The sequence below is a fragment of the Amblyomma maculatum genome, chromosome 8 (assembly GCF_055883805.1).
Source record: "Amblyomma maculatum isolate TAMU_Amacu chromosome 8, ASM5588380v1, whole genome shotgun sequence".
NCBI classification, from domain to species: Eukaryota; Metazoa; Arthropoda; class Arachnida; order Ixodida; family Ixodidae; genus Amblyomma; species Amblyomma maculatum.
The window spans coordinates 45,396,727-45,468,815 of record NC_139351.1 but is presented as its reverse complement, the minus strand read 5'-3'; the positions used below and the strand labels follow the sequence as shown (position 1 = coordinate 45,468,815).

At 45.7% G+C, this 72,089-nt stretch overlaps 2 protein-coding genes across 2 annotated transcripts; one reads left to right on the top strand and one right to left on the bottom strand.

The window, feature by feature from the left end:
* Positions 1-22,812: 22,812 nt before the first annotated feature.
* LOC146181084 (ferric reductase 1-like) lies at positions 22,813-71,460 on the bottom strand. The gene is made up of 5 exons (XM_084577847.1): positions 71,344-71,460; positions 61,838-61,974; positions 60,555-60,649; positions 33,239-33,311; positions 22,813-23,120 (listed from the first exon to the last, which is right to left on the bottom strand). The coding sequence occupies exons 1-5, from the start codon at positions 71,432-71,434 to the stop codon at positions 22,932-22,934; spliced, it is 585 nt and encodes a 194-aa protein (XP_084433973.1). The 5' UTR covers positions 71,435-71,460; the 3' UTR covers positions 22,813-22,931.
* On the top strand, positions 26,358-27,042 carry LOC146181085 (uncharacterized). Its single transcript, XM_084577711.1, has one exon. The coding sequence runs from the start codon at positions 26,413-26,415 to the stop codon at positions 27,040-27,042; it is 630 nt and encodes a 209-aa protein (XP_084433837.1). The 5' UTR covers positions 26,358-26,412.
* Positions 71,461-72,089: the final 629 nt, after the last annotated feature.

The window sequence follows — 72,089 nt, the reverse complement described above, 5'->3', positions numbered from 1 at the left end:
ACAACATCAGGGTATACACGTCCCCAGACTTGACGCTGGGCAGAGACCTTGAGGGCGAGAAGTGATCAAACACAGGACACACCTTAGGTAGTGATCACTATATCATAGAGATTGAAATACATACCAGACCGCTGAAGGGGATGCTGAACAAAAAGAACCTGACAGATTGGGATACTCTTAGAAAAGTCAGGGGCAGAACCGCTCCGAGGGAGATCGTGAATCTAAATCAATGGGTTGAACGACTCAAAAGTGATGTAAACACACATACTAAAGAGATCCCAACCGCCGGAAATTATATTAGAGATTCGAGGTTGGCCCACATGTGGGAAGCACACGAGAGCCTTACGAAAAGATGGAAAAAGCAGAGGCGCAATAGAAGGCTAATGAAGAAAATACCTACACTTGAACGACAGATAGAAGAATACGCGAACGAACTTCAGAGTCAACACTGGGGGCAGATTTGCGATAAATTTAATGGGAAACTTCGGTGTAAGAACACGCGGCAACTTCTTAGCCACTTGCTGGATCCAGGACAAACTAAGACCGCCGCTCAAGGACAGCTGAAAAGATTGGTTCATAAATGCCAGGGCATGGCTGAAGATCTCATAGAGGAACTGAAGAGCAGATACCTTAATACGTGCAAAGGGGGTTCATCTGCACCATATCGAGGACCAGAGAGCACTGAGCTAGATAGACACATATCAATAGCGGAGGTATGGAGAGCAATGAGTCAACTAAGAACCACATCAGCAGCGGGAGCAGATGGGGTCAGCAATAAAATGCTGAGAAATTTAGATTAGTATCAGTCACGGCACTCACAGACTTTCTTAATGGGGTATGGAAACGAGGTAGAATGCCTTCAGAATGGAAATATGCTAAATTGGTCTTCATTCCGAAGCCTGGGAAGAAACTTGAAGAAGGCAACCTCAGGCCGATATCCCTAACATCGTGCCTAGGGAAGCTGATGGAGCTTGTAATACTAAACCGACTTCAGGAGTATGCAGAGGAGAGGGAGGTATTTTTCGAAACAATGCTAGGTTTCAGGAGCAAACTGTCCACGCAGAATGTAATGATTCAACTCAAAGCAGACTTAATTGGCTCGCCCAATAAAGGGGGCACAAAAACTGTACTTGGCCTTGATCTACAGAAAGCCTTTGATAATGCCAAACACGAAGCCATATTAAATAATCTGGAGGAAATTTCCCCTGGCAAGAGGATTTACGATTACGTTAGGGAATTTCTAACCGAAAGAACAGCAGAAATAAGCCTTGGAGACATCAGGTCTGAAACAATTAAGCTAGGAGACAAGGGCACCCCACAGGGCTCAGTTCTTTCCCCTTTCTTCTTCAACCTAGAGTTCAAGAACCTCCCACCATTACTGAAAACTGTGAAAGGGGTGAAACATACGCTATATGCTGATGATGTCACCTTATGGACCTGCACAGGCAATGATGGCGAAGTAGAAGAAAGAGAAATGCTCACCAAGCAAATCGGAACTTCTGGTAATCCGATGAACAAAAAACGCAATATCAATGGTGAAGACATTTTGGTGGAATTAAATGACTCACCGATAACCAGAGTGGATTAATCAGGTTCTTGGGACTGATAGTCCAAGACAATGGAAAGAAGACAGAAATAATAAATCGACATAAGTCAACAATTAACATTACAACCAGGTTGATAAGGCGAATAGCCAACAAAATACGTGGGGTCAAAGAAAAAGTTTTGTGCCGAATTGTTCCGGCTTTTGTGATAAGCAGATTACTGTACACCATCCCCTACCTCAAGGTGGCAGAAAAGAACAAAATTGAAACAATCATAAGGCAGGCATATAAAGCAGCACTGGGGATACCCCACTGTACCCCTATGGAAAGACTTCTTAAACTGGGGGTCTACAATAACACCATGGAACTATGCGAGGCACATATAATAAAACAGCTAAAGAGGCTCGCCACCACATCCACGGGATGGAAAATCCTGGGTAAATTAGGACTACAAGATAGAATCCCGGAAGGAAACGCACAAGTGAAACTGCTGACTGAAGTAAGGAACGCACTTACTATTAAATCGCTACCAAAAACCTGCACCCTGCTTTTCCTGAAGGCAGGAGAAAAGCAAGAGCAAAGGCCCTTGAGGCCAAGTTAGAAGGCTCTAAATACTGTTTATGTAGACGCGGCGGAATACAAAGGAGACAACTCTCTTGCTATCTTGGGCGTGAACTACTCGGCTAAAACTTTAATGGCAGGCTCAATAAAAACAATCACTCAGGGACAGCGGAGGAGGCGGCTATCGCCATGGCGATGGTCAGCACTAAAGCAGTTACCATGATTAGCGACTCCAAATCTGCTATAAACAATTTGCTGAGGGGCATAATCTCCAGAGACAGAGCGAATTTTAAGGTATAAAGACTGGAACCAAAAAGAGGTGGAATTAATATGGGTGCTGGCACACTCGGGGAAGAAAGGAAATGAGTTGGCTCAGAGTATAGCTCGAGGTTATGTCAGCCGAGCGGTGAGCCAGGTTGATTCCCCCAATTTTTCGAGAGATGCACTAATCCCATTTCATGACTACACTAATCACTTTAAACTAGAAAGGCGGACCTACTACCATTCCCTTCTTTTGAGCGGTGGGAGGCTATACTGCCCAGCTCAGACCCGTTAACGCAAGCTCGGGCTACTGAGTGGGCTCAAAAGGTCGCCGAGAGCAACGGACTTGAGGCCATCAAAGTATAGTGCCCACAAATCGCTCATTGCTGACAATAAATGTTTTCCAATTCCAATTCCCGCTAGACGCTGTGCGCGTAGACCTCTGACAAACTAGGAGCGAGAGACGGGCTAGCAAGTCGAGTCGTTGCGGCGGCCGGTAACCTCGCATGAAGACGCGGCGCAATGCGTTCCTTCTGTTGGAGGAGCTGCGCTCGCTTCGACGTCACAATGTAGAGGTAGGTGGCGGAGCCAGGTCTATATACTCTCGTTCACTGTCTGCCAAGTCAGTTGCCATGCCTCCGCTAAGAGAAGACGCGTCGCCTCGCTACTGCTAGGAAGAGACGGCAAGCTACGGAGACAGATGAACAGCGTGAAGAGCGTCGAGCTCGATGGCGTGCTCAAGGTGCAGCTAGGCAGGCACGTCGATCTTCTCATGCATTTTGCTCATCTGACAATAATCCAGAGAGAGAACATGATGGATGCTCTGAACAGCGAAGCTGACTCGGTATCCACGTGTTCATTCACCAGTGAAGAACCACACGCCGTGCTAAGACGTATCTAAGATGTACTGCTTTCGCAAACTACGAGGCTTAAGACCCCCCCCCCATTTTTTATTATTACCATTATTAAAACTGCTGAACCGAATGTGAGCTATAGCTCTTTTGATGTAAGACCTATGCCGGTTTTAAATGTTCGTTTTATTGACTACTTTAGCGCCGTAGTGATTAAGAACACGCTGTGGGCATGTCCATCGAAATCTGGCGTCGGCGTCAGTGCCGTCCATGGACATGCACTGTTTAGAGGATGTAGCGTCGAAGAGAGACTCAGGCTTTAAAGGACGCCAGGTGGAGGGCTCCAGAAATTTCGACCATCTCGGGCTCTTCTGCGTGCACTGACATCGCGCAACACACGGGAGTCTTGCTTTTCACGTGCACCGACAGGAAAATCATGCTATCTGCTCGTGGGAGCCCCGCCGGAGTGGTGCAGTGGTAAGACGCCCGACTACTGTCCGGAGTTCCCGGGTTCGAACCCGCGCGGCGGCTGCGTGTCGATGGAGGCGAAACGAAGTGGCGTCCGTGTGGTGTGCGATGTCAGCGCACGTTAAAGATCCCCAGGAGGTCGAAATTACTCCGTAGCCCTCCACTACGGCTCCGCTTTCTCTCCTTCCACTCCCACCTTCCTCCCTTCCATTACGGCGCGGTTCAGGTGTCCACATAGCAAGTGTGACAGATATTGCTCCTTCACTTCCTGTGAACCAGTTAATTATTATTGCTATTATTATGCTCGTGGGACCTATCGACGAATTAGTATTTTGCCTGTCTTCGGAAACTGATCCTTAAACGACGAGAACAAACGAGAACAAATGAGAAAAATCACAGTCTAATCACCGACTGCCAATATCGCTTCAGGAAAAGCTACTGAACAGAACTGGCGCTTCTGCACCGGAAGGAATATATATTACAAAACTGAAAACAGGGAACTTGTCCTGGGACTTTTTTAGATATAGCAAAGCATTTGACTGCATAAATCACAGCACCCTGTTTGAAAACCTTCAATGTTACGGACTAAAAGCAAAAGGATTGCTTCTAATTACAACTTATTTAGCAATTAAAAAACAGTATGTTGTTGTTGTTGTTGGGGCTGTAGGAGGAAGGAAAATAAAATGCACGGGCCTGCTACTGGCTCTGTAGCTGAGTCACCTCAGCTGCCTCGTGCGGGCAGAAGAAATCAAATAGAGGAGAAAAAAAAGAAGAGGGAGAGAAAGACGCGCCCTGCAACAGCCGTCGTCCACCACTGAAGCGGTGGCGGGTGCAATGACGGCCTACAACAGATAACAATTGTGTGGCACGCTAGCCCCCACCGCAACAGGCGGTGACCTACCTGTTCCAGCCCCATCAGGGCCAGGATCAACCACCCTCCATCCCCCCCCTCCCGAAAACAGTGCGTCCAAATAAATTATTATATCTCAAATCCACGAAGAGTCCCCTGCGGGGTGCCCAAAGGGAGTATCTTAGAACCATTGCTATTACCCAATCAAATTGCTTCAACTACTTTTCTTCCTACCGTCATTAACTTCAAGTTGCAGCCTGTCTGCGCTTGGCAGCGCAGCAAAGCATATCGGCTCATTCATCTCGTTTTCACCGCCATCGCTCCCTCTTCATTCCGTGCTTAATTAACCTATACAACAATGATATAATAAATGCGGATAACAGTGTTTATTTGATAATGTATGCTTATGATACCAGTTTGTTTTTCTAACAGTTTGTTTGTAACTAGTAACAGTTCAATAAGAATGCGAACATAGCCTTGGAAAAAATACAAATATGATCCAGTAAAAATATCCTCTCTCTAGATACTGTAAAACCTAAGGCAAAATTTTTCATCCAAAAAACGAAAAGTGTGGTGAGCTCGAGTCGCTATTCTATAACACTGAACAGATTGAAGTAGTAAGGTCATTTAGGTCGCTTGGCATGATAATTACTCAAAATATGTTATGAGACGACCACATAACCAATGTAGCCTTAAAAGCATCTTAAGTCACCGGATTTATGTGGCGTTTCAGAAGTTTTCTCCTGCAAAAGATAAAACTGTTGCTTTTCTATGTATTTTTCGCTCACATTTAAACTACTGCCCATTAGCGTGGCGCCCCGCTACACCTACCAGTCATAAAAAACTAGCTCTTCTTGAAAGCGGGCTCTCAGAATTGTTTACAACCTGCAAAATAGATACTCCACGAAAGAAATATTTTCCAGGAATAAGTTTATTGATGTCTTCAATAAATGATGTCTTCATGCTTACAGACTCCTGCGAACATATAAGATTGAAAAGCGAAAATGAATCACCAACATAATAGACATAGCCAACATTCGGTTATTTACTTTTTAATAAACTAATTGATGCGGATGTAAATATAGGGCATTAGCTACACTAACCTCCTCGACGTTGCTTTCCTGCGAAAGTTTCCTGCTTTCCTTTCTTAGTATCCATTCATTACGCATCTGCAAACAAATGTGGTTTCAGTTACAAAAATTGTTTTTCTTTCGATGTGTGTTTTATCTTTTTAGACGAACTGCTTTTTCACGCTTGCATTGAACTGAACTTTTTCTGTTTTTAAATCGCACTGACTTTGCTATTGTTATATAAGTGCTGTAGCATGCCGCTGCTCACTTGCTGTAAAGGGGGGGGGGGGACTTTGTCAAGCACTAATCGCTTTTATTCTCAGCTCCTTCAATAACTTACGGTGATGGAAATAAATTATTATTATTATTATTATTATTATTATTATTATTATTATTATTATTATTATTATTATTATTATTATTATTATTATTATTATTATTATTATTATTATTATTATTATTATATCATCACGAATGCGGCTACATCAAAATCGACAGGAAATGTAGAATACTATGGGAAGCGATTCAGAAGACAGGACTCTCGCTATTCACGGACCCGAACGAGCCAACCAGAACGGGCAACAGCATATTCTGTGACACATCAGTGGACCTTAAACTAGGACACAGGACGGGCAAAACAACGTGGAAGAACAAAGGCAAAACCTTGGCTGTGATCACTTTAAAATCAAAATCCAAATCGATAAGAAACTAAGGGGGTACACATATATAAATCAAAACAGGCCACCACAACTGACTGTGACAAGTTCAGGGATTCAGATCAACAGCAGACTTTGGCGAAATCAGAGACAAAATAGAGTGCACCTATACCGTTGCCTCACACGTCAAACAGGCCACCGAAGTGATAGGGGGAGACGACTTTCCCTTCCGATTAGACAACAAACTTAGAAATATGTGGAATTGAAAACAAACTCGAGAATAAATAAATGCCAGAAATGGAACCGGAATGTCAGGGAAATAAAGTAGCCGAGCACATAATGAACTTGAGAGCTACGCATTCATACTAGAAGAGGAAGGGTGGGATCAAAACACGGCGAGCTAGAGATTATGAGTCATCCAACACGTGGCGGATGCTGTGCTACCTCATATACCCCACCAACACCAAAACCCACGACATAGAGGAAATCAAGGCAGTATACACAATGACGAAACCGATGAACAGCTCACTGACCGATTTAAAAACGTCTATATAGGCCCCGAACTCCTGGCAGCGGCTAAAGAATATCAGGGGTGTAGAGTCTGCGACTGGACGAACCCATTCGAGTAGCAGAGGTCCGAGCCACGATCTTTGACTTAAAAAAATATAACACCTGGGCAAGACAAGATCACCTACGGCATGCTAGGCAACTTACAAGACCACTGTGTAGTTCACCTTACAGAATATTTGAACAAAGTGTGGACATCTAGGGAAATCCTTTAACTCTGAAAATACTGAAAAACCAAAAGTTCTACGGGGCAATAACCTCATAAAATCTCATTTCGTCGCGTAGAGTCTCATATGGTGCACATCATTATCATGAAATATCGTACATAATTTATGATAATGTACAAGAAACTGTGAGAACTTATGCAATTATATGCGACTTGTACGTGATTTCTTATGTGAATTGAGTGAGATTGTGTGAGAAAATGTGAGGTTATTGCCCCTTACAGTTTTTTCAGTACGCCAACATAACTTTAATCCGCAAGGAGGACAAAATACTAGGTATAGAAGATCTCGAGCCAATGTCACTGACCTCGTGTCTAGGCGACTTAATAGAGAATGTAATTGAGACGCGACTAACTCGATTAGCAGAAGAAAACAGCATCTGTCCCTACGCGATGGTAGGTTTGAGACCGCACTTTAGCGCTAAAGATACCATGCTAAGGCGCAAACACACTATAATAGACGAACGAAAGACCAAAGATACGAGAGCAATTTTGGGCAAAGACTTAATCAAAGCCTTTCATAATGTCAGCCACTCGGCCATTCTGACGGTCTGTCAGATATTAGCGTAGGGAAGAGGACCTTTGATTGCGACAAATCTTTTCTAAAAGACAGAACAGCGACACTACACACGCAGAGCCTCAGCTCGGTAGAGATTAAATTTGGAAACAGGGCCACCCTAAATCAGCTATCTTATCTCCCTTCCTATCTATTCTAGTTATGAACGGCCTCCGCGCAAGTTAGGAAGCATCGAAGGACTAAAAACAAGCGTTTATGTAGACGACGTCAACGTTTGACTCAATGAGAGCAGCGATGCTTCTGTCGAGGAAAGGCTCCATCGGGCAGCCGGCATCATAAACCTCCATTCCAAAAGTAAAGGACTGAGATGCTCCTCGACTCGGAACTCGATTCGGAACTACTAATAATCAGGCCTCGGACGGGGACAGCCAACACATCTCCTCCCAGAGTCTCGATAGATTTGAACGAGGAAGAAATTGCGCAAATAGTTGAGATCCGAATTCTGGGCATGCATAAGCAAAACAGGAAACAGCCCCAGGACTACAACTGAGCTAAGCGCGCCCGCAAACCAAGTGGTTAGCATCATTAGAAGAATCTCGACTAGGGTCAGAGGGCTGAAGGAGAACAAATTGAGGCTGGTCCAGGCCTTCATCTTGAGTCGTATCTGCTACTCAATCCGATTCATTAACATAAAAAAGCAGACAAAAACCACTTAGACGGCATAGTAAGGAAATGCACAAAACGAGCACTGGGCCTCCCAATTAAGACCTCAACCGAGGCACTAGAGGGAAAAAGGGTGCAGAACGCATGGGAGGAGTTGGCGGGAGTAAAACAGCGCAACTCGAACACTTAAGTCTAACTGCGACAGAACAGCAGATTCTACGCTGTGTAGGACTACACGGAAACAGAGACACTAAATACCAGACGTTTCACAGGGATTCCAAAATTAGGGAAGCCCTCACGGTTGCACAGATACCTATGAACATAAACCCACAACATGATCAGGAAAGGCGCCAGCACAGAGCGAAACACTTGGTAACAAAGCTAAGCAGAATGACACCCGAAACGGTTGCTTTCACAGACGCCGCCCTTGACGATGACGGGAATTCCGTTTTCGTTGTAGTCGACGAAGTTGACACCGCGGCAGCGGAGGAAGCGCCAATCGCCCTAGCGTGAGTTTGTACGGACGCGAAGGTGATCATCAGTGACAGCAAATCGGCAATAAACAATTTCGACGAAGGCAAAATTTCACACTACGCGTGGAGCATAATATCGAAAGGCAGCATAGACAGAGGAATCGCCGTTACTTGAGCCCCTGCTCACCCTAACATGCCAGGAAATGAGGCCGCCGATGCCCTCACTCGAGCGCTCAGTAACCAGAGAGGGGGGGGGGGGTGACGCCAGTTTCAATCTAACTGGTATAGGTCGAGACGCTCGCGACCTACCACGGTCATAGAGCACTACAAGTTAGTACAACGGAAATATATCCGCCCCTAGATAGGTCCCTCACGTCCGCAGAGGCAGTCACCAGGCGCCGCCTGCTAGCCATGGACCACAGTTCTGCCAGAAGGAGATAGCTCACGCAAAGGTAAAATCTACTGGACGAATTCTTCAGATTCTGTAATGACATAGAACCTGTAAGACATATCCTCTAGTTATGCAGCCACTCCCTAGGATACAATTTATTCAAGAACGCCGAAGCATAGGAGACCAGGCTTCATAGCGAAGACCCGGCGACACAGGCCAACATTGTCCGTCTGGGTGCCGATGCGGCAAACCGATTCGTCTACTACCCCTACCGCTTAGGGTGACACCGGGCTCCCTAGATGCATGCGAGCGGTACCGGAACTTTGGTGTCAACCCTTCCGGACAACAAAACTTTTCACCACCGTCACTTGCACCGAAAGGCGGCCGATGCGGGCTGCTACACGCCACGCATTCTTGGATTCATCAGTCGAGCGCCGTACCCACTGAGCCACCGCGGCGCGTCATCCATAGATACAGTATAATGTTAAGTAATAATAGTACTGCTACTAATATTAATAAATGGTTCGCAGGAAAGGAAAGACGCAGTTCTTTCACACGTCCAGCGGACACCAGATTCGCTCCATAAGGAAAGGGAGATGAAATAAACGCAGATGTTTGGTGATGATGTTAGGCTGATTAAGGTTGGTAGGTGATCGCTCCCATATAGATTATCTAAAACTGCCCATTTAAGATCGTTAAAGACAGAAGGTGAACAAAATGATAGATCTAAAACACTCATCTTTCCCGTGTTCGGAGAGCAATAGGTTGGTTTCCCCATGTTTAATAAACAGATATTGTTTGATAAAATAATATCTTCAATAATCTCTCCTCGTGCGTCACTTTGTTCGCTTCCCCAAAAGGGGGAATGCGCGTTAAAATCTCCAACTAACACGTACGGCTCCAGTAGTTGATTCAAAAGGTCTTCTAAATCATGGTGTGTTATTGTTTTGTGTGGTTCAATGTACACGCAGCACACAGTCACTGTTTTGAACGAAAGTATGGTGGCTGCCACCGCTTCAAACTGAGTGATAAGTTTATGTTCTTTAGCTGCAAAATATTGTTTACTACGATAGGAACGCCACCAGAGATCCGGTTGACCCGCTCTCTGTCGCGGCGGAAAACATTGTATTTTTTAATATGTTTGTATGTTGTGGACCGAGATTAGTTTCCTGTAGACACAATGCTACAGGTGAGAGTGAATCAAGAATGTCTTTTATATTACAATAGTTATTTAAATGCCCTCTACAGTTCCACTCGACTAAAAACGTCATTTTTATTACGAAAAGTAGAAAGGCTAAGTTTTTTCTGGCGCGGTGATTCGGGCTTTTTCTTTTCTGTTTCGCTCCAGTGAGCTCAGCCGCCTCCCTGATGTAGACGGCCCAAGACGATCATCATTTGTCGTGTCCATTGCGTCCTCGGACGTTCCGGACAATTGTGGAGAATGCACCGAAGTATTTGGGTTAGGCCTCGCCATGGCAGGGGAGGCCTTGAGGCCGGCTGACATGTCGGTCCGCGCACCCTGCTTTGAAGGTGGTGGAGTAGCACTACCTCCATCCACCTTGGGGGCGGACGGCCCTGTCCGCGGCTCACCATGTATGGCCTGGGCGGGTGTCAAAGACTGCTGTGATGCTGCCCCCTGTTGAGTCACAGCAGAGTATGAAGGATTCTGAGAAGAGGTAAGCTTCTTTCGCGCTTCCCTGTAAGTTAAATTTTATTAGATTTTCAAAGTGAGAATATTCTTCTCTAGTTTCCAGGTTGGGCATATGCATGAGTAAGCTGCATGGCTGCCCTCACAGTTTATGCAACGAGGTGTTTCAACTTGACATTTTTCTGCGGGATGCTCGTGTGAAGCACACTTTGCGCAGGTGAGTTGACCTCGGCAGGTCTGCGAGCCATGGCCATACTTTTGGCACTTAAAACAGCGACGTGGGTTTGGTATGTATGGTTTTAGTTTTATCTTTGTGTACCCAACCTCTACATCTTCGGGCAGTGTGCTCGATGCGAAGGTAATGACTATGTGCTTGGTCGGTGTCTGGTTTGGTTTGTGGGGTTTAACGTCCCAAAGCAACTCAGACTATGAGAGACGCCGTAGTGGAGGACTCCAGAAATTTCGACCAGCTGGTGTTCTTTAACGTGCACTGACATCGCACAGCACACGGGCGCCTTGCTTTTCGCCTCCAGCGAAAAGCTGCCGCCGAGGCCGGGATTCGGTTGCCGCCGAGGCCGGGATTCGATCCCGCGTCCTTGGGAACAGTAGTCGAGCGCCGTAACCACTGCGCCACCCCGGCGGGGTTTTGGTCGGTGTCTCTTTGTTATCTCGCCTGATTTTGATTCTATAGACCTGAGTGACATTCTGGTCTTATAGTCCTTCGAGCAGTTCTTCTTCGCTCAAGTTCCTTAGATCAAAGTCGGAAATGACTCCACTCACTGTGTTCAATGAACGGTTTTGGGAGATAGTTACTGGGCAGTTTCCAAAACATGTCACTTTGGAGAGTTTCTCGAACTGATGATTATATAAAACTTCCAAAAGAAGGTCGCCATTAGGTAGGTTTTTCACTTTGTAGCCTTGGCCAATTGCCTCGGTTACTGTCTTGGTAACCAGAAATGGTGAAGTCTTGGTAACCAGAAATGGTGAAATCAGTCTAGCTGATTTTTCGGTGTCTTTACTATGGATAACATGGAGACGTGGAAAGATGGTGGCATTATTTGGGAAAAACTTTGCTGTTTCATCGGTGCGCCCCCGTTTTCGGGAGCGATCACTTGAAGGTAGAGAAGAAGCCATAAAAAATATTGTCTGTTCGGCCAGGGTGGCGGCCACCCACCACGGAGCCCAACAAGGGGACGGAACAAGAGCTTGTAAGGTCTTGCTCACGCCAGCCGTACACCCCGACTATAACCAAATATGGCGTAACGCAGGGTGGTTAGCCACACAAGGTTAACCCTATCCGCCTGTAATGGGGAAAAACGGGAAAAGAGGACATGACAGGAGAGTTGTGAGAAAGGAAATAGGAAAGTGAAAGATAGATGGGAGGACACGAAAAGGCGACTGCCGATTTCCCCCGGGTGGGTCAGCCCAGAGGTGCCGTCTATGGGAAGCGTGGGCCATAGTGGTGTGTTGCCTCCGCCAAGGGGCCTTAAAGGTCCGGCATCGGCTCAACCACCAGGATACCCTTTTCCCCAGACATGGCGATGCCACGCACGGCTAAGCGTGGGTGCTCGGGGTCCGTGGTGTCGCACACAACACGCAAACATCTGCTTTAGCAGATGCCCCCTGAGGGGACTTCAAGAGAGAGAGAAAGCTTTATTTCTCAGCGATTTAGATCGTTTTGCCTTGAGCAGCAGTCAGTTGCTCCAGATGGCCGGCAGTCCAAGTCTATCGGCGATCTCTTGCGCTCTTGCTGTGGCCCGGGACTGGAAGTCTGGGTCCCGACTGGCGAGAAGAGCATCCCAGTGTTCCAGCGTGGGAGACGGTATTATATCTGCCGGAGGCGGATCATCCGCGCCGTCTCAGATTATATGGTCTAAGGTGGCAGGCTCGCTGCACAGTTGGCAGTACGGATTTAGTATGTCCGGAAAGATTTGGCATACGTACTTTGCAGCGGCCGCCACGTGGTAGCCTGTTCTCGGCTGAGCGAATCGTGCGGAGGAGACAGGCTCGCCCTGAGCTCTTTGTAATAAGTGGTAATGGCCTGGTAAGTATCCAGTGACTCACCCGTCGGTTACCCGCGTCCGAATCCCCTCCCCATCTCGGCTGACAAAACCTCGAGTATATTGGTGAGCGGCCCCGTTTCCCGGGACGCCCGAGTGAGCCGGTACCCATACGAGATCCACTGCGTTCCTATCTTTATGGCAACAGGCTAAGAATTTTGAATGCAGTGGCGGAGATAAAACCCCTGGCGAAATTGTGAAGGGCCGTTTTTGGAATCACTGAGAATGATGCTGGTTCTGTTTTGAACAATTCCTAGGGCTATTGCGGCCTCTTCTGCTTATTCTACTCAGCCCGTGACCACCGTAGCTGCTACCCTGCGGGAGATGGTGACCGCGCTCACAGCGAAGGCCTCCTTTCCTGTAATGTTATATTTTGCCGCATCAACATACACGGCATTATCATCCGCTTGATACTTTTTGCCTAACGTCTTCGCCCTGGCCCTCCTCCGACGTTCGGGGTGATCCGCTACCATTTCCTTGGGGAGTGGTTTGATCCGAAAGCGTTCCCGCATCTCTACCGGCAAGATCTCCTGACTTGAAGGGTCCTCGCCCCTATACGTCCTCTCAAGATACACAGCCCCGCCTTAGTTTGCCAGTGCTGCTGCTCTTGCGATGTCAATTGTGCTTGAACGAGCACTTATAGAGGGTGCTGTGGACACCTGGTAACCGAAGTCTCGCGGTGGATGTGCTTCTGGGGAGACCGAGAGCCGCTTTGTATGCCTGTCAAACAATTCAATTTTTCGCTGTCGGCCTGTTTGAGGTCCAGGTAGGGGTAGCATACGCGAGCCGAATGACGACAAAAGCCTGAACGAACCGACATGCGTCGCGCTCTCCCATACCTTGTCGCCTATTCGCCACGTGCTTAATTAGCCGTATGGTCTGTTGGATCGAGGTCGACAACCTTTCCAGCGTTACCTTGTTGCACTTGTCGGATCGTATAAACACCCCAAGCACCCATATCGTTTCAACCTCAGGTATTTCTTTTCCCTGGATTTCTAGATGTATCTTGTTCGGCTTTGTTTTGCAAGCCGTTTTTACGGATGACCAACACTTCCGACTTCTGTGGGGAGCATCCCAGTCCTGCCTAACGGGCGTGGACGTCTACGACGTCCGCCGCCTCTTGTAGGGCTTCCTCGCTTTGCCCGTCTGATCCCTGACTCGTCCACATAGTGACGTCATTAGCATATATGGTGTGTCTAATATTGTGTATGGCGTCAATCTTTTGGGGGAGCGTGATGAGCGCAGCATTGAATAGAAAAGGGGATAACAATGCCCCTGCCGCGTGACCCTGTATCCCAGCGGTATGCTTTCCGACTTTTTATAGTTTATTTGATAATTTATTTGGTTTATTTCCTGTACAGGAAAAAGCGAAGGGAAGGCTAAAGGCTGCTAGCCTGACCAGGCCTTCCCTCCGAATACAGTTTCGGCAGCATTACAGTGAGACACTTTTAAAATACAATCAAAAACACTTCTCTGTCATGCTCACTGTCGTCATGGGTATAATACAAATACATACAGGAATTATTGCCGTACAGGTGTAAAAAAACTAAAAAACAACAGAAGGATGAACACAGACTTCAGTTTTCCTATAGAAGCCTTCGCAGTCCTGTTGGACCAAAAATCTCTTATACAGTCGTGTTCCATCATCTGTTGCTTAGTGAGGTGTTCCTAATAAAAATATGATATATAGTTAGTTTCTAGGTATAAATCAATTATATTGTTACTTAGCTGTATTCACTGTTCGTGATGAGGATGAAGAAGTGCAACAGACTCCGAGAAGAGTGGCTTCGCCGCAGTGCTGCAATCACTTTTCTGGGTGCATCATAAAACGTCGGGGTGATGTGATGATCACAACGACCCTCGCAGACCGCAACCTTTTTTGGGGCTCATTCCAGGAGAGTGGAGGCTCTGTCAGAAATGCAAAATGCGATGCCCTAGTATGCGGGAAGTTGAGGCTTCAAACCCAGCAGTGCAAGACAGCGCGAAGCACTCCGACCGCTATGACGCGGAAGTCAGTGATGCGCTAATGGACATAAGAGAGAGAATAAATAAATAAATCAGAGAGAGTCACCTGAACAACGTAAGAAGGCAAAATGTTCGGTAAACGCATGCGAAAAAGGAAGGCTATTGAACTTCTAAAAAGTGAAAAGAGAGGTGCGCCTTCATGTTAGGCCTCTAGCTGTCTACATGGCAAGCAGAAGTTAGTGGCGAGTTCGTCATAAGCGATTGCATGTCTCTAATGATCGGCAATAAATAAAAGTACGCTAATGAAAAAGAATGAGTGAAGATCCATATAATAGCCCTTGGTTGGTTGGTTGGTTCATAGGAAGGGAAAGGCGCAATATCTGTCACACTTGCTATATGGACACCTGAACCGCGCCGTAAGGGAAGGGATGAAGGTGGGAGTGAAAGTGGATAGAGAGAAAGGGGGGCCGTAGTGGAGGGCTACGGAGTAATTTCGACCACCTGGGGACCTTTAACGTGCGCTGACATCGCACAGCACACGGACGCCACTTCGTTTCGCCTCCACCGAAACGCAGCCGCCGAGGCCGGGATTCGATCCCGGGAACTCCGGCACAGTAGTCGGGCGTCTTACCACTGCACCACCCCGGCGGGGCAATAGCCCTTACCCAAAATCATTGTCGCGTAATAAAATTTCAACCAGCCCTTACCCAAAATCATTGTCGCGTAATAAAATTTCAACCTTTTTTATTCGAGCGTCCGAGTGCCAGGAATGGGAAGCACTAAGAGTACGATCAGAGAATAGAGTACTTGGCTCGCCATCGGGTAAACTTGAAACACTTGACCTCCCCCACACCGAAGAAGAATTGTTTGTGGTGCAGGTCTACGAAGGCGACATAGATTCGTACCACTGCCTTCTAAGTAAGAAAAATGTGCTTCATGATCACCACAAGCGATTATTATTACTTTACTTCAAAGAGCTATATCAAGAATGGAACAATTCAAGCTTCATAGTTTTTCGTCTTTGGCTAGCCTTTGCCCAACACACTGAGTTTTAGGAAGGGGACGTGGCACGCACGCTGTTTGCATGTGCATGAAACATCAAAACTTTAAGCTTATGCTACACTCATCAGGGTTTAAAGAGAGCATTAAGGAAGGTCTGGCGACGACAGTGCCAATGCACAGACCATACAGACTGCCTCCTAGGAAATGCAGTACATGAAGATCAGGAAGAAACCGTGCGGGTAGAACTGTGGATCAGTGGTGTTTGCTCTCGTCTCTAGATAATTGTTTTAAAAAGAGAAAAGTTTTGTGAAAAATTCGTGGTGATGCTGAAGCACCTATACCATTCATCGGTTCATCAGCACGGAAGGGGTAAAATATTTCAGATAGCTCAAAGACAACATGTAATGTTGGAACGAAAAGCGCACTCATCAATGGCCTCCAAACACCTGCGCCTATTCCAAGAGGGGATACGACGTGTCTTTTTACCAGTTGTATAAAGTATGCTACAGCATCTCATTGGGCCCAGCCAGACGCCCGACACAACCGTCTAAGAAGGCTCGATCGAACATTGAAAGTTTGTGTTCCGGTTAATATTCCGCGTCATCAGGAAAGCCACGTTTAAACGGTCTATATAGACTTCGTTTAAACGTGGCTTTCACGCGCAAGTAGTTGCATTTAATTGGACATATGGACTCGCTGGAGTGTTCAACTTGTGATATCCCAGAGACTGTGGACCATATATTATTGGGGTGTCCAGCGTATGCATGCGAAAAAGGTGTGCTACCGCTTCCTTGAAGCGTTTGGATAAGAAGCCTCTGTCGAAGGAACTGCTGCTGGGCGCATAGCAGGGCAAGGGAAAGGGTGTCCAGGCAGGGCGTCCTCTTTGCCGTTTTTTGTGCGCCACCGGACTTCTTTCGCGCTGTGAAACAAGCTGCCGCGCCTGTGCATATATTTCATATGCTTTCTCTCACATCGTCACCCATCATGATCTTCTTTCTTCTCCCCTTCGCCTGTGCGGTGTAGCAGGGCAGATCTGAATCATTGCGGCAAACCTCTATGCCATTCCTATCAATAAATTCACATATCTATCGATCTTTCGAGACGTGGCGCTAATGCTGCCGTAAGCCCCGAACCGAGAGTACAAGGCTCATTCTGTTTTGACAAAATGGAGGTGGGAAGCTGCAAGAAACCCACCCTACAAAGCCCGCATGTTTTTTCTATTGCGTAGCCCACCAAGGTTTGAAGCGAAAGCTTCAGTGGGCCAGCTGGGGCGTGTTTTGTGCACGCCGAAGTTTGACTTTCAGCCGACTTTAAAGCGCTTGTCTCGCAGCGCGTGGGCAGCTCGCCACCCGCTTATTCGCAAATATGGTAGCGGAGGAGCATCTACATCGATGGTCAAAAGGTATCTTGAATTTGAACTTGCGGCCACGGAGCGGGCAGCGCTCCATTTTCTGTTGCAACGCATCTTCTACATCGTACACATGCTTCTTCACACACCTCGCCGACTTCATTCGTACCGTAACTTATCGCCGGTTTCCGCGGAGTGCCACGCGTGACGTAATCACATAGCCATGCGCCTCACTGCGCAGTTGCTGCGCCACAGCGGTAGATATAAGCTGTGGAGCAGCTGCTCGCTTGCTAAGGCCTATCTACATGCTGAGGATTGCGGCGAGTCTGCAGTGCTATGCCATGGAGCAGGCAACAACGCTTAGTGTGAGCGCTCGCCATGGGGGGGATTCGCCTTCAAGCCGAATCTACTCATCCTGCTAACATCGCTCGCCGTGAGGAAGCGGCACCTACGAAAAATGAGGCTCAGAGAGCTTAACGAGTGATGGAAACTCCCGAAGAGCGAAAAGAAAAACTATCGAACCAACGACGCAAGGCGGCGATGAAGAAGGTGCGAAGAAAAGTGCAGAGAAGCGACTAGGTCTCATCCACTGCTACTGCTTTCGCTTTGTATATCCTCGCTTAGCTGAGGGAAGCCACTGCCTATTATTTCTTAACAGGAAAGCTTCAGTAAAATATCGACACTCGCAACGCCAGCAAGACAGGCAAACTAAATCACGTAGTCGTTTACATCGGAGCAAGATTTTGCCGATAAGCAAGGCGTAGGTTTGGTTACAGATGCTGGTTTTCTCTTAGGCCACGTAGGGTTCGCCTAATAAAACACGTTGCTGGGCTAATTGGTGAAGCATGGTTTCGTAAAAAAAGATATTCAGGGCTACATTATAGACACGGCTACGGTAAGACAACACAGAACGGGCGCTGACCAGTCCTTTCTTGAGACAGAAGGTGAGGAACCTCGCTCTGCAGATGCTGACTGCTATTCACTCACGATGTTCAAGGTGTCGAGTTTCACGGATGAAACAAAAAAAGAAGGCCTAAAGTAGAAGAAAATTCGCTTAACAAAACACTTTGCTGGGCTAGTTGGTGAAGCATGGTTTCGTAAAATGATATTCAGCGCTGCATAAAAGACACGGACACTGGAAGAAAACACAGGACGGGCGCTGACCAGTTCTTTCTTTTTTGAGCAGGCAGAATGAAAGAGAGAACGGAACAAGCGCATGTTAGAGAAAGAAATATAATTCTCCTAACAGAGAGATGTTCTTCTGAAGAATTTGGTTGAAATTCAGCGATTTAAGGGCATCACCGAGCCTATTGAGGTTACCTTTGCCCATATTAGGAGGTACAGGGAAGCGATTTATTCGTTGGCAGCCACAGGTGCTGTGGAAACTAGCTACAGACGTCGGAGTAAGGTTGTGGAACAGCCCGTTCCTGCGACATAAATTTCGGAAACAGAGGACTTTTCTGGAGCCAAGATTCCTCAGGAAACTGAGAATGCGCCCACCGAGAGGACAAGTTGCGCATAAGCTGTGAAAGAAGTGTCCAGCCAGAAGGCTCATGCATGTGCCCTTTGCCTGAAGATGGAGAGGGGCAGGATTCTAGCTCCACGTTAGATTGCACCATGTCTGAGTGCATTACTGGCCGAGATGAGGATCTGTCAAAGAACAGGGAGCACAAAAGCTTAGATGAAGATGACAGTACAGATCACGAGGTCCAGGATTCAGAGACGGAAGAAAGCGAGAGCTCCACAGCGATGAAAGAGTTCAAGCGAAATTTTGAGGAAGAAAAGGTAAATAAAAGCGAGAAGAATGAGTTAAAGGTGGAACATTAGCCGTGCTTTAAGAAGGTCGTAAAGAAAAGAAAGAAAATTGAAAGAATTAAGGATGAACAAAGTTATTTTCAATAAGATGGTTGATCAAGAGAACAATGTTCTGACTATGCATGTGAAAGCGCCCGAACGTGCCTTCGCCAGCAGTGCGAAAGAAAACGAAAATGAAAAGAAAAGAATTGGGCCCTGCCTAGGCAGGTGGAGAGAAGAAGCGACTGAAGGACATGAAGCGCAAGCGCAAAAAGACCAGCACGAGCCGAGAAGAAACTAGACGGCCGATATGAAGCTCAAAATAGAGTAGGAAAAAGAGCAGGAAGCACGAAGTAAAAAAAGTCACTGTTTTGTTGTTTTTTTTCAGAAAGACACATCGCGTACCTGAAATGTGGAAAGAAACCAGTCTTCTCCAAACAGACGATAGAAGTCGCGTTTTGAAATATCGGCGAAAGAATGCCTTGATTTTGAAGGCCGTGTGCTTGTTTGTTACCATATCTGATACGTTTTGAAGTACTGGCTTGCTAAAATTCTGTTTGGGAACATCCCTGTACATCAATGTATGTATGTAAAAATATTTCATTGTAGTTTGGGAAAGTTGTGCAATTTTTGCGCTCATTTTCCCCCATATTGTTTGTGAGCGCATGCATGTGCGCGAGTTTCATGTGTTTGCGAATATTTTAAGACTATATTCTTTAAGGGTGGGGCAGTGTCACAAAATCGGTTTATTACAACGGCACCCCCGCCGGGGTGGTGCAGTGGTAAGACGCCCGACTACTGTGCCGGAGTTCCCGGGTTCGAACCCGACCGCGGCGGCTGCGTTTCGATGGAGGCGAAACGAAGTGCCGTCCGTGTGCTGTGCGATGTCAGCGCACGTTAAAGATCCCCAGGTGGTCGAAATTACTCCGTAGCCCTTCACTACGGCTCCTCTTTCTCTCTTTCCACTTTCATTCGCACCTTCCTCCCTTCCCTTACGGCGCGGTTCGGGTGTCCACAGAGCAAGTTTGACAGTTACTGCGCCTTTCCCTTCCTGTGAACCAATTTAACTTTAATTAACAGCACGACAGCTTCGTCGAGCGTTCCAGCGCATTCGGGAAAAGTCTTCTCCACGCGAGGAGAGATCGTAGCCTTGCAAGCGTAAGCGTGAATCACGCCTCCTCCTAACTCGGCCGCGATGGAGACTGACCCGACCAGCAGATGCTAGTTGTCTCGAGAAATTTCGGCCGCGCCTAAGCAATCGAGACGCGCAACTCGGCGGGAGAAAAAGAGGACGCTTGAACAAGCGAAGTAACATGTACATGCGCGCCGGCATTGGCGCGTCGTAACAGACAGACGCGGCGCACCCTATTTGTTGAGGTTGCGTCACAAGCAGTGTCTGAGCTAGCATTGCTGCTAGTTAACAATAGCTACTGGTCGGCCTGGGTTCAGCCCGCTTCTCGGAAAGCCCACTGATCTGCGAGGGAGCGGCGCTCGTCATGGCGGCCACATCGTGACTACTCGGACTTCGGTCAGCGACAGTGGCCGGTGAACAAATTGGTGATTATTTATTTGACTTTCTCGTGTATTCATGAGTGTTGTAAAACATCTATGTTTATTTGAAAACCTCTATTGTTGCATGTTTTGCATTGATATCTGTGAACCTCGTGTCTGTGTATTTTCAGTGTTAGTGTGTATTCCTTTGTGTCGTTTGTTGCTGTGTATAAAGTTTGTTTTTGTTTTTGTTACTTCTGACTCCAACCCTTATACTTACTTGAAAAGGCCAAAGCTGGGCACCAAATGCCCACCCCCTTCTCTCACTACAGGCAGCTGACTTCTGGCTGAGTTTGCCACGCAAGTCGAGTAAATATCCTTTGAGACCAAGACAGCTACCATCCTCACTCTAAAGGTGTCTGGGACTGTGCGCACCATTAGCGGCGCATCATTATTAACCTAAATTATTGAAAGGTGACAAAGAAATACACTGTACACTCAAACAACTTAGCGAAGCTATCCGCAGTTTCTAGGTCGGAAGAATTAAACAGACCAAAAGGGGCCGTGCTCTCCTTACGAAACTCGAATATTTCCTTACATATGACAATAGCGCGCGGTATTTGTTGTTTGCGAGCGATTGTCGTCTGCAAGGGAGTATAAGAATTTCGTAAGGAGAGCACAGCCCTTTTTGGTCTGTTTAAGTCTTCTGATCAGGGAGTACGTTGTTTTTCGAAGGTAAAGTCTATTCTCAGATCGTCAGCCTTGCTTTTAGAGGCCTATGGTAGTAATCCTCGAGCCTGTTTGTATGCCTTCCTTACTAGCGCGTTTACCTTGTTCTTTTCCGTCTTGGTTGTATCTGGTTATGGGGGACATTAGGTAAAGCGCGGCATGACGAATGCTGTCACTATCCCTATTACGCCTTGTTCCTTTATCCCCCTTTTTTTTCTTGTTATCTAGCTTATTAAACTGGAGAGTTGGTTGGTCATAGTAGTAAGAGATCTGATCTTGTTATCGCGCTTCCCTTCTTTTGCCCATAGCCCTGTTACTCTCATTTTGTTCGTATGACGAATCGGGTGTTTATGATTATGTTGGCGAGCAGTGGTTTGTACCTGGTAGAGTGTAATCTTATGTGTGGCGACTTCTCCGGTGAGCACTGAGTTCTGTTATAGAGCGCGCGAAATGTTCAAATTAGCGAGTTGCTACCATCCTTCTCTTCCCCGGTAGAACCCTTCTGGATTCTCACTGTTACATCGTTAGCGTAGATTTCATGTTCTCTGTGTTGTATGTTCCTGACTCATGTCGTTGTCCCTAATATGATCATGTTGTACAGTATTGCAGATATAGCTGATCCTTGTGGTGTTCCCTTGTGTTTCGCGTTTCTGACCGTATGTTATTAATCCCAATGGTGGCTGTTCTGTCCGTTAGAAATGCCTTGACATAGTCGAAGGTCTTCCTTTCTCAATTTGTTGCTGAGAGTTCCCTCAGTATAGTTTCGTGGCTAATATCAAATACGGCTTTCTAATCAGGGGCCAGTATGGTGCTCTAATGTTTTGTGTTATTCTATATGAGTCTCCTTGAGCTGCAGTAGGACTGTGTACAGAGCATGGGTTTGAAGCCGAACATGGCGTCCAGAAAGAGCTGCTTGTCTTCCAGAGTTTTGTCTTGATAACGTTTCACGAACCTTCCCAACGCAAGAGGGCACCAAAATTGGCAGATTGTCCAGGCTAGGTGGTTTGCCTGGTGTGCGGATCATTGTGAAATCCAAGTATCTCCATTGCTGGGCACCTCTACTTTGGTCCCAGTGTTTGTAGATAAAATTCGTTAATGTCAGAATTTGCTTTTCATTAAGTTTACAATCGCGCTGGTAATCTAATCCTTGCCAGACGCTGTATTCTTTACAAACGATCTGGCTGCTGTGTGCAACTTGTGCGTTATATGGGCGCCTAGCTTCTGGTTGTCATCTCCAGTGTATTGTATCGGGCATGGTGTTGTGTGTGTGTGTTTCTCGCATATCTTGACCAAAGGTGGCCGGTGACTTGCTCATCTGATCTCGTAAATTTTTATTATTCCCTGATGTTCACAATCCTTCCCATACGAACGATCACAAGCGATGACCTCGATTGTCAAAACAAGGTATAGTGTGCGTCATGCATCCATTATCTTGCCATGGAGGACTTTATAAAAGAAGGCCGTAATAATATTTAAAACCCTGTATAAATATAGACTCAGACCCTTCGGGTGAGCAACGATATCAACCACTCTCCCTCCATCTCGCCACAAATATTGTCCAGCGTCGACATTTTGGTAAATAAATCATAAGGATATAGCCACCAAAATCGGTCACAGAACAACTTTATTTAAAGACAAAGCACAAAGAAAGCACAAAAACACGAAAAAGATCCAGTGAAAGTCTCAGCTTTTGCCAGCACAACTTAAGAGCAGCCACCTTGAGGTTGTCTCTTGAACTTCAAAAAAAGCCCTCCTTTTGTACTGGCATCTCACAGGCGGAGGCGGGAAGGGAATGAGGACTAGATGAACATCCATCTCTGGTGCCGAGCCCCAAGGACTACACAGCCTAAGCTTATGCCAATGCCAATAAGAAACTGAAACAGTCCGTCGAAAAGGCCAGATGCCCTGCTCGGGGTCGTTTCGCCGGAGGGAGGTGCATGTGTAGCTGGCCCATCCGGTTGGGGTGCAGGGGGACCTGGTGGCCCATCCTGTAGCGTAACAATAAAACGTATTATGAAACAAAACACACACGCGGCAGCATTTGACACTTTTAGTTGGGCGTACGTAGTAAATGGGCGCAGGCATCGCTCACTGCGTTGCGTGTGCTACAAACGTCGCAAATACAACACCTTTAATTGGCCTCGCCGCAGCATCTGAAACGAGCGATGGGCACAGTGGCGCCATCTAGTGACAATAAGTCAAAGCGTATGCGCATGTACATGGTCGTGTCGGCGAGAGCGAGTGTAATAGAAGAGAACGCCACTATGTAGAGCGAGCTATTGCGTCGGAGAAAGCAGCGGCGAGGGGTATTCTTTCCGAAGCCAGCGCTCCCCATGTCAATGCATCCCGCAACGCACGGAGTAACGGGCGTACGTTGTGATTTGATGCGTGCGTGTGCCCGCAAGGCAGGCCGCATTATGTACTGATCTGCGCATGCGCATTCGTTAGCCGTATCGTCGCTGCATACGCAGCGCCGTCGGTAACGGCACACAGAAACCCTCTGTGGGGACTTGGTGGTCGGCGTCTTTATCGAGTGAGACTAAGAACACTCAACAAAATATCTGCCAAGCAACCACTGGATAAGGCGACGGCGTGTTCTACCATATTAGTACACGTAAAAGATGTTCTCATGCTGAAAATACCTGTGCAGCTCTCTTCTAATACAATTTTTTCTCAACTGAAGCGGCGCCCGCCAAGTGTCCGCTTCTGCCACTCCCGTGCATTGGTGCTCGACAGCAGTTGTTATTTTGAATTGATTTTACTTCAGCGATCCGTTTAGGTACGCCAAATAATTGAAGCATCAGCGAAACTCGGAATTAACTCGGCTGGACAGCCCGACATCAGCGACTTGGTAGACCATCACCTGAGACCACTCTACAGCGTCACTGGTTACGGTTTTCTTCGGGACACTTGGAACGGGTAGCAAGGCTGGAACTTCCCTATGTTCTTCACTCTAGGAGAAAGCCTGAACGTATGACATTTACAAAGTACACCAACCTTGCTGTAATAAAATGTCCAGCACTCGGACTTGGCAGCCATGAAATCGGCAGTTTACCGTTAGCAGTTAGAAACTGCAGTTAGAAACTGGAATTATAGCTATCCTGAAGGCATACGATCGAGGAATCCACTAATGCACCTAAGAAACAATTCAGACATGAATTTACCATAGACAATTTATCATAGATAATCAGTCTATACCGCGTATCTCTATAGTATCAGGCACCTGCCAGGCGGTACTGTATTCCAGCACTTTTTTTTATTGTGTACAGAAACTTTCGACTACCTTTTGCCCTGTAAATAAGCCCCATACATTAGATAAGACCGAAAGTGGTACAGGTGACTATGCGGAGTATATTGAGTAAGATGGAGTCCAAAACCAGACTCCGCCATCACCGCTAACGTATCGACGGTAGAGAAAGTTCGCGAACTAGCGATATATACGAACAGGTTCATCCGAACAAAAGTTTTTGATTAGAAGTTAATGAATAAAAAGGGGGATGCTACTACAGCGACCCACAGCACGAGCACGGGCCCGGGGAAAGACCCCTGATCTCCCCCGGGAGGTAGCGGAATGGGATGAGAGAACGAGAAATTGGCAATGTGACTAAGGAATGGGTTATGGGTAGTTGGACGGGATATGGGGACAGCGATTTGTTTCCATCACTTTCTTATATTTCTTGGCTCTCCGTAGCGCCTGTAGGTCCAAGAAAGGTAGAGCACCAAGATCCTTCGAGTATGCAGCCCTGCCTCGCACGTATTCCACTCCCTCACAGGGCGCACCCAGGCACAGACGCAGAGACAGGAGAAAATAAAACATGAGGGTGTAGAATCTGGGGCCTCTCCAGAACACATCCGGTTTCATAGCCCTTACAAGCTACGGGACGTGTCTCTGGATCTGTCGTTGAAGGGTTTGTTCGCTCCCGTGGCTACTTAGCCCAGCGAGGGCTTGCAGTGGTTCCAGCCCCGACTTTTATATGCGATGATGCTTCTTCCTCTGGCGCTGGACTAGGTACTACTACTCACCCAACGTACTACTGCGTAGTACGTACTACGTAGTACGTAGTACGGCGTAGGTACTACTGCTCACCCAACGGACATCACTTGAGCTTACCAACTCCCTGCCTTTATTTCCTCATCTGAGCTTACTCCACACCTAGTGACGTGCGAGCGTTCATGGCCTGGCTAGCGGGTCAAACAATCATGAACCGGGCTCAGTCTATGATAATCTTGGGCCTACATACAGTTACTAACTAACTCGACAGGTGATTCGCCATATCTGGGCAGTTACTAGCCTCCCCTCTTCTCGGCGTCAAGCAGCGACACCTAAGCCTCGTGGCTAGCCGAGAGGACCGCTTTCCCGAGGTGAACTTGAAAGCCCAGTCACCATTGATTTACCCCCTCGAGGACCCAGTATCTGCGTCACCGGAAACTACCGCGGCGGTGACTGGACGACACGCCCCCCGTGCCGTTGAGAGATGTCGCCTTATTGAACACTTAGTGCTTGCTGCAGCTGGTGTCCAAATGTTCATGGTAACAAAGGATGTCAAGCAGCAACTGTTTAGTAAATCTTGGGTGTTAGACAACACCGCCGCTGAAGGGTTCGAATGCTAGTGGAGAGATTAAAGCTCCCGTGTTGTTCACGGCCACAACAAAACTTCTGCTAATGCCAGCTATACCGAATGGTTTTAGCAACAGTTCAGGGTGATCCAGGCAGCTGGGCACAGCGCACAGGACCTAAAAACTTTTACTATGGTTTCGCAGATACTTGGCCAATATTTTCGTCTGAGGATATATCTGCACATCGAAGACGATACCAGAGCGACGGAGCAAGACCACTTCTTCAACACGTGTGCTGCGCAGATTTTCCCTGGACGACAGAATTCTGCGCAGTCAACGAGAGGATAAAAGAGCGACGCGACCATCCCCGCGCCACAGTTCAGGGTGATCCAGGCAGCTGGGCACAGCTCACAGGACCTAAAAACTTTTACTACGGTTTCGCAGGTACGTGCAGCGTTTAGCTGCTTTATGTATTTTTGATATACAGCTCCTGGATTACCCTGCATCTGTCTCTGTAAAATGGATGAGGGAACGAATCTGTTATCTGCCCTTGGTGATGCGTTGGCCGAAAAACCGCCGACAACGACAAAAGAACTTGCCAAAACTTTGGTCGAAATGACCACGCGACAAGAAACAGTAACGACTTGTATCAGAGCTGATATCAAAGCTGTTGCACTTGATCATAAAACTTCGCTTTCTGACATACAAGAAGTGAAACAATCCATGGATTTCATGAATGCAGCTTTCGAAAAGTTTAAAGACGATGTACAGAGTGTCTGTCAGGAAATAAATACAATCAAGAAAGAGCAGGCGGAATGCAAAGAGGAGGCCCAAGAACTGCGCAAAGAACTAAAAGAAGTGAGGAAAGAGCTAATAGATTTGAAGCAGTACAGCCGAAGGAACAATCTTGAGATAAAAGGCGTTCCCCCAGTGCCAAATGAATTGCTGCGCACTATGATGCTAAAGATAGCCGAAACCCTTGAGGAAGAACTTCAAACTGAAGACATTGATGTCATACACCGAGTGCCGACTAAAGAGAAAAACCAGGCAAACATAGTCTTGCGATTCATGTCAAGGGAAGTTCGTGATCACATTATTCTCAAAGTTAAGAAACAGAGGCTGACAACTGCTATCTTGGGATTCGAGACGGATGATCCAGTTTATATAAATGAGCATTTGTGCCCAGAATATAAACTCTTGCTCGGCAAAGCAATCAAGACAAAACGTGAGAAGAACTGGCAATTCGCCTGGGTATCGCAGGGCAAGATATTGATGAGGAAGGCTGAAAAGTCTAAGGTGCTCCACGTAACATGCGAGGAAGACCTGACTAAGGTTAACAAAGTGAATATTTAATGTTCGGTACCGTTCTCTACCGTAATGAGCTTTTCGATAAGTCAAGTAAATGACGAATTTAACATGAGACCATGTTTTTCTCTTGTTCACTGCAATATCCGCAGCGTCCACAAAAACTGGGATTTGTTCTCAGTATTTTTATCTCGACACAGTTTTAAGTTCAAAGTCATTGCCCTCTCGGAAACATGGTTACGTAAAAACGAACATTTTTCTGTCCCAGGATATAACTTCATTTCTAGCTCTAGGGACACCTCTTCTCGAGGAGGGGGTGTTGCACTGCTGATAAAATCTGACCTTGAATTTAAAATCATTACAGAATTAGTTGGTAATAATTTTACTATTGAGTATCTTTTCATTAAATTACATTCAAATGTAACAATTGGAGTAGTCTATAGACCACCAAGTTCCAGTTTGCCGACATTTTTCGACAAAATGGAAAGCGTGTTTACGTCCTTAGGTAATAGTAACAACTGTCCGGTGATAATAACAGGTGACTTTAATATTAATGCTAATAATGAAGCACATAATGAATATTTGCACTTACTAGACTCCTTTAACTTCAAAAACAATACTGGAACCCACCAGGATAACATCTACAACTGCTACAATATTAGATCATATTTTATGCCATATCGAAAATATTACATGAGGTGTATATGATACAATGATCACTGACCATTCTCCAGTATTTGCACTTTATCATAGGGTACAACAGCGTACTAATCACTCGCGTTCTAAGACCACCCGACTTAATAACGTTTTGTTAAAAAGAAAACTGCAGCTACTGAATCCAGAGAGTATATTTGATGCTGAAGTGCACTCAGAGTGTGCAAATTTTGTAAATGTATTGAATACTACAATGTCTGAATGCACAATTTCTTATCAAAGAAAATATGACAGGCCTCAATCCTTGGATGACCGAGACGATACTGAAAGCAATAAAAGAAAAGGATTCTTGGTACAGTAAGTGGAAGAAGCAGAAAGAGAATGTGTATTATTTGCAGCAATTTCGCATTGTTCGAAACTCAGTGCTGTCCATGATAAGAAGGAGGAAAAAAGAATATAACACGTCGCTTATTGAACGAGCTAATGGGAACACTAAACGAATATGGAATGTTCTAAATGATGTAATTGGCAAGCCTCCTACAAAGTACGTCTATCCCGATGTAGTGAATAACGACACAGCATTGAGATTTAATACATATTTTACCAGCATAGGCCCACAGCTGGCACAACATATACCACTTACTCCATGGATGATTCATTCGGGACCTGCCAATAGTACCTTTACATTAACTGCACTTACACTTGATACAATTACTGAAATAATTGGAAGCTTGAGTAGCGCCAAAGCTACAGGGCCACACGGGATACCAGTGAAAGTTGTGAAAGATAATGTTGAGATTGTTGCACCCCTTTTGCTCCATATATTTAATCACTCAATAGAGGAAAGTATTTATCCCGACATACTGAAAATAGCAAAAGTCATCCCTGTATACAAAAACGATGATAACAATGATCCAAGCAGCTATCGTCCAATATCGGTGCTTAGTGTAATAAATACTATATTTGAAAAAGGTATAGCATTACAAGTACGCCATTATTTGAAAGAAAATAATATTGTTTCTCAATGTCAGCATGGCTTCCGATCTAATAGATCTACATCCACAGCGGTTCTCGAACTTACACAGTCTATATATACATCTTTACACAATAATGAAATTCCGGTTGTATTGTTTCTTGATTTAAAAAAAGCTTCCGATACTGTTAGTTACTCTATTCTGTTGAAAAAGCTTGAACACTACGGATTCCTTGGGTCTACACTTGACTTTTTTGCTAGTTATCTCTCAAACAGGAAGCAATACGTTTATCTTGATGGTTTTTCCTCCCCCCTTCAAACAGTTGAAACAGGCGTTCCCAAGGTTCTGTTCTAGGCCATATTTTGTTCTCTTTATATATTAATGATTCCCCTCAGATTTTATCTTCATCTAAGGCTGTTATATACGCTGATGACACAGCAGTAACATTTTCAGGCCAGTTACTTTTAGAATTGGAAGCAGTAATTAATTCCGAAGCATGTCGAATAAACGAATGGTTTAACTGCAATAAACTCACACTAAATAAATCAAAAACAAAATTTGTTCTATTTCGTCCCAGAAATAAGTTCTTTAATTCTTCTAGCCTCAATATTTTAATTGATGGAGCAGCCTTGGAGGAGACAGAATCAATAAAATATTTAGGTATTACAATTGACAACCAGTTGAACTTTAAAGAACACATTACAAATCTGTGTTCGAAACTTGCTTCAGCTTGTTATATTCTTTTTCGAACACGAATATATTTCTGTACCCGTATATTAAAAATGGTTTACTTTGGCATATTTCATTCTCACCTTATCTATTGCAGCAAGTCTTGGGCACTCACATTTAAGACATACTTAGATTCCATCATTCGTCTTCAAAAAAGAGCCGTACGCATAATGACCTTCTCGCACTGGCATTCATCTACACCTTTATTGTTTTCAGAGCTACATATACTCCCTTTCACTCTTGCGTCGGAAATGAAAGTTTGCTGTGTAGTAAATGCCATTCTCCTGAATACTCACCCTTTACCAATTACAATATTTGTTACACCCAACAGGAACACCAGAAATGCAAGCAATATAAACTTTAACCTTCCTATCACAAGAAACTTTTACGGCCAGCGCCTAATACAATATGTCGGCGTAAAAATATGGAACAATATTCCACTTGAAATTAAAATGGCAAATAACGTTTTATTTTCCATCAAATGATTTTATTTTGACAGAATTATAATATTATAACACTAAATAAAAGAGATAAGAAATGCTTACATTTCTGGCGCTACCAAATGTGTATGTCTTGGTTTTATTCATTTTCTTCACATACGGAACTGTATTCCGAGATCTCTCAATTATGCAAGTCGCCTAAAATAATTTGTGTATGTGCATGCCTGCTTTTCATTTCTTTGCTGTTATGTGCTCATTGATTGTTACGTTTGCTTGTGTATAAGCCTGAAAACATTTGTTAAATGTCCTTTAGCGTGTCTCCACTGCTGTGTATATGTATGTATGTATGTATGGGCCTAAACTAGCTTCGGCTATTGGCCCAATATTTTTTTGCAATTTCTATATTTATTTCAATAAAATGATTGATTGATTGATTGAACTATCCCTAAATGCTTACGTGCCGAGGTAGGTTCGCATCTAGACGCCGAAAACTGCAGTATTCAACAGAGCCCCTGGCACAAGAACATGAAAAGAAAAACGCGTGGTGCATCATCAAACTCTAAATGACTACCTAGCCTCCTCTTGCCAATTTCGCCTCATAATGAAGATCACTGGTAAAACATGTCCCACCTACCACTACAGGTGAAGCAGACAAGTCCTCACCGACAACCTTGACTGTCGGCCACGCTGACACAATAACCCATGTTAACGCTCCGCGTTGTCGACATCTAAAAGGATTCGGCAGTTCGGGAAGGATGTGCTTGGCGTCTCAAGTCTTGACAGCATGGCTCCCACGCAAAGACTGCGCTCACAGGCTCCTGCCTCCAGGATGTCCTTCACATATGCTTTCGGACCGTATATCTACCAGCCATTTTCGAAATTTATTTATCTAAAAAATCTAGCCAAAATTATTGCATGCACTGGACGACACCATCCTCCGAGAATTCCCCCCCCAGGTGGTCGAAATTATCCGTAGCCCTCCACTACGGCTCCTCTTTCTCTCTTTCCCCTTTCACTCCCATCTTCCTCCCTTCCCTTACGGCGCGGTTGCGGTGTCCACAGAAAAACAAGTGAGACAGATATTACGCCTTTCCCTTCCTATAAATAAATCAGTTTAAATCAGCTACTTACATTGAAAACGTGATGGTTCGGGGTAGAGTTTATTAATATACCACAGTGGAACAAACAAACGGGCAAGAAACAAGTGCTAACTTTAAATAGAAAGTTTAGTTGGCGCTCAACGATATATGAAAGAAAGAACAACGTGCGATGGAAAAACGTGACTATCACACTGATGAGTGAGCTATGACAATACATCTTGCCAAACATAAAACCCACAAAAGATTGGAGAGGAGGGTGAAGCTTCGCCTTAAACGGAAACGCGATACGTGCACACATTTCTAGGTGTTCTAGAATTTTTTCCCTCTAGTTTTTCGTTGTAATGCCTTCAAAGTTTACACTTAAGTGTTTAAGTATTCATCTGCTTCCCCTTTTATAATAATAATAACAATAATAATAATAATAATAATAATAATTGGTTCACAGGAAGGGAAAGGCGCTATATGTCACATTGCTATGTGGACACCTGACCCGCGCCGTAAGGGAAGGGATGAAGGTGGAAGTGAAAGTGTAAATAGAGTAAGGGGAGCCGTAGTGGAGGGCTACGGAGTAATTTCGACCTCCCAGGAATCTTTCACTTGCGCTGACATCACACAGCACACGGACGCCACTTCGTTTCCCCTCCATCAAACGCAGCCGCCATGGTCGAGTTCGAACCCGGGAACTCCGAACAGTAGTCGGGCGTCTTACCTCTGCACCACCCCGGCGGGGTGCTCCTTTCATCGAAGTCATTTTGTTTATAAATGCATAGAATGCGAGACAAGGCGTTTGTTTCTTGTCCTCGGGATCGTTGTGCTACGGAACATCAAGTACTTACCTCGCTCGGGTGCAAACAAATTCCCTCTAAGCGCAAGCTCACTCCTCCCGGCCAAATTTATTTCCATTTCGGTGGTAAATACGTCGACAAACCGCACATAATGGATATATCCATGAACTACCTCGTCGCCACAAGCCCTTCAACGCGTACTTCAAGTCCTAAATAGACTAATTCTGTAACTGCTGGGCTTCTCTCGCCTCATTTTCCTCTATGCATGTGGCATGCATCAAAAGGAAGGAAAGAGAGAAAAGTAGGAGAAATGAAAGGGAATGAACTGCGCTACAGCTTCGTATGTAGAATGGAGAAAAATAAAATAACAAACACGCAACAAACCAGTGCCGGTGTCGACGGCGAACAACGCCAGGATGCACCAGCATGGCTCATGCCGATCACCTCGTGCTGCGCCACGCTACGCCCAGGTATACACAAGAGTACAGTGCTTGCAGTCGGTACCCCACGTGGGGTTCAGAAAAGGTAAAATCTCATATAATTATGCTCAATGCAGGAGTGAAAAGGGAAAAACCGGAAGTAGAACGTCAGGCACAGAGTTAGGAAATTGGTACGAATTATGATTATATTACTGTCATAGTAGTTGAACTAATTTCGCTGACAGAAAACACGTCATAAGAGCTTCAGACCATGCGAAGGAGTATTATAACGAGCACCCTCATTTCCACTTCATTTATCAGACTATGTGAAGAAATGTAAGGCCGCACGTAGCCACAAAAACACAGCATAACAGCTCATCCTGTCGGTGTTTAGAAAGGCCACGGGTATACACGATTTCATGTATTTCGAAAGTAGCCACAGAAAGTATATCTAGAAGGGAATACCGTAGAGTATGGGTTTAACAAGCTAATTGCATTTGCTCTCGTGATGAGAACTTCGTTCCTATCTTAACTTTGAGACCCTCCGCAGCGATTTGATTTGGTTCGATAGCACTAACGTACAAGATGAATTATCTGTACCATGACAGGCAATGACATGCGCTTGAAGGCACAGCAAACAGTTGAAATTTGGAACAGGGAAGTTTGTTGATGAATTCAGTTACTTCATCATTTAAATTTATGGGCCAGTCCAGGTGAAGCGTAAGTCAGCTTAGGGGCAGTAAAGGTTAATTTGTGAACTATATCAATTAGTCAACTATTAAGAACATCTTGGAATCATTCTCATCGCTCCAGAAAAAGAAAACGTTTACATAGTTACTAGATGTTCCATCAACGGGACCCACTTATTGGGTTGTAAGCCAAAGTTAGAGCTAAACACGCCCTAAACATGGCAACGGCATACACAACGAACATGCAGCAACATAATCGCCAGGGTAAGAGAGTAAGGAAAATGTTTTCGCACGACTGCGCCTAAGCTGACTCGAAATTGTGACGAGCGGCCTGCCTTCTGTGTACTATCTGAGGTCGAACAATTTTCTGTTTTGGCAAATCTGCCTATCCACAAAGTGCTGACAGCAGTGTTTTGTGTTGTGCGCCATAATAAAACCTTTGCTCCTGACTTACCGCCTTCGGAATCTCCACTTCGCTACTAGAGATGGTCTTTGTGAAATCGTCTTTAGACTTCACGATCATGGCCCTGGATAAGAAACGAGAGGTTATTTTAGCTGACGTAAATGAAATATAAACACAAAAATCATTAAACCATTACTGGCACATGCATGAACAAGCACTATGAACTACTTCAGCAAGAAGAAATTCCTATGTTGTAACCCTTTCTTTGCGGAGCTCAAAAAGAATCCGACGGGTTCTGTAAAGGCGATATTCCATTTATATATAGATTTAAGGCAATGGTGCTTGTTGAAACATGAGTGCTTTTTTGTGCCGCCACAGCCTGCATAGATTGTACATAGGTGATTAGCCCTACCAATACCAGGAAGTTGTGTTTACTGGTTCGCCCACAACATCAGTGAATGAATTTCTCCATCATGAGTGAGTTCGAGTAAACACCGCTAAGGAAATGCTGGTTGCAAATTTATAGTATTTTCATTGTTAATGAATCTGCCCTGTGCATAGGCGTAGCACAACAAACGTTAAAGTTAACGCCAGCACAACGCTTCAGAAGCAAGACCCGAACATGGATAACATCATTCCTTTGTTCTCCTTTTATTCATGAACAAAAGTATCCCTTTTGTTTAAGCACAGGCGTCAGCAAATTAAATGAGATGCAGTCCAGTAACCGGTACACTGCTTTTAATCAAGAGCTTTCAATCTAATGTAGCTTTTCTCTTTCGCTTCATAATATTGAGCTTTGTACACAATGCACAGCGAACAATTGCAGAGTATCACAAAGAATATAAATGCATTTCACAAGAGCCACAATGAGGCGCATGAACAAAAACCAACAGATAATGACAGCTCCAGGACGACTGATCCACAAAAATCAATTGCATGGCCAACTGCCGCGAATGCATATGTCGAATAAACATAAAAACAGCCCGGTTAGCAGCAAAGTGGGAATAAAACCCCGTGAGAGACCACAAGGCAAAATGTAGAAAGCGTGAAGCATATGTCCGAAGCCGCCTTTTTCCTCCAAAACAATTATAGTGACGAAGCGCGCTGCCGTGTTATGTCATCTAGTTAGTCGTCCATAGATTAGTCTGTTGGTATTGCTAAACCACACGCTGGATTTACACTCATCGCACTACAGAGAACCCCTTCAGTGAGCTATTCAGACAAGTTTTGTCAGGCCGATAATTACGCGTGACTAGAAGAAAGCGGCACCCAGCAGTCCTGCAAATTGACCTTTTTTTTTTTACTGTCGCTCAACTCTAAACGCTACTCAGGCAATTTTCTCGGTGATACGAGGATCAATTACACCCCACTTCTTCATATTTACGTGTGACGCCTTCCATGGAATAGGAAGCAAAATGTTCCGCATGACCTGATACTAGTTTTTAATATCTCGCAAAAATTAGCACCTATGTTCAAACACTATCATACAGCACGTAGAGAACTACGTGAACCTGTGATTGAGTGCCACATCAGCGTATCTATTTGAGGTCTGCACGGTTACCTTTACTTGAGGAAACTCCCATACTGATCTCTCGGGAACATGCAATAACCAAACACCTGCAACCGAACTGCTGTTGAGGTTTGTCTGCGTTTCAATTGGCAGAGCCACTGCCCCTCCGCCCTCACTTTTCAACCAATATGAAATACTCGGACAAAGAAAAACTTCATTGGATGCAAGCTACTTCCAGCGCGCGAGTTAAAAATTAAGGCAGCGTGGTCCTCTACAGTCATCTCCTAAGACTTGTCAGCACTGTTTCCTTCTACACGTTATTCAGTGTTCCCTGCTGAATTTACGGGATACATCACTGATCGTTCTGACTTCTGCGCATGCGTTGACTTCCCACTAGTTTGAACGTAACGGTTGAACATAGTAAAGTCCAAAAGTATTGCTGTGTCCTTATCTTTCGTGGTTCCGCTCGTTTTTATATGTAATGTACACCTTATATGTACTGTGGGGCTTAGATAAATCAATACTTTGTTCCTCTTGGCGAATTGGTCGTTTTATTGTGCAGGTTCTGGAGGCCTTATTAGGCGAATACAACAAATATTTATGGCCTTAAAAGTATAGATAATTTGCTTTTTGTGGTATTTCCACCGGTAAATAATGCTGGAAATTTACTACAACGTGTACGACAATTGTATGCCAACTATTGGGCTGTCTTCACGACACCCCTGTTTTTCGCGGCACAGGCAATTTTTTGCCATGGCAGATCCCAATGAGGAAAAGAGGGAGAGAATAACGGACAGGTATCCAAAATGTCTGGGCTAAGCATGATTTGCTACCTCACTTGTCGGGAGGTTGATGACGAAAACAGAAAAAGACAGCAGGAGAACGCACTATAAGGCACGTGTCAGTAGCAGCCATTACGCTGGAAAAAATAAGCATACACATATGTATGAGACGCTCAGTATTGTTTTTACAGGAATTTGAAGGGCGCCTTCGTGACCTTGTTGCAGAAATTCTCGTTTAACTTCAACCTCATAGCATATACAAATTAGGTTTATAAGTGTCTCCCTGCACCGGCAGTGCTCAGATTCTCGAAATTCTATCCCTGCGATAAGCTGGGAGTAAGCGTTGAATAGAAGTCAGTGTCTCCCTGCACCCGTAGTGATTGAATCCGCGCGATTGTCATCGTGATAAGCAGGGACTAAGCGTTCAAAAGTGATACAGACGTGTATCTGCCTCCGCAGTGCTCATATTCTCGCGATCTCTCCACTGCGATAAGCTTGGGCTAAGCGTGCAAAACAGGTATAGAAATATATCTGCACTCACAGTGCTCACCTGCTCGAGATTATTGTATTCCAATACGTTGGGACTAGGGTTTTTTTTTGTGCCCCCGAAATGGTCAGATGCTCGAGATTCTGCCATTGCGATAAGCTGCGAGTAAGTTTCGAACCAAGTAGTGAAATATCTCTGCACGCTCCGTTGCTTACATGCTCGAGATTTTGTCATTGCTAAAGCTGGAACTAAGCCTACAAAACTGGTGCTAAAGGTTTTATTTTTTGTTTGCACCACAGTGCTCGGACGCCTGAGATTTTGCCGTTAAGAGAAGCTGGGACAAAGGATTCAGAACAGGTTGGGAAGTATATCCGCCCACGCTGGGCTCACATACACGAGATTTCAACGTTCCGATAAGCTGAGACAAAGCATATGCGATGTGAACCTCACTGCAGTGCCAGGCGACACAGGGACGTTGCGCCCCCGCCGGAGAGACTGTATCATTGCTTGAATTGCAAGAACTGATCGCGCAAAAAAGCACCAGAGTTTATGGGATAGCTCATGTGGCCATATTCTTGTAGGTGGGAAAGTCTCAGTTCCGCGGTTTCGGCTCGAATGGGGTAACGTCCGCGCTCCTGTGGTCCGCTTGAGCAATACGGTCATTTAAGTTTATGTCGCTACCAACAATCGAAAATACCTCCTTGAAGCGACTAGGTAATGACGTCCTGCCGGTTTCTTTGTCGTCCTATGTCTTTTTGTGCGGTTTCAAGATGCACTCTAAGTCTAGTCACTAACTAGCCCACATATATAATGCTTATCCAGATGTTTATCGAAAATCGTCGCAAAGGCTATCGGATGATGTCACCACAAATCATTTCTTTCACTTTCTTGGCCTTCTTTCGGCGAAATACGATATGAGATTTTGGCGTACTCGCTTGGTGTTTTCGTCGGTTACAATTTAACGTTATCAACGGCCATCCGTGGAACTTAGTCGATGGTGCGATGCGCTCTACGCAGTTTTGTAGGAGACCGCAGATTGCTTCTGGATGCTAACGGGGCGAAGCTAGCTTGATATTGCGAACGTTACCTGCACTCTTTTGTTTATTGGAATCTGACGATGAGATTGAGAGGATAGATTCAATGCTGATGTCAGAAAGTTTCCCAGAGAATGCGGTTGTTTTGTCTTTGTTCAGGTGTCGATATTTATCGCAGAATTCTGTGATTAACACTGCGGCCTTTCCGCTCTGGAAGCGGATGATACTTATAGTGATGTCGATCCCTTATTCCAAAAGCAAACGTGTTTAACTCGATAATGCATCCGTTGGTTGCTGCGTCTACGATACACACATGAATAATTACGCTTGTTACAGGTGCGATGGGATCATTAAGAACGCTGTAGTGTGGTTGCCTTCTGGTACAGGTGTTCGTTTGGGGGAAATGATGCGTGAGATTAAGGAGCAATGATTCCTTGGATGTTCCAGTCCATGCCGAAGATTCGGTCTTGAGAAACTGCTGCAAAACTAAAGATGCGGTGGGAAAGTTTTTATTCATGCTGTGCGTTCTACTATAGGTGTAATAATGAGGTCACGTCCAGAGGCGCCAAGCTGCATGCCATCCCAGCAGGTGTCCCTTTAAAAGCTTAGCGGTGTCCACTGATGACTGAGCAATCGGCGCCTTCATTACAAAGGCAGTAATTATGCGTTCGTCTACTTACATGAATGTCTGAAGTACGCGTTCTTGCATTGCAGGCTTGCCTGGGGTAGAGTCGCGATTTCTTCGCTTGCTGTTACTAAGGATATGGTATTCCGCTGACAAGATTCAGCAGATCTGATACTGCGCTGTAGAGCCATTAATATCGTCGTATGAGTTCCAGCGTCAATGTGAGTCGATGTTGTTGGAGGGCGGCGTCTACCTCAAGTCGTCCTTAAGAAACCTCACCTCAAAAGGTCGCTGCTTTCAATTTCTCCGCAGGCTTGGGATCCGTCAGCGAGTGTCAAGCGAGTACCGTCGAGGTAGTCCAAATGAGGGAAGTTATGAGGAAGGCGACTTAAGAAGTCAATGGTCCTCCAGACGGATGCAGTCGTTGGTTTCACAAGCTCGCTTACGCGAAATTGGGCGAATGGCTCCGTGTTAAAGTGGCCGAAAACTCCTTCCTCTGTTTGGGCAGTGCTGGAGAATGTGCGGTCTTCACAAAAATGGAAGCAGAGGACGTGATTTGTGTGAATCCCGGCTTGAACGTCTTTTGCAGGCTTGGCTGGCAGGGGCTTGTGGGTGCCATTCTGCGTACTGCAGCACAGCAAGACATCGGTTGAGGTTCCCATGCAGTCTTAGATATTGGGCAGCCAAGTGTCTACTGTACTTTTTTCAGAAATGATACCTGCAAGCGTTGCTACTTGATGCAGTTGTAACAATGGCATAATTGGGCGCCATTCTTCACGGACGACTTCTTGGATGAGTTATCTCCGCTTGTAGTTTTGTAGTTAACATGCGGAAACGTATACGGTAGTCACACGGTAGATATACGGTAGTTATACGGTAATTATACGCTTGTAGTATTACATCGCAATGGCTTCTGCGGAATATTTAAACCGGCCGGTTAATCAAGGAAATTAGAACGCCCAGGATTTTCTCGATGTTCACTGCATATTTGGTGCCAAATTTTTAAATGGCTACCGTAGGAAACTAGCAAAAGGCTGGTCTTTTAGACCTGGAATACGAACGTCCTTTCTAGGACATGGTTAGATTGGTCGTAGGGAAGAGACGCTTTATTCTATCAGCATAAGCCAGGACGGACTCATTTTCGAGTTGACTCCTTGATTGAAGGAGGGGCTGAGGTCTCTTTTCGAATCACACTTTCAATGACGATCAAAGCGTTCCTTTTGAATGTGTCGCAACCCTTCAATTAAGCTTCAGATTTCAAGCCTGGTGTGACACACCCTTAACTGCAAAGGGGAATTTCCCTCCACCTTCCACCGTCGTTTGCAGCAGTGAGTTTTTTTAAAGTGCTCGAACATGTCGAACAGCTCTGCGTCTTCTTCTTCGTCAATGACTGCGACATTGCCACTAGCGTGGAAAAACACAAAGGACAGTGATAAAAGGTAACGACGGGACAGCACGCTAGACTTCAACTGACGTTTAATGCACACGTCACAAAATTTTATACACTCCCATTGGCACATGCTCAGGAGACTGCCCCCCCCCCCCCTTTTTTTATCAAGAAGTATGTTCTCATAACAAAGAGCAAAATTTTAAACCAAATTGACGCGCAAGTGTCTTGACAAATAGAATATCTCTTTTTTCGTGAGGGCTAATGAGGGTGCGCGCATGCACTTATTCCGTGCCTTATCAATACAAAATTCCTCAAATATCTCCCTATCACCATGCCTATGAAGCGGCCTCAGCACTTTCGTGTGGCCAAAAAGTGGAACACATTTTTCTTCTTTATTGCCTGTTGTGCATTTGCGGCAATGTGCGGCCAAATGGCCACCGGCCATCAAGCGGCGACTGTAGTCCGGCGCGTAAATGACGGCTGGCTGGCACACGACGCGAACACGCATCCACAAATGGGTAAGTTTCGCTGCTATGCCGCTAGGTGGTGAGTCTGCTCGATCTCGAGGCCTCTACAGCTTACGTTGCGGCAGTGCGTAGAATCGGGCGACATCAGACATTTTTCTGGGATAATTACGAAGACTAGTCAAATAACTCAGGGAACATGGAGAAGAGGTTGGTTGGTTGGTTGGTTTGTGGGGTTTAACGTCCCAAAGCAACTCAGAGGAGCGCGAAGGAAATATGGAAAAGTAGTACTAAGGCAGACTAATAACTAACTTTTTATTGAAAAACAGGCCATATTTTTACTCCAAATTACACACCACTAATCAGGAAATACGAAGCACAATTACAATCATTGCCAGTACAACAGTCATCAAAACAGGATGGTCAGAGGCAGTCAACAGGCTTATATGTCTAAGGGGAAAAAAGTAAAATGGAAAATATCACAGAGCCAGCAGTTCTGAGTTACCATCATAGCAAAAGCAGAGTCAAAACTACTAACAATGAAAAACAACAGAAACAACACCAAGAGTAAATGTTAGGGAAAAACTTCAAGAACGTGAATAAATAAAAAAGGGAAACAATGTTTTTTTCTTTTTCCTATGGCCTGTGGCTTCATGCAAATATATGAAAGCAACACCGCAATAAGTAGTTGTTCATAGGCAGCTTCGGTGGGATGGTTTGTCTCGGAACTATATGAAAAAAAGAGAACTTGTGTTCAGAAAACTGTGTAGCGGCGCGAAATTATCTGAACATCCTTTTGTGCACGACTGCCTGATGCTCTGTCCGTTCTTCAGAAACATGAATTGTGAGCATGTGTTTAGTTTCTTGAAGTTCTTATGCTGTATTTCTTGTCTAGGCTTACCAACAGCAAGGTATGCACTTGCCCGCGAGCCTCTGGTATGTCGGACAGCAGTGACGCCAGGATGCCAGATGATCAGACACAGTGCTCGCTACACCAGCCCAGAACGAGGACAGTTTGATCGCAGTCAGAGGATGTGGGGAAAGATGCTGGCACGCAAGACAGCATTTTACTTTAAAGGGGCTCATTTTAAAGCATTGCTAGATTTCTGCTAAAATATGGTTGCACAGACTATCTCATGTTCATCAATTAAAAGAGTAGTTAATTTTTTTCTAGACTGTGCACCAAGCTGTGCCACAGCTTTCGATAATATTCTGTGATTAAAACATCTAATTCACATTAACAAGCAACGAACTCACCAAGCAACATATTTATGAAATCTGTAAAAGGTTTCTCACAAGTCTTTGATGCGTGTCGTTTAATCTGATAGTGTGACTGAACTTTCAGAATACCGAACTGGTGAACTGTCCACCATCGTGCTGCTGCAAGGCATACCTCATGACAGGGCTACACTGCAGTCTATGGAGACTTGTTATCAGGATAACCCTTGTGATCTTTCACATCAACTCTCACTGAACAATCTGCCTCTTAAGTAGCCTTTGAATATTGTTACCGGGAAACGCGTGACCGAAATGGTGTGCTCACAGAGGATGACGGCCGAGGAACGGGTGTACGACAATGTGTTGTGAAAGACGACGACGCTGACAGAGTAGATGCTGCATGGCTAGTGAAGTCTTGGCGCCGAGTTCAGCCTATCGCAGCGCCATTTACATTAAATACATCCCTGTGACAATATGCCACTACTACTGCTGTTGCAGAACTACATTCAACACTGAGTTAAATTGAATTAGGCTTCAGCATGAAGCGCCAGCACTTTTCTTCAGAGTAATGCGCATACATTTAGGGCTTACTTGTGGACAATCATATAACGCTTTTGGAGGAAAAGACGTACCTCAGCTAGCTGGCCTAGAACGAGGATAATTTGCTGCTGTTGGCGTTCAACAGAAGGCTTGCAAGCAATAACCCAGGTAGCACAGGCGATCGGCCCTATATTGCAAATTGATTGGCGATGCCTGGATTGGCGACCCGACGTTGCCAATGCGCTGCCAATAATGGCACAGCCATGGAGATAACATTGGCCACTCTTGGACCAGTGATTTGCATATTCCCCCTATGTTGGCATTCCGCTGGCTAACAGTGGGTAATAATGACCTAGCATACAGAATTGTTTGATAACCATATATGCACAATGTTATATGATGTCCAATACTGACAAGCCATCTGCAGTATGTTGCCTATAATTCGCGAATAATGACATACATTGGGGAATATTTTCCTGCCAGTATATATGACTTGTTGGAATTTAATATATTTTGGCATTCATTGACAAATATCATCCCGCCAGTCTTAGTGGCTTCCCAACATAGCATCATCATCATCATCATCATCATCATCATCATCATCATCATCAGCCTGATTACACCCACTTCAGGGCGAAGGCCTCTCCCATATTTCTCCACTTAACCCGGTTCTGTGCTAGCTGCATCCACTTGACCCCTACGAACTTCTTAATCTCATCCGCCCACCTAACTTTCTGCCACCCCCTGCTACGCTTTCCTTCCCTTGGAATCCAGTTTGTTACCCTCAGCGACCATCGGTTATCCTCTCTTCGCACTACATGTCCTGCCCATGTCCATTTCTTCTTCTTAATTTCTACTAGAATGTCGGTAACTTGAGTTATTTCTCTGACCCACTCTGCACGCTTTCTATCTCTTAATGTTACCCCTACGATTTTTCGTTCCATAGCCCCCTGGGTTGTCCTGAACTTAAGTAGTACTCTCTTGGTTAGCCTCCACGTTTCAGCCCCATAGGTTAGTACAGGTAAGATGCAACTGTTATTTACTTTACTATTTAGCTATACCGGTAAGCTGCTAGTCATAATCTGCGAGTGCTGCCAAATGCGCTCCATCCCAATCTTATTCTTCTTGTTATTTCCTTTTTCGTGGTCTGGATCTGCGGTTACTACCTGTCCTAAGTAGACATATTCGCCTACTACTTCCAGTATTTCGCTACCTAATGTAAATTGCTGTTCCTTCCCGAGGCTTTTGAACATTACCTTAGTCTTCTACATATTGATTTTCAAGCCTACCTTTCTACTTTTCCTGTCTAGGCCATCAATCATTATTTGCAGTTCATCCCCCAAGTATCTTAGCAAGGCAATGTCATCAGCAAATCGCAGATTACTGAGGTATTCTCCATCTACCCTTATCCCTAACTGCTCCCATTCCAAGTCTCTGAATACTTCCTCTAAACAAGCTGTGAATAGTACTGGGGAGATTGTGTCTCCTTGCTTAACACCTTTCTTTATGGGAATTTTGTTACTTTCTTTATGCAGAACTATGGTTGCTGTGCAGCCACTATATATATCTTCCAGCACTTTCATGTACGGCTCGTCTACCCCCTGATTTCGCAATGCCTGCATCACCGCCGAGGTTTCAACTGAGTCAAATGCTTTTTCGTAATCAATGAATGCTATGTATAAGGGCTGGTTATATTCCGAGCTTTTTTCTATCACCTGATTGATGGTATGGATATGATCGATAATAGAGTACCGTTTCCGAAACCCTGCTTGATCCTTTGCTTGATTGCAGTCTAAGGCTGTCCTGATTCTATTAGCGATTACCTTAGTAAATACCTTATACGTAACAGACAGTAAGCTGATTGGTCTGTAATTTTTAAGGTCCTTAGAGTCCCCTTTCTTGTGAATGAGGATAATGTTAGAATTCTTCCATGGTTCCAGTACCGTCGATGACACCAATCACTGCGTATACAGGGTGGCCAGTTTTTCTAGTACGATATCCCACCCGTCCTTCAGCAAATCTGTAGTTATCTGATCCTCTCCAGCTGATTTCCCTCTTTTCATAGTTTCTAGTGCTTTCTGGACCTCGTCCTTCGTCGCTGGTGGAACGTCTGACTGTTTTTTCCTACCGCCAATCACATTACGGTCCTGACTACTTTGGCTACTGTAGAGATCTGTATAGAACTCCTCGGCTACTTTGACTATCTTTTCCATATTAGTGATGACGTTGCCCGCCTTGTCCCTTACCGCATACATCTGGTTTTTGCCTATGCCCAATTTCTTCTTTACCGCTTTAAGGCTTCCCCCGTTCTTTACAGCATGCTCAATTTTCTCCATGTTATACTTCTTTATATCGGCCACCTTGCGCTTATTGATTAGCTTTGATATCTCAGCCAATTCGATCTGGTCTGTTGGATTGGAAGTTTTCATACTCTGGCGTTTCTTAATCAAATCTCTCGGCTCCTTAGACAGCTTACCGGTACCCTCTCTAACTATCCTACCGCCTACTTCTACCGCGCACTCAGTAATGATATCTCTGAAATTATTGTTCCTTGCCTCTAGGGTAATGTCGCCATCCTCAGTTAGAGCTGAATACCTATTCTGTAGCGAGATCCTGAACTCTTCTGCCCTCTCCCTCACCGCTAATTCGATGATGGGTTTCTTTCTCACTAATCGGTTGCGTTCCTTCTTCAGATTTAGCCTAATTCGGGACCTCACCATCCTGTGGTCACTGCATCGCACTTTCCCGATTACCTCTACATCTTCAATAATGGCGGGGGTTGAACATATTATGAAGTCGATTTCGTTTTTAGTCTCCCCGTTAGGACTTTTCCATGTCCATATCCGGTTCTTCCGTTTGCTGAAGAAGGTATTCATGATTCTTAAGTTATTGCGCTCTGCAAACTCAACTAGTAACTCCCCCCTGCTATTCCTAGAACCAATGCCATAGTCACCTACTGCCTGGTCTCTTTACTTTTCGCATTGCCGATTCTACATATTCATAGAAGCTTTCAACTGCCTGGTCATCATAACTACATGTAGGTGCATAGGCTTGTACAACTTTCAGTTTATACCGCTTATTAGGCCTAATTACGATGCCTGCAACCCTCTCATTAATACTATAGAATTCATCTATATTACCCGCTATATACTTATTGACAAGGAAACCTACTCCTAGTTGTCGCCTCTCTGGTAAACCTCGATAACACAGTAAATGCCCATCCTCAGTATAGTATATGCCTCTTTCGGCCTCCTAACCTCACTAAGCCCTATGACATCCCAATTCATGCCCTCTAGTTCCTCTAACAGCACTGCTAAACTAGATTCACTAGCTAGGGTTCTAGCATTAAACGTTGCCAGGGTCAGTTTCCAATGGCGGCCTGTCCAGCGGAGCCAGGCTTTCTTAGCACCCCCTGCTGCGTCACAGGTCTGACCGCCGCAGTGGTCAGTTGTTCCGCAGCCGCTGGTGACTGAGGGCCGGGGTTTTATGGAGCTTATAGGAGGTTGCGGCCAATTACTGCGCCAGGGTGGCTAACTCCTGTTCTGGTGAGGGAGTGCGTTGCCGGAGGTGTTCACCGGCATCAGGTCGCACCCCAAACCTGTTTATGCAATTCCATCGATACGCGGTTTTTTTTTTTTTCATCCGGTGGAGAATTTCGCGGCACCGGGATTTGTGCCCCGGTCCTCTTGCATGCGAGGCGGATGTTCTACCGCTACGCCACCGCTGCACCCCCCAACATAGCATGCATCTTCAAATCCAGTGGCCGATATTGCCCAATGAGCGGTGGCCACTGGACAAAATTGCACATATCATGGCATTCATCGGTAAATATTGTCCTGCCACTGTTGATGGCTTGTTAACATCGAATATAACTTGGCATACATTCGTCAGTACCCCCTGCCAATCCTGACAACTTCCCAACATTGTGTATATCATGCAGATAAAACGCTCGATAATGGCATACAATGGTAAGTATTGTTTTGCCAGTACAGCTGGCTCGTCTAATTGGATATATCTTGGCATATATCGGTTAATGTTATCTCACATGTACTAGTGGCTTCCCAACAATGTATATTTATTGGTTCCAGTGAGCTATGGCGACTGGAGAGCATTGCACCTATCATGGCATATATTGGTCAATATTGAAATGCCAGTACTGATTGCTACTCAGCATCGAATGTATCTTAGCATACATTGGTCAATACCATCTGGCGTCGTCATGGCTTCCCGACATTGTATATCTGCAAAATAGTGGGCGATGTTGCCTGATGAAGTGTAATGGCTCTACAAAATACCATACATCTTTACATAGCTTAATAAATATTCTCCTGCCATCATTGATGGCCAGTCGAGAATATTTACTGCCATAGAATTGTCAATATTTACTACAGTTGAGATGGTTTCCCAATAATGTATCCATCATGGATTATAGTGGTCAATATTTTATGGGCAGCTGCGACGGTTTGCCAACATTGCATGCATCATTGTAAGCATTGATTGATATGATTTTGTTTGTATAGACGGCTTATCTAAATTGTATGCTTTGGCATTCATTGGTCAATATGACCCCGCCAGCTTCGGCGACTTTCCAACAATGTATATGACTGGGTTATAGTGGTCGTCATTGTCCACTGAGTTTTGACGACTGAAAAAATATTACACATATCCTGACATGTGTTGGCTGGTATTGGCTTGCAGATATTAACGATCAATTCTCAACCTGTATATCCTGATGTCTTTTTAACGTCTTGAATAATACTGTCGTGTCCATCGCGATGACTTTCAAGCATGTTTTATACATCATCAACGATATAGTAACAGTAGCAGAGAACATTTATTCAAGAAGTAGTCGAGGGTTCGACGGCATACCGTCTGGTCAGGAATCACGGTTTGTTGATCGATTCACTGGTCACTGGCCATGGTCAATTTTAAAACAAATGACGTTTCGGGAGCGCTACGGCACCCTTGTTCGCAATAAACAACCGGCCGGACGTCCCTGGCTTTTTGTAGCAGTTAGTACTGTTCTTAGAGAAGTGTAATGTAGAGAAGTGTAAGCTAACATCGCTATGGAAGCCATCGAAAGCAAAGCTTTGGCCACTTTCCAACCACGACCAAAAGTGTTTCTAATATGTGGACGACTGCTTCTGTGTCATAGACCGAAAGCACATGAGCACTTTCCTCGATCACCTAAACGCCTTGGAGCCCTCAATCAACTTTACTGTTGAGGAAGAGACCGACGGCTGCCTTCCGTTCCTCGACACTGTGGTATCCCGTACCCCGACTGGTCTCAGTTTTCGCGTCTACCGGAAACCGACGCATTCCGGAAGGTACATTGATTTTAAGTCAGCGCGCCCAGTCAGTCATAAGCGGTCCATGGTTGTGTCTCTAATCAACCGTTCCAGGGAAGTATGCAGTGAAGACGAAGCCCTAAACCACGAAATGAAGACCATCGAAAATGACTTGAAAAGAAACGGCTACCCGCTGTCGTTCATTCGAAACACGCAAAGAAGATTGGCTCCATCGAAGAAGCCTACTGCCAGGGAAGACGAAAGTGCCAACGCACCGAAACCGAAACGAGCCCCTATCCCGTACGTATCAGGAATCAGTGAGGCACTGGCACGGATGTTCCGCAAGCATGGCGTCAATGTGGCACATGTCCCGACAAGCAAGATACGAAATGAGCTTGTAAACGTGAAAGATCAGCTTCCACGTGCGAAGTTTCCCGGCGTGGTTTACAAAATTTCCTGCGCAGACTGCTCAGCAGTTTACGTAGGCGAAACGTACGATTTCACGAGACGCCTGAAAGATCATCAGTACGATGTACGTAAAGGAAAAATGACAACGAACGCAATCGCAGAGCATGCGCAAGAGACTGGTCATGAAATCAACTGGGATGAAGCAGAAATAATGACAACGGAAAAGAACGTATGAGCCCACCGAAATCTCGAGTCACTAATCATCCAGACAACATCTAACACAATAAACAAGAATGATGGCACACTGCATCCTATCTACGCGAAATCTCTAAGAACAGTACTAACTGCTACAAAAAGCCCGGGACGTCCGGCCGGTTGTTCATTGTGAACAAGGGAGCCGTAGCGCCCCCGAAACGTCATTTGTTTTAAAATTGATTTATTCAAGAAACATGGCTTAGGCGGCAAGAGCGCGGTTGGTGTGGTTGGCGGCAAGGGCGCGGTTGAAAGTCGAGCTAGTTGGTCATACGACATGATGCACCACGCAGCAGAGTAGGCGACGAAACACAGGAGAGGGACACAATACACACATACACATAAACAAGGACAATGCATCATTGTCCGTGTTTATGCATCAGTTAATTCGAAGCGATGAGGTTTTACATCCGTATCTTGAAACCCTTTGTCCAGACTGGAAATATACACGTAAATGCTTTATCTATGCACTATTTCAATTCCGTGGTGAAATGAAGCTGAATATAATCAAATCCTGGAAAACAGGTCGACTATATTGTGACAGTGAAGGCGAATGCTACACCCGTTTCGCCATGTAGGCTAGCTGACTCCGCAAATCGGAACCAGCAGCGACTGTATTGTGCCGTAGGTGGTCTTGTAAGCATAGAAGGCGGGCTAGCTGCAGCATATTTTGTATTGTAATTTCCATAAGCCATAAACTTGAACTTGATTCCTATATGCCGGCGTGCTCTGCTTTAAGTGCTTCAGCAAGGGAAGATTGATGAACCAACCCCTTTGGGCTGTTGATGCTGCATAGCTCAAGTCAAAGGGTATATCCCCGCATATAAAAAATAAAAGCATTATTTTGTATACGCTCTCTACCTTCGCCTGGTAAAGAAAAATCTAATGCCCAGATTCTCTGATATGAAGTGTATTTAATTCAATCGAATTGAACACTGCCTAACATTTTACTACAAGTTGTGTACTTGTTGTGGCAGCTGTTTAACTAGTTCGGATTTAATGTTTGCAGGTAAAGATTTCAAATTGAAAATCCTCAAGAAGCTTGAAGCATTGCAACCCCACAATTAGGGACTGGAAATAAGTGTAAATGAATTTTTTTGTTTTACAGAAACGAAACAAACCATGATGTAATGAATGCATGCTCACCACCAAAATATTTGTCATGAAATAATTATTTCCTGGTCATGCTGCTCATCAAGGCAATTATTTTTGTCCGGAAGCTGTATAAGCGCGTGTATAACTCTCATGACCTGCCTTCGAATATTTTTGCAAAGTCGGCTTAACATCACTCGTTTAAAGACTTGTTCCTGTGCAGTATTCTGGGAAGATTCTCCATGCTTTTATGGGATAATTATCAGAACATATTGCTACCAGAACGAAGGTATTTCGAACTAGAAGTTACGTTAGTTCGCTCTAAGAGCCTAGAAAAAAATGTACATTCTTTCTAGACCATTTGTGACGCAGCGGCGCGAGCCTTCGCCGTGGCAGCGTACGCGTTCTTCGTTTCCACGCCTCAGCAGCGGGCAGTGCACGTCAGAGGAATTTGTACTTGCGGGGACATAATAAACCATACCGACAGCCCTGTCGTGCTCGCCCGACTGACGCCGCAGGCGCCGGCGCGCTCTCTCTTCGCTCTTCTCTCTAGCACAGCAGGTGCGCGCCTCGAGGGTTGTCTGCTGCAGCAGCTCTGCTCGCACTCGGAAAATAAACAGTTTAACCATGGCATGCCTCATCCTGTCTCGCGGATTTTGGAACAGTCTGCAACTAAGTATCAATACCACTGACCCTTTATTTTAAAATATATCTTTGTAACGGAGTAGGTTTTAGGGAGCATTTTTTGCTTTATTTGCCTGCCATGTTGCTACACTTCCTTGTAGGAGTAAAGACGCAGGATCACTAGAACGGACCTTTGCGTGCCAATTTCCTCTTGGGCTGCTTCGGTTGACGCTGTATGCAAGGCTGTGCTGGACTACCGGTAAGATATCCATTCTTATACAGTGCAGCGTAATAACTAGAACCTAATCTTTTTGTTAGTCATTGGCACCTGATAAGATTAACAGAATGTGCGTATCTTCTTTTTATGCACGCCGAGAGTCGGAAAAGCTTTTGCTTCAACTCTGTTGCACCGAACAGAAAATGTGCACTCTTCATGAACTTAATTTCATCATAATTACTTAGACGCACAATTTTTGTAGCAGCTTAAAATTTTACTGCTCATGAACAGTTTGCCCGATTGTATTAAAATCCTATTCTGCATAATAATGTCTCTTATTGTTGTTTTTGCTTACAGACGTTATGTAGGAAAAGAAAGATGGTGACATTCAAGCTGCTCGAGCATACATCGGCAAGGGCTGCTGAAAACTTCTGTCATTATAACCGAGAGCAAAAGGCGCGTGCTAGAGATGCTGGCTTGGCAGACACTTGAAGCTGCCATTAATGCGGCGTCTGCCTAAAACCAGGTATCTGCCGACACCTTGCCAATGGACCCAACCAGAGGTGAAGTCCTGGAAGTCTGAAAGAATTCAGCTATAGTTTTTTTTTTTTTTCACTATGTACCACATGCGCACCTAATGTATATTCATGAAACGAATAAATCTGGCTTTTTGTGATCCTGCATACTTTCAGGATGCTGCATTTATATTATTAGCTGCATGTAAAATACCTGCACAAAAGCAAACACTGTGTTTGGCGCATGATGGCCGTATCTGCTTCTGCGCCGCAACACCCATTAAATCAATAAATAGCCAGACAAAAGCAAACAAACATTCAACAATAATGTGATTCAATGGATGCCAATGATGCAAAGCCAGTGGACAAGCTTGGGATGGCTATGTTGGGCAGCCGATGAGCCTAGCTGGATAGCAGTTCTTAAAAGCCAGTGAGTAAGCGTGGTTGCAAGTATTAAATAGCCAGTGAGAGTGGCTGCATGTACGATGCATAGGAATTAGTGTGTATGCTGTGTATGCTTGGATGGAAGATATTTGGTAGCTGTTTAGTGAGGCTGCATGCAAATAAATAACCTAGTCTGCCATTGGCGGCTATTGTAGGAAAGCCAGTCTAGTAGATTAGATCAGATCTTGGCAGGGGTAGCGCCCCAACGAAGCGCCATTATTGGCCCCAATATTGGGGCCGTTTTTCCCCAATAATGGGCTGATGGCGGTTTGTTGTTTGGGTAAGAACCACTTAGAACATGGCACGGTTTTGCTTGGTCGCCTCAAAGCTGTTTGTTTGAAAATCATTAACAACATTAGTGGGAAACTTAAATGCACGCTTTGCTTACTATCTTGAAAGCCTTTGTATGCTACTATAACCAAGGTTCCCTGCATACAATTTTGATAGGCGGACATTGTAAAACAGGAAGGGGGGATTCAACCGAATAACTGCACACCAGACATAAAAAAGCACAGATGGCTACACAGCTTTTCTTTCTTGACTCCCCTCCTGCTCAATGCAATGTAGCAAATCAAGTGTTTGCTTTGTTTAAACATCAATGCCTCACAAGAGCACATGAGGTTTATGTTGGCCTTACCCAAGCACGTCCCGTGCTTGGGTAAGGCCGTTCAGTAGCACTACACCATGATGAAAAATGAAACGTTCTGAAAGTGTATATGTCCCACATAATAGGCACTGCACTAGTGGTAGTATTGCATAAAGAGGAAAATGCAGCTTTTCAGACACGCACAATAACGACATCATGTAAAAGAAGAATGGGGTGGGCACATTGTAGATAAAGTAACTTTACCTTCAAGGAATATAACTGAAGTATTCAAAAGTTCAATTTATTGATGGCCCTGAAGCAGTGCTAAAAACAGTTTTCATTGCAGCAATTTTATTTAAACACTCAGAACATAGTTGCTATATATTTGATATGAAAGCTGACAACTACGTTTTTCATGATTTTGTCAAGTGCTTTGTTTTCCGCACACTAACGAGAGTGTTGAAGAATTGATCCAAAATCGCAAGCTCCACCACGCCCCTTTTCGCAGTGCGACCCAGTAGCATCCGATGCCTCGTTACCAAAGGACCTTTTTATTTGAAGGATCCTGTGTGGTGACGCATCCTCAAAACGCAGCGGTTCCTCTGAACTTGACGTTCTCAAAAGCAGAGGAAGCATTTGCATGCAAGAGCGAAAAATATTAGTAGGCATTTCAGTTGTCCGATACAATCCCGAAATAAAAGGCCAGTGATGCACGCCGCAGTGTCTGAAACGGCATGACTTGCCAGATCAAGTCACAGAAAGTTGCTCCCCTCCCTCTCAGTATAGCAAACTCAGCATCAGGTGGGAAGTGGTGGGCAGATGGTTGAAGAGGAGGGTGTTGAGCTGACAGACGGACAGCGACACAACTGCCGCCCACCATAAGGAGAATACTGATTATAACACATCCCGAGAGCGTTTTGCTTGCTGGCAGCAGATGTCTCGCCTTGCATAAAGTGTAGAAAGGTAGTTGGGAAAAATTGGTGTGTAAACATGAAGCCAAATGAGAACATAAATAGGTTTTAGATACTCTGATGTTTGAAGGTTTCCAAAACATTGAAGTTTTGAAGCGCACAGCGAGGCTAAGGTTTGCCTGCAAAGTTACAACATATTTTGTCTTCGTAGGTCATCAGATGAATCTTCCTTCACAAGTTCATTGTGTATAAACGGGGCTTGCCGGACCTGAGAATTTTGCCAGATCTGCCACCTTCCTGCAGAATAATCACTGAAGGTATGTAAGGGATGTTTGATTTTGTGACCCTGGTGGCCTTTTTATGCCCTAGCTTGTCACGTCAGCTGTTTCATTTGTGCATGTTATGCCCGCATGCATTGTGGAAATACATTCCTTCAAAATGTAACCTTAGATCTGTTGTATTCTCTCAGCGGCAAACTATTATCACGGCAGAAACAACGTTTAAAGCTCCAGATTATATGAGGGAGCTTGCAATCATGATTGCAGAGCAAAAATTAGCATCCTTCCAGGTGCCTAATTGCGTACTGTCAAGTCGTCTTATCTCCACGCAGTTTTAGGAAGCAGGTTTCAGTCTGTTGTTCCATTTTTGTCATTTTTCTAACAGGAACTTATCACTGAACAAATCAACTTATACTCAGCAATTTAAAGCACTAATCTTAGAAAGAGAATGCAACAAACATTCGGTGGACTGACCACAGGTGTAAATGCACTACCATAAAACACACATGTGTTCAATGTGAAACCGATTTTCTGCAATAAATACACTCGTCTACCTTGATTGTGTACAATTCAGGCTTTTCACACCCATAATTAGTGCATGTTGCACCTGCCGCACAATAACTTGACAGTAGCTACGCCGCATGCGCCAATGTGAATACTGTATCTCAGGAGGATAAGAAGGCTACTTGTGAGGCACCTTGTCAAGTGGTGTGGCTGCATAGCTGGCAGTATATTCCATAAAATCCGTTTTCCCAGGTGTGTGGCTCCATTGCCATGGTGACAACCACTTGCCAGGATGAGCACATACATACGTAGTATAGCCAGCCGAAGAGAAGAAAGTTTCCTCCCAGCAACATTGACATTGCTGCTGCCACCTTATTTACTGGCTGCAGCCCCACATAGTCTCTGCGGTTCCTGGAGAAAGCTGGCATCGGCTGCTTCGCCAAGCAGACTTACGACCGCATCCAGAAATGCGTGCAGGTAATGTCTAGTAATAATTTAGGCTTGCGAAGAGTCAAATGCACTATTTTGGATGGCAGTGTAATGAACAGGAATTAGGGATGTGGGATGCAGTCTTGGATGTGATGCTGGTCACTTGTAAAACACTGCAAGGGCTCATGTGACGTGGCAGAATATTTTCACACGTGCCAGCACAGCATTGTAGAAGCCAAAGAAAGACTAGGGATTTTGGAGAACACCGTGTTGGTGACTGTTGTAACAGCGTTTTTGATAATCTTCGGAAGTGGAGAGCTGGTAGCAAGTGCTCTTGGGGCGGCATTGGTTTGGTCAATGGCTATAGGCATGCACACGGGGGGCAGGGGAAGTGGCCGCCTCCCCTTATCCTTTCATGGGGGCGCCAAGTCCACCCCATACCTCTACTCTGCCAGACCTGTGCCGTCAAGTCGTAAACGTGTAATTTCATAGGCATGCAGGTTTTTTTTTTGCAATACTGAGAGTTGAGGACCTATGGTGTTGTACTACAAAAACTGCTAGCTTGCCACCTTTACCTCTGGAAAGCCAAGGACTCAACTAACCATTGTGAGAGCACATTGTCGCATACTTTTCAATTTTGCGTTCATGGCGAAGCTTGTTTTAATTTTAAGCGCACACTATTCTTTCTATGTTTCAATTACATCACGTCAAAATAAGTTTTTGGTAACAAATCCTCAACTTTGCGTTGCGTTTTTGGCCATAGAGACTGGTGGGAGGGGTGGGGCGCTGCAGTGAAACGTCGCGCCCCCTAATGCAGAACCGTCGCATGCCTATAGCTATGGCATCATGAATGAGGTAGTGATGTATTATGGAGCAGGCAATAAGGTGTCAAAGAGCAGTAATGGGTCTCGTACCTAGCAGAATCATGGATATATTCTGGGTGAAGTTCAAAAATTTATCTGCTAACATCTTAATCCCCAGTGATGGTGGGGTTTTTTATATTAGGAGGATATTTATGAGCTTATGGTTAGGTCGTTGCATGCCGCATGAATGAAAAATTTTGTCAGCCACTCTGGAGAGAAAACAGTCGCTGCGGTCTGAAAGCAGTTTACAGGGAGTGTCATAGCGGAGTAGGCTGTCACGCATTATATGTGTAGATAGAATCAGTCACAAGGACTTTGCATTTACTGGGCAAGACAATGCTGCCTCGGTCTTGATTCCGTGTCTGCAATACAGTTGCTGTCACACAATTTCCAACATGGAAATCATACACATTATAGAGTGCTGTTTGGTTTTGTTAGGTCAGGAAGCAAGAGCGGGAAGCCCTGATGGGACAGCTGAAGACATCTGGTAGTATTGCAAACACATGTACTCGGGGTTGCAGACAAGCTACCACCAGAACTTCCGCCGCTTGGTGTTTTCTTCCAAACCGACAACACTGCCAAGAAAAGCAAGCCAAGAACTTCAGCAGAGCGCATCGGTCACAATCTTGCATTGTGGAGACGCCCAGGGGTGTTAGTGTTTTATTACACAAACAGTACCATCTGGTGCGTTTCGACAAGGAACCCGTCCTGCTTCCATTTTGCCGTCTTTGATTTCTTCGGGCCAGTAACAATGCCTGTGTCGATGTCATTATGTTCTGGACCAGTAGGTAGATGCCTCCTGCTACTTCCAGGAGATGGAAGCAGCATTGACACAGGGCAGAGCCCGAGACAGGCATGTCAAACAACCTCACAATGAAGACCACTGGGTCTGGAAAGTGGGTCATCCCACCGAATATTGAATTTGGTTTTGGATGTGTAGGATGTTTTGGAGAAAGATATCTAGTGGTGCTACTAACTACACTTACATATCTACCAGAGGTTGTCGCCCTTCAGTATGTTTCATGTGTATGTTTGTATATCTATAAAAGTCACATTGAAGTTCCAAGCACTTTGCAGGCCGAGAGCGGTGCCGTGTTCTTTGTGCCACTACACTCAGCAGCATACAATTTTGCTAAGCCTGAGGATAGCCAATATTGCTAGTGATTTCATTTGCAAGCTTATCCTGTGGCCGAAATATGATGCATGGCATTTTCGCCATGTATTCGCATTCATTGCAACGAATTAGTGGATCCTACTGCTACATTTAGTTTTTAAATGCCTGCTATGGTGACCTTGTTAATTTTCACACTGCTTCCCGAGCAAGCCTTTTCACAAAGTGAGTTGTTTATAACATCAAATCCCGAAGAAGATAGTTTCAGAAACAATGCTATGATAAAGGTCTTCTGCTGTGCATTGTAGTGACCAGTGAAATTAAAATGAAATGTAATAATGGCATTTACAAGCACATTGTATTGTTTGGTATTATGCCGAAAGAAGTGTGGTGCAGCTTGATGCACCTATAGAGATAATTTATCTTTGGCTTGATAGTGTCTTATGGCTTAGTGGCCTAATTCCTGTGACTGCTCGCATCCCACGTACAGTGACTTTGTCAGCACACAGTTGGTATTTGTCAGCGTTTAATGGGCCAACTGCAGCTTCCTACTTGACAGCCCGCAGAAGGATTTTTTCTTCAGTTGCGGTACTATAGACAGTAAGGCACAATGGTTGGACAGCGTTGCACTGTACAGCGCGAAGGCAATACCAAGAAGCCATTTGCAATTTTTCACTCCATTCTTGCACCCAAAATGCAGAATATTGTTACGATCGAACAAGGCTACAAAGACCCATCTGCACTTAAATATTACGAGCGAGGTTTATTGTTTTCCTTTACTTCCCTTCCTGCAATGTAGGATGTCTGCTCCAGTGGAACATTGGCCTGTACAGTAACTACACCTATACTAATACAAATTGTAAAGAATGATATTATCCAGTACCCTATCATTTCAGGCAGGTTAACACTTAACGTTCCTCTCTGCTTGTGCAGTGATTCCCTTGCCACAGAAAGTAGTTAGCGATGCTTGTACTTCCGACCACTAATGGAACGACTGCCCTGTATAATTTAAGCAGAGGCGTATTCCTGTAAAGTGGCAGAATGAGGCCAGCCTACTAGTCGCATAACTGTCACAGCGCTTTTATTGTCGTAATTTTGCTACATTACGTTAGTGGTCCTCTCAAAAAAACTCCATCATTTCAATCCTCACCTAAACAAGTTGGATGGTTGCATGGGTTGCTTACTGGATCAGCACCTGCTGCCGACACATGAAGTTATGAGACTGCATGCATTGACTGGCTGCAGATGGTGCTTGCTATATGAGCATGCTTTCTCATCACGTTCACATGTGCAGGATAGGGAAGAATGTGCGTAGCGTCCACCTTTTTATTGCATTTGATGAGCTGATTTGTTGCTGCCACATTTGACACATATTAACCTTATGGCATTGGTACCTTCATGAACCCATATGGCTTCTGTATATGATGTGCTTTGTTTAGCATGCTCTTTGTGCATGCCTCATAATAGTTTGTTCCGTACTTTTGTTGATGACACTCATGTTTTTCACCCTATTATGTCTTTATGAAAAATGGCAACTTGAAATAAAGATATATACCTTTTTGTTTTGTGCAAGATGTGTTTATCAAAACCGGGAATGCCTAAATCCTGTGTATTCCTCTGAAGGGAATCTGTTCCTTATTGCGCTTACCACGATGCTTGGTAGTACTTTGATGTACTTGCCAAATCGATGGTAGACCCACCGCACAAACTGCCGGTCGGCAGCAAATATGTACCGGCTGAAAAAGGAAAGCATAATTTAACAGGTGTGAGAACACATTACGGCAGTTCCAAAGATATACATTCACTCTTTTCGAATTTATCACAACGCTTCAACTCTAAGTCATATTACAATCGTGTATGTTTTAGCACAGATGTAATATGGCTTATACACATATGCAGTTTTGAGAAATATTTGCTTTGATTTGTAGGATTTAAGTACCAAAGTGACTCTGCCTATGATGAACACCACGGTGGAGGTCTGAGGATGTTTCGACCACCTAGGTTTCTTCAGCATGCACTAACAATGAACTGTGTACGGACGCCTTGCTTTTTTGTTCTTAAACAGTTCGTCACTTTGAAATTGTGAATTAGGTTTTTAAGGAGCCAGTGCAAATATCGCGAAAATACAAAGTTAGTCATACAAAATCATGCAGAGGTGCCTTGTGATTCGATAATCTTCTTTCTGAGAACAACTAATGAATGATACATGCTCTCGTCACATACTAGTTTCCTCCCAGCAACATTGTGGAGGCCGCTGGTCCTCCACAGCGGCCGGCTGGTTATTGATCACCTCGTAATAGGCGACCTCTAAAGCGTAGGTGTTCAGCACTGCTAATGCAGCGTGCTCGGCGATGCATTCTGCGTCGTCTTGCACCAGGGCATTCACACGCCGTACCTCGCGGCAGCAGAGGCTTTCCCGCTCGGTGTGCATCGGACGGCTCCGGCTGCACTGGCACCTAAGAGAATGTTCCGCAATGTTGACTTCTGCCCTTGCTTGACGCACAGCGCGCACGATGATCAACGAATAAACAGACGCATAGGATTGAAATTATTGCATCGGTAAAACAAATCGCGTGCCTAAGACGTATATTTATTTCACTCATGCACTTAGCATATTATTCTAACATCACTGACATGGTTCTAACCGAAAACGTCCGTATTCCTTACACGCGTACCCATATCGCCCATGTACAGTTAGCAGCTTTGTTAAATCATTCGCGTATGGCGCTGGCGGAAAACCATGCGGTACGCTCTCGTGAGATTGGGAACGAATGCCAAATTATACATGCATGTAGCTGTTGCATAACATCACAGCGGTACAATAGCATGCGGTGCACCGACCACTTACCAAGTTGTTGCCTCGGCGGACATCGTGGTCGCCTGCTTCCTCCCTCTCGGAAGCGTTGCTTGGGCCATCGGGCGGCGGGTTTGGTGGCAGGCTCGCCAGCGGGTAAAACCGATAGTGATTTTGTGTGCCCACTTTGGTGGCAAAATAGTCCTCCCGTAAATCTTCAATGTCGCTTGATGACGGCGAGAACGGCCAGGACGGAAACGACGACGACGAGGGTGATGTCATTGTCAGCGCGGACGCGTGTGATGTGTCACGCACGTGTTTTTCAAAGCAGACCAATGCTTACACCTGGGCGCAGGAGTTTTTGAGGTCACGTGATCACTAACTCGTTCCGCACGCGCGTCGTCTACGTTACGCCGCAGTTCGTGCTGCTAACATTGGAAACCGAAACTGATCGTGATATATCTTAGTGCAATTATTTAGTCGTGGCGTGGTGGAACTTTTATGCTGCATACTATTATCACTGGGTTTCAAGGCATCAAGCAGAACCATAAAACCATAACTCGAAATATTGGTGTCTCTACTCTTTTACGTGTGTCTACGGAATCTCTTCCCCTTATTGGAGAGCCAAACAGCTGTGAGGATTCGGCTGTCGGCAATCAATTCAGTGAGGAGCTGTGGCGGAGTCTGGAACGTGAGACGTAACCCTTCGACGGCAATTGAGTTGTTGTCGATTAGGGCTGATTGTGTCCGCTGTTCACGCATAGCGTTTTCAGCCCAGTTCTCTTTGCGTTGGTCTCACGCAGAAACCATGGTGTCGTAGTTGTCATTATCGTGCATGCGTTAAGATATTTTGGTCACACATATAAACTCCGATGTAACCTGGCGAACTGATTTTATGGCTACATGGAAGAAACTGTAAATAAATGTAAACCAAGATCGTTTCGTTCGGCGTCTTGCAAGCCACTGTTTTCAACACCGGCTGGCCGCGTTTCTCTCTCCAAGCATTCCATTGTTTTTCTTTTTCTCTAGGGGGGCCGCCCGCTTGCGTGGGTCCTTGGAGCCTGGCAGTCACGGCGTTGGTTCGGCGGTGTCGGTAACAGAGGAATCCTCCTCGACTCCTTGGTGCCGACTCGCAGCTCCCTTGTAGGCTCGAATTTCACGTTAGGCCGCCAGCGCGTACACATGTCCAGGCCTGAAACCTTGGAAGCTTTCAGTGGCGACAACCGCTGGTCGACCAGCCGGCAGTAGCAAGTAGCAGTCGTGCCAGTAACGCTACACCAGCCGCTGAAGAGCACCGCGGCGCGCACACACATGCACACACACGCGCGCACACACACACACACACACACCCGCGAGTGGCGATCGGCCGGCAATCAGGGGCACGAAACCGCCGTTTCTTGACACGCTCTTCGGTTCTGGCCTGTTTCCGTTTTTGCTTGTCGCCCCTCAAAGCGCCCAAGGTTTCAGATCTGGACATGCTTATACGCGCTGACGGCCTAAGCAGACGCGGACGCCCGCGGACATGAACGCTCCGTGGGAGAGTGGCTGAGCTCTCATGAAAATGCAGATGCAAGCCACCAAAGAGCGGGATGTCAAGAGCAGGCTCAGTATGCATGCGAAATGTGAGACGCCCCAACCGGGCTGTATCACCTATCAAACGACCAAACGGTCCTGCAACTCGTGTCCGCTCTGCCGTTAGTTAGTGGAAACCAGCTCGATATTATTATAAACCAAGCCAGTATTATTTTTCTGTCGAAACTTTTTTAGCACCATACGCCTTGCGAAGCCGCCATAATAGCTGTTGGCTTTGAGTGGCAATTCTTGCACAAGCTGTCAGAATGTGGCGGCTTTTTGAGGACATGAATCTATAGAAAAATGAAGGACTTGTACAGAATTAAGATATTGTTTCAAAATCAACGCCCTTTCAGCCCCTTCTTATCAGTATCAGCAACCATTGAAAGCAAAATCGCTGCTAATCTGTAGACGTCCGGAAAGTGAATAACGTGAAAGGATCCAAAATGATAGCAAAATTGTACTAAAAGTTCATTTTTCTCTTATAGCACAGATAGTCATGAATGCGCTCTGCGCCTGCCAAAAGAATAGGAGGCGTGTCTCTTGAGAAAATGGCGCAATTATTTTATGGTCCTTCTCCTTCCAGATGCTTGCGAACAGGAACCTATTTCGTAGACCAGAGGCTAATTCTGCTTCCCGTGTGGCAGCAAAACACGCAAGCAGAGAGAAAACAATGCAAAGGGACCAGCGAAAATGCGTTAAATTCCCGCAGAATGTTTCTCACGTAAAATTATTATAAGAAAAAAAAACTCTTCAGCCTTAGAGTTAACTAGTAACCAGGAATTGGCGTTTGCGCCCGGCCCTGCCTTTTTGATCGATCACGGTCAGACGCTAATGTATTTTGTTCCGAAACGTTCACTTAATCAGTTTCTTCTTCCTCCTAAAGTATCCATTTTGTCTTTTTTTCAACCTTACTTTTCATCTGTTCTTAATCTGCATAAATTCTTTTTGATTGTGGCCGCATATTTGTCATGCATTCATGGTTGATTTCTTTCTAGTTGTATTTCAATTCTCTTGCATCCCTTCAGTTTGCTGCCGATAGGTCTGTTAGCAAGACATTATTCTATAAGTCTGCGTAGCAAAGCTTTTGTTGCTGTGTTTCATGTCTTTGTTGCTAACACGACCAGTAAAACAGTTCATTAAAGAGACCGGCAAGATGAAGACATTAACCGAGCAAGCGCTACTTTATATTCATTACATATGGTAAGTGCCGCGGTCCCTCCAGTACAGCGTCTCTCATAGCCTCTGTCACTTTAGGACGTGAAGCTCCGTTAGTTAAACTAAACTAGTAATGGCAAGTGCTAGAGCTCTACGGAGTGAAATAATAGGCTATGATAGGTGAACGCATTACGCTGTTCACATAGAACACTTACCTCAGTGAGCCACGGAAAAGCAACGCGTACACGATTAATATTGAAATAGTACTTACATGAACTTCACTGTTCCTTCAAAACTATCGTCGGCTGTCCACGTCACGGCGATGTTACTCAGGTCTTTAGAGCTGTCCTTGTGTGCAATCCCGCCCTTGAAATAAAGGATAGTTTGCATTTCATATTTTCGTAGCCTCTACCTCAGAGTTACGTTTTCGTTTGCAGTTGTACAATACTGTTGGCATTGCGTTCATAAAGACAACGCGTTTGTATTATATTGATACTTCTGATGCATAAGCGCCACCTGTCGTGTAGGGGACATGGACCAATCAAACTGCAATTGCTGCAGTAAGGCTCATTCACCCCATCGTTAACGGAAAATAAAGCTTCCCTCTCTAACGTTGATATCGTGATATTAAACAATATCTGAAAACTGTAAGTTCAGGAACTTGTTCATGGGAAATATCTGAAATTCCTAGGTATGAAGACGTCATGAGGCGCGGCTGTTTTGTATATAGAGGACATGATGAGCAACTATTTGTCCTTCATTTGGGTTTGTTGCCTGGATGCCTCCTTCCGGAGTCGCATATTCTGCTTGCTGCAGTTCTAGAGACGTGCCGCAAGAAAACACATTCCTTGTTTTCCAAAAGCGTAATTCCAGATCTCTTGTATCGAATGTTTGCCTCAGCGCAGATACGTCAACCGACAAATAATCGCAAAAATTTAAAGCTGAAAAATCGAGCCTATAGTTATGCCAGAATAGTACCATAAAGCATTCCGGGGCTAGCCCGCAGTTACACTGGGACGACGATAGTCTAAATCATTTAGCGAAATAATGCGTTCGCGCATATTTCTAGCAACTTTGGTGACCATTGGTATAAGGAATATGCCATATCCTCTGAATGACTCCTAATTTATTTCTCTTTTTGAGGTATTTATTGATCGCAATGTGTAGACGCCAATCTTGTTAGTATCAAAAGCCAGAAGCTTTAGTCAGTGGTGAAGTGCTCAAGTAACACAACGCATGCAAGGCGGATCAACATTTGTTGCCTGTAGCGAAGGAATTCCATGTTTATAAACGTCTTGCCTAACATGTTTTCCGCATTGCTTTAGATAATCGTGACATTATATCTGCATTTGACGCTATCGCTGTCATCACTGTCTCGTTGTCTATTAAAGGGTTATTGAAATCCAAAATGCGCGCAAGAGCAGATTGAAGGGGACGAGCGAATCTGTAACCAACCATTTCTGCTCTTTCGGAAGCAATAAGCCTTGAAGTTCCTTTCTTATCAAAGCGGACTCACGTTTTCCCACTGAACACAGAGTACAAACCGGTACTCACCCCTTCCATGCCGTCACAAGTCAACATCTTCACGTCATTCTTGTAATCATCGCCCGCCATGAACTTTCCTTTCGCCATCTTGTCTCCAGCCATGACGGCGTGGATCCGGAATCCCTTGTAAGTACCTCGCAAGGTCACTGCGGCAAAAAGCACGAAAAATGTTTTAACAGGCACCGCCGCCTAAGCACTCAAATAAAGCTGTGCAAACATTCTAGTTAATTATAGAAGCACACGATTTGAGGCTGCTACGTGGCTCACATGGACAAGGGGTGCAGTGGCATCACAGTTCTGATAACTACGTCAGCATCCTGTGGGCCACACTTCGGGCAGCTCAAATCAATTAGGCTTGCTACAGCAGTTGATGGTGAAGAGAACAATTGAAGTCTTCGTTTATTTTATTTTGATAGCCACCGGCTTGCGGCCTTATCATAATGATGATGCTGCTTTATCATTTTCTTTGTCGCGCAAGATACGTCTAGAGGAGTCTAGAAGGTAACTGCCATTCGCCTGTGTTTATGCAATGTTCCAGATTACGCTAGTCATGGTCTGCGGCTTTATTTCAATGCTTCTTTGCCGCCTTAAATTGAGCGTTGGCGAGCGCGACGGTCATTCCTAGTTTGACGAACTCGATTCTTGTGATCGCCGCCCCCGATAGCTTAGTTTCTTCGGGCGCAAGTCAGCCCAATAAAGAGTTTTGACTGCAAAGCCAGCGTCTTTATTTGTGGATATCGTGCTTGTCACAACTACGTGACATCTGATGACTGTGCTGCCATTTGAGGTCCGGCCTAGTTCAAGCGAAGACATTAGCATCTTTCCTGTCACCCTGGGGGACCAGCCGAGAGGTCACCGAGCGAGCCGCCGACTTCAAGGGCTCCAACCCGAACATGGTCTGCTGCCAGACCCCGTTCGACCTCAGAAGAAGGTCATAGCCGGTCTTGCGCTTTAATATCCGGCCTAGTTCTCCAAGCGATGACCTTGACATCTTTCTTGTCACCCTGGGGGAGCAGCCTACAGGTCACCGAGCCAGCCGCCGACTTCAAGGGCTCCAACCCAACCACGGTCTGCTGCCAAACCCCGTTCGACCTCAGAAGGTCTCAACGTCAACAATGGCCAGTCTGCAGCACCGGTTCTCTTCGTTCAGCCCCGGGAGTTCCCCCATTTTCCAAGGACTGCTCAATGAAGATGCTGTAGACTTTATTGATTTTTTCGACCTCGTGGCATAATTCATCGGCTGGAACGACACTTTGAAACTCAAGAGTCTACTTTGCTCTTCAAGGACCTGAACGAACCTGGTTCGAAAATATTGAGTTCCTTGAAGGACTGGGAGACATTCAAAGGGGAAGTTTTGGAGGCCTTTGAAAGCTCCGTCAAGACAAAAAGAGCCAAGTCCTTCCGTCAATCAAGAATTCAGCTCTTAATGAGCCAGTCCTGGCATACATTGAGGAGATGAAGCGCCTCTTCGGCAGATGCCATCATGACAGACGAAACCAAGGTGAACCTGTTAATGCGCGGTGTGAAAGATCTGCGGTTTTCAGTTCTGCTTCCCTGGTCGCCAAAGCGTGTTGCAGATTTCTGCCAGGAAGCAGCGAATACTGAAAGTACCTTTGAAGCTAGGACGCCGCTCTACAACTGGTCTCTTGAAACGCAGTGTGCAATATACTACAGCACCACTCATACAAGTGGAAATAATCCCCGTGAGATAGCCCTCCAATTTTTTTGTGGAGAATTGCGCCGACTCCTGTTGTCGCAAGGGCAGCCGCAGGTTAAGTCGCTCACGGACGTCATTCGTGAAAAAGTCCGGCAAGCATTGAGCGTTCCTCAAGCTACGGCTCCGAAAGCTCCCGCGCAAGAAGCAGCAATGAATAAAATATGCTGCTGCGTTACGCCGAAATGCTTTTCGACGTGACCCTCCAAGCCGCACCCTTCGTCATGACGTGCCGTTCCTGAACGCCGCCCTTGGCCCTCATCCGCCAAGCTCAAGACCCTCCAGCTGGAGGGCTGCTAACCGCCTGTATGCTTCCACAGCGGTGAGGCCGGCCATATTTTACGCCACTGCCCGTACACATACATCGGCCGGCACGCCTTCGCTATCGATGCCCACGACCCCATCCTGGCGAGCGACGAGAATAAATCGAATACTACTTGCGCAGGTAGAGTCGCCAAGCCTTCGGTACCGCTCTCCATCGCCGTACAGGGCCCACTTTGCGTTGCCTGGCCGGAACTATGATAACAGTGCGCAAATAAGGTCCCCTATCCCCCGTAGGCGAAAATAAAGGTAGCAACCTTTGGAGGAGAGGTTGCTATGCTGGGAACTAACAAAGATCCTCCGCAGCCGACGAGGACGACGAGTACCGCCCCAATCAAGCATCTCCGCCTGCGTGGGCAAAGGCGTCTTCGAGGTAAACATCTAGTTGCTTCTGGAGCGTGGACTGGGAATCGCCGGTGGCGGCGCCCACTTCCGGCATGGACAATCTCACGTACTGGTCACGAACGTTACTAAAGAATACCGCCATCTCAACAGCGGCACGAAGGTTGCTTTCCTCGACGACCTAGTAGACATCCAGGACGTCCTCGCCCTTCCCGAAAATGCGTGGATGATGCGCCTAACCAAGGCTTAATGCCCACGTTCGACGTCAATCCAGCGATACCCCGAGCCAAGAAAGACAAAATACGGATACTTTTTCAAAGCAACAGCGAATATTTTGTCAGCGTCGAAGGGGCGTCAAACTCGACTGCCCAGTCACCTCATTGCCACCGACGAACACAGCAGACTTCTCTGCCAAAGCCTCTACCACTTATCACCACCTGAACGCCAGTCCATCCGCGAAAATGCTCCAGTCCAGAAAATGCTTCGCAATGGCGTCATCTAGCCATCGAAGAGTCCCTGGGCGGCGCCATTGGTTCTAGTAAAGAAGAAAGACGGACCACTAAGTTTCTGCGTTAACTACAGCCGCTTGAATGGCGTAACAAAGATGGACGTCTGCCCGGTCCCCCGCATCGAGGACACACTGGATGGCCTTTGCAACTCTAAGTACTTTTCATCGATGGACATAACGAACAGCCACTGGCAAATTGAGCTCGATTAAAGAGACCAAGAGGCGACAGCTCATAATACCGGACGGCCTCTTCTAATTCAAGGTAATGCGCTTCGGCCTCTCCTTCGTAACAGCCACCTTCCAGCGAGTAACGGATACTGAAATGGTTGGCTTGAAATGTCAGATTTGTCTCGTATACATAGACAACGTCGTTGCATTGGCTTCCAATTTTCAATACTACCTGAAAAGGCTTCGGACAGTGCTGGACGCAATGAAGTCGTCAGGGCTAACATTGGGACCAGAGAAATGCCTTCGTCAACGATAAACTGCGGTTTGTAGCTCACATCGTCAGCGAGGATGATGTTAGCCAAGACTCAGAGAAAACAGCTGCTATTGCATAGTTTTTAATGCCCACAGACTAGAAAGCTATGAGCAGTTTCCTTGAGCTGTGTGCTTACTATCGACGATTTGTCATGAACGTTTCTCTCATCGCCGAAACGTTGACGCAGGTCAAAAAGACTGATGTACATTTTAATTGGGAAGCGCCGCAAACAGCTTTAAACGAACTTAAGCTCCGCCTAGTCTTCTTCTGTCTTGGCCCATTTTGATGATAACGCCGAGACCGAAATTCACACCTATGAAAGAATTGTGGCACAAGATGTCCTTCTTGTTCAGAAGAGTGCCGGACAGGAGAAAGTTACCGCGTACACTGTCAGGTGCCTCTAAAAAGCCAAATCCAATTACTCGACCAGAGGAAAGGAGTGCCTCGCCATCATCTGGGCAAATTCAATGTTCGCCCGTACCTATACGGTCGGTCATTTAAGGTGGTAGGCGATTACCACGCACTCTGCTGGCTCGCCAACTTGAAAGGCCCCTCCGGTCGTCTTTCACGACGGAGCTTACGCCTCCACGAACTTGATATCACGGGGACTTACAAGTCTGGTCGCAAGCACTCCGATGCAGACTACTTGTCACGGGCTCCTTTTGACGCGCCCCCTGAAGGACGGTGACGATTATGCCTTCTTAGGACCGGTAAGCATCAGCAATTTCACACAGCAGCAGCGCTTGGACCAGTAGCGACGCAAGAGGCCTCCAATCAGATCTTCTGAGCTACTGAACCCCATACCACCCCGAACAAGTGACAGACTTCCTCTACAGGTAACAAGTGGATCATCGGGGCCACAGATTACCTCACTCATTATGCTGAAGCAAAGGCACTGTCTTATAGTACCCCAGAAGAAGTAGTCAAGTTTTACGTCGAGCGCATTCTTCTGCGACGCGGCGCACCCGAAGTGCTCATCACAGACAGGGGAACAGCATTTACGGCGGAGCTCACTCAAGCCGCCTTGAAATACAGCCACACAAGTCACTACAGGTCACCGGAAGACGACCACCTACCACCCGCACAGGAATGGACTCACGGAACGCCTGAATAAAACTATAGCGGACATGCTAGCATGTACAGTCTTTGTTTAAAAGTGAAGAGCCCTGGGGTCTGCTTCTGGCCACTTCGTGCGGATTGTAATGCATTTCATGGGTTCCGAATCTTTTGTTGGTAAGAAGATATTTTGCCCTGCCCTTTACAATGGGAAGGACCTACACTAAAGCTAAATCAGCGCCACTACACGGCTCAGAAGCGGACCCCCTGGGCTCTACACTTTTGACAAAGGCTGTACGTCCACGCCGAACACAAGACCACAGACACCATCTTGCCCTACGTGATTTTCTCGTATAACACAGCCAACTAGGAGATAACCATAGCAGCCCCGTTCAAGCTTGTGTGCGGCAGGGAGCTCGCGACAACGCTTGATGCCGCACGAAACACGACATTGTTACGTGCGGTGATGACAGGGTTGTCTTGTGTTACGTGCTGCCGCACGTAACACAAGACAACCCTGTCATCACCGCGTATCTTCAGCGTGCACAGGATGCCGGACGGCTTGCACGGCTGCGTATAAAAGACGAACAGCGCACTCACACCCCACGATACAACTTTCGACGACGCCAAGTAGAGTACAAGCCAGGATACCAATAGCGGGTTTGGACTCCAATTTGCCGTTGTGGACTGTGAAACGTTAATACGCCGATACTTTTGGCAATATAAAATCCTTCGGCGCATAGAACATCATGATTACGAAGTCATCCGCGATTGCCTGACCACATCCCAGCGGCGCCGGGCACACCAAGCAAACGTCCATGAGGTGCGCCTGAAGCCTTATTTTACGCGCTAAATGACCTTTTAATTTCTAGTATTTTCACCTTTCTGTGCTTATTTTGTAAGCATCGAAGCGATGCCTTTTTAAAGAAGGAGTAATGCCGCGCAAGATACAATTCTCTATTCTTTCTTTCTTGACCGCCGCCGGCATGCTGCCTTATCACAGTGATTCTAGTGCGAGGATCGATTCTCTCCTATGTTTCTGTTCATGCTCGTTATCGCGAGATGCTGCTTTATCATTCTCTTCGTCGCGCAAGACGCGTCGGGATGGATCTAGAAGATTCATTCCACTCGCGTGTGCTTCTGCAATGTTCCAGATTCTGTAGTCACGGTCTGCAGCTTTATCTCGATGTTTCCTTGCCGCCGTTACAATGAGCGTTGGCGCATGCGACGAGCATTCTTAGTTCAACCGCCGATTGCGTAGTTCCTTTGGGCGCAAGTCATCCCAATAAGGAGTTCCATTGAGTGAAAAGTCAGTGTGTTCATTTGTGGCTACCAGGCTTGTTACCACTACGTGACAATACTATGCTGGTGCTATATGGGCGTTGCTAGCGCTACGTGTGAAAGCATTTCTCCATGGATCTTGGATCACGACCTCGATCGGCTAGAATACCGTGCAAACCATACCTTTACCTTTTGTTTGGATGTTCTAGTTCAAACTGGTAAGCACAAAAGTACAATTACACCAACTTTACTTTCTGGTATTCGTTTTAAACCAAACCTTGAGATTTATCCGTCTGCAAGGCATAGCTACATCGAAGTAGAGTAGAAATGGTCAAAATTTAAAATGAACTGCATAAGGAAGCTAGGCGTGCAATGAAACGCCGCCTTTGTTAGTCATACAGTACAGCCCAAGTGTGCGAATTCAAGCATTTCTTCGCCATGTAGCTTACTCTGCACACTGAACCTGTATCGCCTACTGTTTGATACCCCACCGGGGTGGCGCAGTGGTTACGGCGCTCGACTACTGTTCCCAAGAACGCGGGATCGAATCCCGGCCTCGGCGGCAGCTTTTCGATGGAGGCGAAAAGCAAGGCGCCCGTGTGCTGTGCGATGTCAGTGCACGTTAAAGATTCCCAGCTTGTTGGAATTACCGGAGTCCTCCACTACGGCGTCTCTCATAGCCTGAGTCGCTTTGGGACGTTAAACCCCACAAACCAACCAACCAACCAACCTACTGTTTGGTAGCTAAACACAATATGTTCAATATCATCCCTAGCGTGCAGCGCTTAGTCGCTTCCTAAACTTACCAAACGCGTGTGGCATACTGCGATGAAACTCTGCATGAAAACATAACATACTACACTATCCGGAACTCGAAATCATGGTACAAGAACATTATCAAAAAGCAAGCACTCCATGAATTCTAAATATATATGTGCAAACACCGCAGTAATCACATCATAGAAACATTACGACAAGCTTCGACACAACCTATAATGCTGCAGGCTCATCAAAAACATAGAATAGAAGAATAGAAAAAGAAAGAAAAACGGGAAGTATCCTGTGCAAAAACAATTAGGCGATGTTAATCAGCACAAATGCCTATGTGCTGCCGCACCTCGAATTAACGAAAAATGATACACTACCTTGGGCACATTTAACGTGATTGCACGCTAAAGATCCACACGTGGTAGAAATTACTCCGTAGCACTCCACAACGGCTCCACTTTGTCTTTCCGTTTTCAATCCCTCCTTACGCCCTTCCCTACGGCTTGGGACGGGTGTCCACAGAAACATGTGTGACAGATACCGTGCCTTTCCCTTCCTGTGGACCAATTATTATTAGGGATGCTTATAAGGCAGCCCAAGGCTGCCAATCAATCGCCCTCTGGGGAACTATTGAAGCTTGGAAAACGCAACATGTTTGATTTGCTCGTCGAGACCCAACTGAAAGCCAATAAGCTCGGACTAACCTGAAAGAGAGCTTTCAGAGAAAAAATGAGCTCAGCCATTGCCCGCGTATGATCAACAACGTTAGCTCGAGTTTGAGATAATTTCTTCATAAGTCCTCAATTCTAGAACCAGTGTGTACATCTCTAAACAACGATTCATTGGGTACCGTCCGCACCTCTTTATGACCCCTGGTTCGCCTACCATGGCCAAACGAAGATCGCACCATACCGCGGTTTCCAGGACCTAAGGTCGTCTGGCGAATCCTTCGCACATGTTAGGATTCAGCTTTAAAATCATTTCTGTGCGGTGCCGATTCGTCTGAGCCACTCAGGAGCCTGTATCTCAAACAGGTGGACCGCAATTCAGCCACCATTGCTGATCGTAAGTGACGACACACACCCATCCCCAGGTGGCATATAAAACGCCGGTTGACACTATAGTAGGTAATGCCGCGGTACGGGGGGAGGAGGGGAGGCTCGGTCCCGTGACTTTTGGGGAATATGACGTCTCACAATGTGTATCTGGTAGAGAGCTCGATCATATGGGTGGGCAATGGTAGCTAAGGTGTTATGTACAGTGCTGCAGCTGTACCCACAAAAAATCGCCGCTATCTCTCATTTGAGAACAATGAAGACACGAGCGAGAAGCCGGAAAATATAAGCAGTAGGAGCTAACGCTTCAAACGTCATTCTGAGATATCCCTACTCATACCTTCCACGCTTCATCTCATAGCCTCACTTGAATCTGAGAGCGATGGAGAAAAGGACCGGAAACCGCAAAATGTTAAAAGATATCATGTCAGTTTGAAAAAATATGGGGACACTTAAGCTCCACCTTTAACGTTATGATTCGATAGCGTAGGCTACCAGCCCACATATAAAGCCCCTCTCAAAACAAGTCGTATAACATGCCTGTGTGGCCTCTGGGTAACGTGAATGCAATCCTGAAAAGCTGATTCTGATACCACCCTCTAAAGTGAAAGGAGACGTCCAAATTGGCAGCTCCTTCACAACTGAATGGTAGGAAACGAACGACAACGCAAAATCTGCGGTGTAGGAAAAAGCGCAGAAACTTTGGCGGAGGTTGAATAGAAACTTCATTTATAAGAGTTCACCATAACTATCAAACATCTACCAAAGGACAAGCATCCTTCCATGACGACGGTGGAATAGGTAGAGCCGATTCGGGGGCGAAGAAATACGTTGGAAGGCAGGACGTGGCGCATGTTGATAGTGCGGCAGACCTCGGCAATATGAAAGCCTTCACTATAGCAGTCTCGACAAAAAGGTTTAGTTTGGTTTGGTTTTGTGGGGTTTAACGTCCCAAAGCGACTCAGGCTATGAGAGACGCCGCAGTGGAGGACTCCGGAAATTTTGACCACCTTGCGCTCTTTAACGTGCACTGACATCGCACAGTACATGGGCGCCTTGCTTTTCGCCTCCAGCGAAAAGCGGCCGCCGAGGCCGGGATTCAACCCCGCATCCTTGGGAAAAGTAGTCGAGCACCCTAACCACTGCGCCACCCCCGCGGGGGACATTTACGTTTGGGCGGAGCGGACACCACAACATTGTGGTCACCAACACTTAAGCAGGTCAAGGTTTTGATTTTTTGGCGCAATATACGCAGCTGAAAGGAGCGCTATCGGATCCGTGCACCACACATTCTAAGAGGACTTCTCCATGAAGGTAAAATGGAGCTCAATTTAAAGCCGACGAGAAATGTGCATCTAACTTTTTTAGTGAAGCTTTCGTTTCAGTTTCCATCACTACGATGAAACACCCTGATGTGCTTGTTTCCCAATTCGCTGTTTTCAGGACGTTCCACCAATCTCTGATATCACTGTTACCATTCTGCACGAGGTTCGAGAAAATCTAGTCCAATCGAGAAAATTTATTATTTAAAACATGAGAGGCGCCGACCAAGAAGTTTAAAGTAAAAATCACAGACCCTCCGGCTTCAGCGCGGAACCTTTGTTCATTGAACTGTAAGGGGAACCATATCGGTCGGCAAATCTTCTTAAGAAAACTTATTTGCATAGAGGGATCAAGATGCAGCACACCCTAGCACCAGAGCTGGGAGTCTGTCGAAAAAATCCATGAAAAGTCTCTCCGTCCGCAATTTATTTTTGCGGGCGGAAATACCGGGTGCTCGTGACTAATCAAAAGGAAAGTGAAAAGGAGGTTATGCTCGTCGCGTCGCCCATCAGCACCTGCTTACCCCCCCTTCATCGATGCAGTGGCACGGATGGACCAAACTGTTAGCACCATTTATAGTTAGCGGCTGAGATACTGACTCTTTTCTGATGGTGACTTCCGAAGTACGAGACTCTCCTTCGTAAGATTGCCGGCTGGCTTTCTTACCTTTGACCGTGCGCCCATCGCCTTTCACGGCATCCAATCCTTCGGTACCTCCTGGGTCTTTGGCTTTGGCGGCGTCCAAGCCCGCAGGCATGGCCGTACAGTCCGTGAAAGGGAAATCATCCGCCCCCTGGACTCCGCAAGCCAGTGCCAGTGCTAAGATGATGGCTTGCAGCGTCAGAGTGCCCCCATTCATCTGACTTCTGCATACAGTAAGACAGTCTTTTTAATGGGACAACATTAGCAATCCCGTTACTGAAAAGTCGGCGTGCGCGGGACGAACAATCGCTATTCAACACGTCATCTCCTGAGGTCACACACAACCAGCCTATAACCGCTCGGCGACGTTAGTGGCCAATAAGAAGATACACTGGTGGAGTTGGAACCAACTCTGGCAGGCGTCTTTGACAGATGACATGAGTGAGCGCTCAATGCACGGCGTCAACATGACGTCTCGAGTCTGAGTCACACTGTCGTTATTGCAGATGCTATTTTACAGCGAGATATTCGTGACGTAAGATTTCGCGTCAACACGCAGATCTTGACGTCAGGCATAGGTCGTCCACAAATTTCTTCAAAATGCTGTGATCATCACAAGGTTGTAACCTCAAACAAAACGTTAGAAAAATACTATTTTCTGAAACAAACAAAGCTTGATGAGCGGAAGTATAAAGCGCTGCATTTGGCTTGTAAGGCTGAAGAGGCATCTCTCGGCCATCCGAAAATTATTTCAGGGTAACGGCTTAGAT

Coding starts and splice junctions, on each gene's coding strand:
- LOC146181085 (XM_084577711.1), top strand. CDS start 26,413: ATGGATTTCATGAATGCAGCTTTCGAAAAGTTTAAAGACGATGTACAG.
- LOC146181084 (XM_084577847.1), bottom strand. CDS start 71,434: ATGCCTGCGGGCTTGGACGCCGCCAAAGCCAAAGACCCAGGAGGTACC. Junction 61,975..71,343: donor CGATGGGCGCACGGTCAAAG/GTAAGAAAGCCA, acceptor TTTTTGCCGCAG/TGACCTTGCGAGGTACTTAC. Junction 33,312..60,554: donor GAAGGAACAGTGAAGTTCAT/GTAAGTACTATT, acceptor TTTCTTATCCAG/GGCCATGATCGTGAAGTCTA.